Source organism: Schistocerca serialis, chromosome 5 (genome assembly GCF_023864345.2).
Source record: "Schistocerca serialis cubense isolate TAMUIC-IGC-003099 chromosome 5, iqSchSeri2.2, whole genome shotgun sequence".
NCBI lineage: Eukaryota > Metazoa > Arthropoda > Insecta > Orthoptera > Acrididae > Schistocerca > Schistocerca serialis.
The window spans coordinates 216,204,704-216,276,792 of NC_064642.1; positions in this window are offsets into that span (position 1 = coordinate 216,204,704).

Sequence of the window (72,089 nt, forward strand, 5' to 3'; positions counted from 1 at the left end):
ATTATTTTTTTACCTTTTATGAATTGTATCATTTAAAAATGATTTTAGGAGAAATCACTTTTTCGTAATCATTTTTGAACCCATTGTAATAAATCAACTTCAGGTAGTCCATTGAAATGGAAAGACAAATTTGTTTCAGTAATGCTAAGTCATAAAAAAGTTTATTTTATTTCGATTCCTCCTGACAATATTTCATATTTAAAGGACATTACATCATAGACTCTTACTATCTGCACAATATGTTTTAATACTGCGGTAATTACATAGTTATTTTTTAATGATGTATTTTGTATGAAATTGGTTATGATTGCTTTCCTATTGTTATGTCAAATTTTTTTACATAAATCCAATATTATAGGATATCAAAATATTGTAGGATATCAAAACCATTGACCATACCCATGTCAGCCTTGTAGTTGTATGAATAAAATTATTTTTCCTATAATTTCGATATCAAAATAGTGTACATGAAAGGAAGGTACTCCTGCTATGTGTACTTATAAAATTTTCATTATAACAGAGCACTGGTCATCTGAAGTACACACAGATGTTATTCATAATTACAAGGGTTATGTATGTAGTAAATCCTGATGGCCATATCGCAAGTAGATGTCAATGATATTTCATTCACATGGAGCCACACTCATATAAAACTTATGGAAAGATATAAACGCCATTTGATTGTATGATATACTTTATTACATGATCTAGATTTCAGCCTTAGGCCATTTTCAAGGGTTACAACAGAAACAAAAGAATACACAATGAAAGTGCAAATAGCAGAAAAGTAGAGAAAAATATAGTTAATGTATAATTATATAAACCTGATGTTCTGTAAGTAAAAGTGAGAAGAATTTTGTGATGCATTAACTGGCTGCCGACTTGCGTGATTATTAATAGTATAAGGTTGTAAAATAAAACATATGGCCATATCATACATACCTACAAAACTTCAGGGTTATACAACTGAAGATATATATATTAATGAAACATAACAGTCAGATAACTTTTGATATACAAGCAACAAATCAAATCATGTAATCTCTACATTAACTATGATGTATTTCTGTCAGATTTTCTGCTACTTCTTTTTTATTGTGTATTAATCTATTCCAATTTTAACACTTGGAAATGACTTAAGGATGAAATCTGGATCATGTAAAAAAGTACATCATTCAGTCAAATGGTGGTTATATTTTTTTGCAAATAAGAAGATGCAGTAAAATTAGCCCCTCTATTACATAAGGCTGATGTTTAAGAATTGTGTTCTGCACAACATTGGTAAATAAGAAAAAAAGCAAGAAGTCTTATTAATAAGAAATCAAACTATAAACTTGAATGTTTACATATGTGTTATGTATAAGAAGATTATTCATTATTCATATTGCTTACATTTATGTAATGAATTACTTATGAAATTTGTAACACCTAAATATGATTAGAAGAAAAAATTAAGTTCACTGGTGCTAATATAGTTCCACTTCTTACCATGGAAACATGCATACTTTTTGTGGATACAGCCATCTGTAAGAATGACTTCAAAGAAGAAGATATGTGACACATTCCTGACATTGACTCTGGTCTGCCAAATGACATGTAGGTAAGTGGCAGTGCTAAGAATGTCAGTACAAATAAACCCTATCTTTGGTTCTGGCTTGCATTACCTGTAAATGAAGAATACACATGTAGGTCAGTGGCAGTGCTAAGAATGTCAGTACAAATAAATCCTATCATTTTTGATTCTGGCTTGCATTACCTGTGAATGAAGAATACAGTGTTTCAGGAACATATCCTTAGGACTGCTATCCAGAAACACTAATTTCTTTTTAATTTATAAATACTTCAACAGAAAAATTTCATAATGGTACTATAGCGACTTAGTTGCATATCCCATGTTCACATTTATAACAAACCTAACAATGTGGATCATACACAAGGGCTATACATACACAATGCAGAATTTCGGCTATACACAAACTTTTAACTGAGGGATAGTAGTTCACATACCATATGTAGAATTTAAAGCCAGTATTTTGATAATTATAAGCCTCAATTCCATCAATATTTTTAAACTTACCCTGCAGTGTTAGAGTTTTGTGTCATTAATTAGCATCAGTGTTCTTGGTGGCTAATGATAAGTACATAAAGCTATTCTTCTAAATGAAACTTGATGTGTATCACATTTTTGCATGAGTTTTACTCTAGAAGTGTACTTGTCTTCTCAAGTCCATTGCTCCCTAAGAATACTATATAGTAAAAAAGAAACTGAGTGAGAGTAAAATCATTAATTCAAAACACATTGACAAATGTGATATTTATAAAATAAATGTCTGAAGGAAAATCAGGAAAAGAAGAAAAATTATTTACACTTATTCTGAAGTCCATTTAATAGTTTTGTAGGCTTTTCTTCAGGAGAGTGTCATGTGTAATGGCGTTACAAGTTGTGTGTTTGTGTGTGTGTGGATGTGTATTAAACTCGACAAACTTTTTTCAGTGAACTAAAATAAATTTTACTAATTAAGGGCAGCAATGGAGTAAAGAAAAAAATTTTTAACAATAGTTTTTCATAGTAATGTTTTTATAATAAGTCGATTATACAGCTGCTTTCCTTTCAAATAATGTCTACTTATAAAAACTTATTTGCTTACTTGCTGTCATTTCACATCTAATACACAGAGTTTTTCTGTAAGAGAGTACACAACTGTAACAGGACATAGAGAATGTTCCACTGAACAATCTGAAGTAGGGAAACTGGGGTCAGAGAAGTCTTAAGGAAATATGAAAGTAAACTTGCCTACCGCTTTGTCTAGCATTACTATTTGCCAGCTTATCTACGACTGACATACTTACAAGGTTAAATGTACTGAGCTATTAATTTACATGCACATTCTTTATTTGCAAGGAAGACAGGAGGATGAGCTTGATTACTAGGAAGTATTTCCTGGTCACTGGATTGGAATGGGAGGTCCTATTCCATGGTCTGGAGGGTCACCTGACCTGACTCTCCTTGATTATTTCCTATGGGAATATCTAAAGTCACTTATGTATGAGCCCCCAGTGGATACTGAGATGGAATTAGTTGCCAGAATTGTAGCTGCCTGTGTTATGATTCGAAACACACTAGGGATATTTGTCAAGATGCATTAGAATCTTGTTCGTCAATGGCATGCTTGCGTTGAGGTCAGTTTCAGCACATTTTGTAAGGAACAGTAGAAATGATACGCTCATGCGTCAATGGTGGTACTTGCAGTCAACTGTAACTAATGTAAATAAAATAGTACATAGTACTGCGATTTTATTCCTATTATGTCTTCAAGCTGGCTTCTCTGACCTCAGGTTCTCTACCTCAAATTGTTGAATGGAGCATCCTCTTGGTCCCATTAAATGTTTGCACGCTCTTACACCCTGCGTACACAGTTCCATAATTAGAGAGATCAACCGAGCGAGATGGCACATTTGAGAAGAAAGCAGTTTCGATCCTCGTCCGGTTACCTACGTAGATTTAGGTTTTCTATGGTTTTCCCAAATCGCTTGAGACAAATGCCAGAATGATTTCTTTGATAAATACACAGCCTATTTCCCTCGTAATACTTTCCTAATCCAAGCTTATGTTCCGTCTTTAACGACTTCTTTAAACCATAATCTACCTTCCTTCAGAGAGATTACGAAACAGGAAGTACGGCGGTAACGTCACCACTAAACGGTGGCCATGCCCACGCGACATTTTGACGCGTGGAATCCTGACTTCCTTTCGGGATATATCAGAACATCGGCCATGAGACATGAGTGGCACTTACCATGTGTGCTGTTCCTCTGCCAGTGATATGCATAGCTTCAATACGACATGTGGTAGCGTAAGACAACAATACAGTTCCCCATACTGTGGATCACACCGCCAAGCATATCTTGTGGTCACGCCTCCCATTGCTAGACAATCGCTTTCTGCAGGTTAACAATGGTGGCTGTGTTAGGTCTGCAGTCCCCCTATCTAGAGCCTCCCATGCACGCTTAGTCGAATTTAAGTTCGAGGAGCGAGCATATTTCTGCAGATGCGTGTAGTTGTCCTCATGTGTTAGGTAAACTAGATTACAACTATGAAGACAGTTAATGTCATCCACCAGACAGAACTCAGGTCTATGTGTACCTTGGGAAATGCGCCCATGCAGTCGTAAGACGAAACCCTAAAGACCTCAGCCGGCATACTATACACAGAAAACACTATCGGTCGCTTCCACAGTATTTTATTGTAATGGGGATGTGGGTTACATTGAGCCGACGAGGCAATGTTATAGAACGGGTCTAGGAAGTAAACAAAGATGAAATGGGAGATATGATATAGTGATAAGAATTTGACAAGGTGCTAAAAGACCTAAATGGAAAGAAGCCTTATAGAGTGGACGAAATTTCTTCAGGATTGTTGAGATCCTTCCGAGAGCCAGCCGAGGCAAAAGCATTCCATCTAGTGTACAAGATATATGAGACAGGCGAAATTATCTCAAACTTCAAGAAGTGTGTAATAATTCCAATTCCAAAAAAGGGAGATACTTTCAATGTTATCGAATTATCAATTTAATAAGTCACACTTGCAAAATACTGACGCTTATTATGTATAGAAGAAAAAGTTGTTAGAGTATGGAGAAAAGTAGGTGCACCAGCACACAGACTGGGACCAAGACGTAAGGGCATAGAATTAGACTGTTTAGCATTTGCTGATGACATGGCACTGATCGCACAAGACATTACCGATGCACAGAAACAGCTAGAATTATTACAAGAGCAGGCAGCAAAAATAGGATTACAAATTTCATTTGAAAAAACAAAATTTATGACTGACATCAAAGATGCACCTTCTGATCTCAAAATTGGTAATAACTACATCTCTCGAGTAAAAAAATTTAAATATTTAGGCGAGTGGCTTGCAGAAAATTGTAATGAAAAGAAATCTGTCAGATCAAGAGTCCAGAAAATGGAGACGGCGTTTCAATTAACAAAAAACATTTACAACAAAAAGAGTCTCTCGTGGAACTGCAAAATACGACACTACACAACAGTAATTAAACCCGAAGCTCTCTACGCATCTGAGACACTAAACCTTAATCACAGAACACTAAAAGAGGAATTAGAAGTGAAAGAACATAAAATAATGAGGAAAATCCTAGGACCAAGAACTAAAGATGGTGTGCATTATCCAAAGCCCAATGCAGAAATATATAAAAATATCTCCAAAATAACAGACACAATGCGCATGAGAAGAATTCAATTCATGGGGCATTTAGAAAGAATGGACTCAAACAGGTTAAAGAACAAAATCCATACATTTTTAAAGAACAAAACTACAAGACCGAAATGGTACAACCAGACAGAAAAAGACCTGAGAGAATTAGGGTCTCCAAATCTACACGATAGAAATGAAATCAGAAAAATCGCAAACACACGGGGTTTTGAGGAAGAAGAGAGAAAAACTAACCGACATACGTGGTCTACGCAACGAAAGCTAGCCCATTCGTTGTTTATGAAGGAATACTGGGCGAAAAGGAAGGCCAACAAATGTCGATTACGCGTGGTCCTAAGTGATCCATTCGCGAAGAAGAAAAGAAGAATGAGAAATCCAATAGAAGCCGATCTCACGGAAGATCATTTTGGGTTTTGCATAAATGTAGGAATACACATGACAATACTGACCGTAACACTTATCCTAGGAGACAGGTTATAAAAGGGTAAATCTGAGTTCATACTATTCGTAGAATGAGTATGTTGACTGAAGTACTCTCATTGAAATGTAGTGCTGCAGAAGAATGCTGGAAGTTAATTGGTACACCGAGTAACTTATGGGTATGTACTGAGAAGAAGTGAGAAAAATGGAAATTTAGGACACAATGTTACTAAAATAAGTGATCAGTTGACAGAATATGTCTTGAGGCATGTAGGAATTTGGTAAAGAGGGAAGTGTGTGAGGCAAACTTTGCAGAGGGAGACCATGGGATGAATACAGTAAACAGATTCGAGTGGCTATAGGTTGCAGTAATAATGCAGAAATTAAGAGACATGCACAGGACAAACCAGCATAGAGAGCTGCATCAAACCAGTCTTCGATCTAAAAACCACAACAATACCAACACTGAACGGCATTTTATGCTGTCACTCTTGCGTCGATCACGGCGGACAAGGTACAACATTTACTACGCCACCAAGTGTCTTAATGTGAAGGATATACATCCGGTGGTTCGCCAAGTGTACAAAACAACCTCTCACAGCCAGAGATACACAATCTGGTGGAAGTTGTGTAGGCTAGAAGGTAGTCCTCTACCCAGGGTAGGTTCTGTGCTGCTTGGGTATGTTTGGGTATTTGAAGCAAGATAACTATCCCCGATTTGGGTTGCAGCAGCTTCTTCAACGCCATGAAATGATGCTACGCTCAGTTATTGCCCCCACACCATGTCGATTGCCACTGGCTCATCTCTTAACTTGTCTGTGATTTATTCATGTGGAATATCGTCTAACTGCGTCTCCTGTAACATTCCACTTCTCTATGACTCGAATAGTACATACTGAGTGAACAAAACCAGTCACTTCTGCCTGCATTGCTCGCAGGAAGTACGCGAAGTGAGGATGGACGTTATTTAGTGTCGAGCAACACTGTTACATGGTATCTATTAAGTAAATAATTCGTTTCACGTTGGACCCTATAAATTTTTTAGCAGTGTACGATTCATCAACCCAGAAAAAGAGGTTTTTACAATTTGTCTCGTTACTGGATAGCCGTGAGAGGGTTCTACAGTTTTTATTACACTGCTTGCTATTAAATTTCAGTAATTTTAAGCAAATCAGTGGCATTAGTGCCTTGAAGTTATAATAGGCAGCCACAGATTTCAGTATTGCAACCTATTACACGCATATAACTCCGTGCGTTTAGATTGCTACACACACGCGCGCAACGTACTGTGATTTTCGCAGTCTCTTCGTAAATCGCATCCCTTGGAAGATGTCCCATCGCTGCTAGTACCGTTCCTCCAGAACACTCTATGGTAGCCATTCCACGCTGCAATCATGAATCATTAAGATGTACACTCGGTCAGGATTTATTTCCGCACCTGTAAATATTTGTTTCTTTGGGACGTTTCGTCACAACCTTTCAGCCGTGACTCATTAATAGCTCCACCCGGGTACAGAGCGTAACCAACATGCCGTTCCATATCCAAAGCAGTGTCGTCGTTCCAATGTGCAAACCGTGATACGTTTACAGTGTGCTGTACACTTTTACTTGTTCAAGGACATGTGAATACACTGATTTGAAGAGCCAGTATATCGTAAATAAATAAAATCTGAAGATATCATTGCTATGTTATTGAGAACTATCGCTGGTTTCATTGTACTTTACGGCCTATGTGGAACTTATTAAATAAATAATAAGTTTGTAGAACCTTTCCTGGTTGTAAATGTGATGCTGTAGCTTATTACTGGTAATTAATACTGTACTAAAATGCAGAGTGTTAGAAAGGGAGTATCAGTTTCGCTGTGGCAGGGAAGTGCAAAGGAGACAAAGGGAAAGGTGCGATGCGCCATTGACCCAGGCCATCGTAGAATCAGTCGAACAAGGGCTATCAAGTATTTAAAACACAGCTGGAGAGGGGCAAACTTATACAAACAGAATAATGCAATATCCTCGGATGGATGACATTGTTGTGTCAAAGGCATAAGAAATAGACACACGGGGTTGTATGGGGATGAAGAGTTGCCATAAATCGAAATAGTCGCATGAGCCGGACAATCGACAGTATCCTACTCATCCCCTCATCTCATCCCCAGCCTCCTGCCAGAGTTTTATTTAGTTTTTTTTAAATTCATTAATCACTGTTTGTGCTAATAGACTCAGTGTAGTGTATGTGTTACTTCAAGCTTGCGTAGAAAATGATTAGGCTTCTTTATAATGCCTGGGACAAGTTCCTTCTCTATACCCGAAAATTTGAATGTGAGTGACACAGTATGGAATCTGAGAAACCTGTGCACGTTCAGCATTCCGTGTATGAAAAATGGCCCAATGAGCTGATGGTTCACTATCACACACCACACGCTACATTCCACCGTTGCTGACGTTCCATATGACGAAACCAACGGGGATTGTCAGCAGACCAATAGTACAAGTTTCTGCGGTTTACTTGGACATGACTGATAAATGTAGCTTCATCACTAAGTACAATACGCGATACATTAGGAGTATATGGTGAGAGATATGATAGGGATGGAAGCTACGTCGATGGAAGATGCTTATGACACATGCCTGATTCAGGCACTTCCTTCTACGTTTGCACGAGAGCTAACATGCACATCAACTATAACAGCAGCAAGAACGCTAATTTACCCCTCTTCTGTCGTCACTTGTTCCCTTCTGTTACGTTGTCTAGGTGGTACATTATCACTTTCATAAATAGTTGCCGAGATGGTTGACGCCTATTGGGATCTCTTGCCCCACGCACTCTACAAGAAGAAACTGCATTCTTCCTACATTCTCCATATACCGTGAGCATGTTGGCTTTTTCTGCATTGGTAAATCCCATCGTCCTCTCACGCCCTACTGCTTGGACTGTCACACACTAACTGACCAGCAATTTGCAGTGCACTCAAGGAACACACAAACACTCTGTAAGCAAACATAGTATCATCATACGAGCAACCACGCAAGTTGACTGGTACAGACAAGGGTCAAAAATTCAAATGGCTCCAAGCATTATAGAACTTAACATTTGAGGTCATCAGTCCCCTAGACTTAGAACTACTTAAACATAACTAACTTAAGGACATCACAAACATCCATGCCCGAGGCAGGATTCGAACCTGCGACCGTAGCAGCAGCGCGGTTCTGGACTGAAGCGCCTAGAAGCGCTCAGTCACAGCGCCCGGTCAGACAAGTGTCGGTGTTGAAACCTTGCACAGCATGACTCGCACTAGACTCCTGCAACAAACAACTGATGTATCCTCCTTTTAGTCTGTTAATGGAAATGGGCATTGTCCATTTAAAAAGGGTGTATGTTTGCACAAAAATATGCCTTCTAGGCATTATTACAATCTGTTTATTGGTTAACAGTATGAGCCCCTGAATACCAATCCATTCTGTGAAAACCGCACATCAATAGCAGTTTCGATTTCATATTTGCGTTGCATGGCTTAGCTAATTAGCCCTGTATAGCGCAATTCACAACTGATGTAAGAGTTCTTCGCGGAGTAGACTACGTTACCACGTCTGTTGAGAATAAATGCCCTTTCCACACAAGTCGTCTACAACAAATTAGCAGAGGCGCAGTTAAAAGACCGACAAATTATGGATCTCCTTCAGTAAATGTAAAATTTTACCATGAGTGAGAAGTGTGGGCTCTGTCGTAGATTTGTGAGTAGTGGGTTATGGTGTGGGATTTGTTCAAAGTACTTTCATTGGGGGGAATGCAGTGGGGAAGCCAGTGGTCATTTTAGTGAGATCCTCTCCTGGGTTTGCAGAATCTATAGTGCAAATAAGTTGCTAGAGGAGCAGGAGCATAAGATCTGTGCCCCTCAGGTGCAGTTACAATGCGCAAAGGAGGAACTAGATAGGTTGAGGAGGGTGAAGGGCGGTGTGGAATCGGAACTGGCAGTTGGCAAGAAGGCAGCTAGAAAGAGGAGGTATTCAGACAGTTTTACTTTATGTACATACAATAAATATGACTAACTGTCAGAGCTGAGTGGAGAGGAGCCTTGTGTAGCTGTAGATGTAGGGAACATGCCGCAGTCCTCGGCAATTAGGAGGCCTAGGTTAGTTGCAAAGTCTAGCAGAAAGAAGAAGGTTCTGCTTCTAGGTAGTTCCCACAGTAGAGGTGTGGGCTAGTAGTTGCAGGAAGTGTTGAGGAGTGATTACCAGTATAAAATAAATAAAATAAAATAAAATAAAATAAAATATTAATTATTTTTATCTGTCTGATTGGCTCTGCTATGAGTCGTCAGGTTTTGATTATTCGGTATCAGACGCTTGACAATGGCTTTTTCGTAAAGGCAATGTTACTCGTAGTTGACCGTGAAATAAAACTGAAATAATCGGACTTCGTAATTAAATCGTTTCCAAAGACTGCTGCGGTAGGTGCGGACTCATAATCTAAATCTCAATATTACAATAATTTGCCAGCCATGCCAAAACGTCGTACAGAGGTGATTGTCTACTAAACAAAAAATTACACAGTTAGTTAAATCAGATATATTCAATGAATAAGCCTACAGTTCATAATCCTACTTACTTTTATAAATATAAATTCTTTACAGAATCGAGTGCCTAGTATGGTTGCAATTTTCTATATCATGAAATATGGCGGTGTGCCAGACAATAAACTAAAATACGTGCTTCTCGCACCACTTCAACGAGAGCTCCTTTTTTTCTTTTAATCAAACATACGACTAACGAAAATGTACTTTTGTTTTATCAGCGACACAGCGCTGCAGTTGTGTGCCATAGGCTTTATTTATTTGTCACTGATTATTTCTTTAATTAATATCTCGCGTTTCCGAGGAAACTCACGCTCGGCATGCAAATGTGCCTTTATATTGCCCCCTGAATTGCGAGGCGAAAGGACACACCTGCAGGCGAGCAATTCACCTAAAGGCACAAGAAAATCTAAGTTATCTACAACTATTTACATGACTTACATTATACTGTATATTATACACAAAATTTGAATGACGCGCGTGCGCCGAAAAAGTTCTTATGTTGGCAAAACAGAGTGCGCGCATGCGCAGAAGCGTCTGTGTAACTACGGCACTGCCGTTATTTCGTAAATTTAGATCACGCCGCACAGTATTGCAGTTCATATTGTTCGTGTACGCGCGCATTTCTTAGTCGTTGCACAAAGAAAATATTCCACCAAGATTACATATGAAGACTACATTCTATGACAGGTAACTTAGTTTTAAAATTACAATATTTGTTATAATACAATACAACTTTAGATTGTTGAATGTTCTTAGTTACATAGCATTGCAATGAAATGCTTCAAAGAAAAATGTCCGTATTTTTCAGGTGCGTTGACCTATACACATGGTGTCGTTATCACAGTTCATATTCATCTGCTGCACAATAATTTTTTACAGGTTAGTATCGTCGTGGTAAAGTTTTTTTTTTTTACAGTAACATCGTTGTATAACAACGTGATTGATACATAAGCATGTCCATTTCCTATTTCCATTATAGTCGTTGTGATGCAGTTCGTTGTGACAAAAAGCATTGTTTATTACAGATCAGACGTGACCCGTCGAGTAATTAGTCCATATGCAGTTCGTTTTCGATATTCCGTGGAAGCTTGGTTGCAGAACCTCGGACGGCACATAGCTGGCGTCGATCCTTGGACAGTCCAGGTAAGCGTGTCCGTCACATTTCGAGAACATTTCATTCCCTGAAGTTCCAACCAAAATTCTTCCACCCGTCGTGTTGTTTTCTGGACAGGCACTTTGTGTCCATTTAATCCAGTTAACATCTTGAAGTTGGGTACTGTAGTAATGTCGCTAGACGATGCACGAATTATGCACTTCACATATTCAGTTTTTTTTTTTTTTTTTTTTTTAAATATAGCTCACCTAAATGTTCGTGGTTACTCATCGAAGAAATCGTTCATCGCGTTAACAAAGGTACGATGCATCATGAATGTCATTAACAGTTTCTTTCACATAGGTTTCTGCGTAGTTGCAGACTTAGTAATGTACGTTAATGTCCGTGAATAGTGGTTCACTACGCAATTTTTTTTTTTTTTTTAAAAAAAAGTTTTTCACATTTTGGCACTCGTTATCGTTCAAATTTTCACACAGTAACAGTTACATTATACATCAGTTTAAAAAAAACATAAGTAATAATACATACACACGTCACATATTTTCTTAGCATAAACATAATACAGTTGCACATAAACATGTTTACATCATCATTACATAGCTATAGGTTATTACATTGTGTCATATTTGATTACATGAATTGCAGATATTTACATCCTCTTTAGCGGTTTTGCTGGGATATTATCGATGTTTTTTGTGATGTCATCTGAAATTAAGATAGGTTAGACACAACATTCATTACATCAGTAGGCAAGACCAGGCGTTTTCACTACTCAATAAATATTCAAAATAGTAAGAGAGAGAAAATGTTCGATTCCTCGCGTTTTGTGCGTGTGTGTAGAGTGTCTGTGTGGCCTTGACTACTGATAGATGCTTTTCGTGTTGAGAGATGTGCGTCTAATCTATTTCTCAAAGTAAAAGATCGCTTCACAGATGACGTCTGTCAGTTCGTCAGGTGTCATATCAAGTCAGTGGTACCTACAATAACAAATGTTCCGTGAAAAATTAATATGTCATTCACTGCTACGTAATCATAAATTTTACTTTAATATTCAGTCTTCTCGGTGGAGCCGCGGCGTTGAAAGATAAGTTCTTCTGTCTTCAACTGCGACTCTGGAACCGCTGAAATGAAAATTTCTATACTGCTTATTATCTGTGATGTAGCAAACAGAGTTTTGCGAGTTGCTTAGCAATGTTTTCATGGGTATGACTTTGACATTATTTGGCATGAAATGCTCTAAGATCTCGGTGTGCGTATAGCCCAATAATTTTGTTAGTTCTAGGATGTTGTAACAGATACGCACCAGGATGCGGTATGTTAACAATTATATAAGGTCCTTCATATAGCAGACGCCACTTAGCATTGCGTCGTTTGAGTGCTACAGATTTATGATGAGTACGAAGTAGTACAAGCATTCCTACCTCGAATTTTTGTTTTCTTTTTATTATGTTTCTGTGATGTTTGTTTCGTATCTGTGCGTGATGTGTCAGCGTAGTCAATACTTCTTTTATTTTCTGTTCAGGTGTGATTTCCTTGTCTGACAACTTAGGTAATGGTTCTATCCACTGATCGTTCTGTTTGCAATTGAACATGATCTCGTTAGGTGTGTAATTTGTATCGTAAATATTTAAGTTATTGTGTACGTCTTCGAAAAGACTTAGGTAGGACACCCAATTAGTATGTTTTGATGAAATATAGGTCCTCATGAATCGATTTAATTCTCGGAAAAGTCTCTCAGTCGCGTTACATTGTGGACTAAACCTCGAAATAAATATACTTTTAATGTTATTGTCCTTCAAGAAATTTCTCCATTTGTACCCAGAGTAGTATGCTGCATTATCTGACAGAATTGCTTTAGGTTTTCCCACGTGCGTCAGGTAATCACTTGAGAATCTTCGTATTATAGCATTTGCAGTGGCGGATTTTAAAGCATAAAGTTTTACGTGTTTAGAAAATATATCGTAAAAAGCTAAGATATATTTGACGCCTCCAGAGCTTGCTGGATGCGGTCCACTAATGTCAGTACACAGAATTTCCAGGGGTCTACCAGGTAAAATAGAATGTAAATCTGTTTTTGTGGATAAATTCTGAGGTTTTGATTTTTGACATATGACACATGTTTTTAGTTCCCTGTAAATTTTTCTTCTCATATTGCTAAAATAACAGTATGTACTGAGCTTTGCCAAACACTTTTTCGTCCCATAATGACCCCAAACTAAGTGTGTGTGCCAAATTAGATTACGTTCAGACTCTTTGGGAATGCATACACACCAGTTAGTAGCATTTGGATGTCGGCGGTAAAATAACACATCATTGTGTAACTTGTAATACTGAGTCAAAGGATGGTTGTGTTTTTCTACCAGTAATGTTATTATCTTATACCAGTGAGGATCAGATTTTTGTAATTCAGCCATGTTTCTGCACATATCAATATAATATTGGTGATACTGCTTGTCTTGCATTAAGAGAATCCTGTAGTCATTTATATTTTCTAAGTCACTGTTGGTATCATTCATACCTTGTGGAAGTCTAGACAAAGTGTCTGCAATGGTGTTGTCCTTACCTCTTATGTACTTAATTTCAAAAGAGTAGTTCTGAAGTGTAACTGCCCATCGTGATAGTCTAGGATGTACAAGTTTACAAGTTAACAAAAATGTCAGGGCCTGGTGATCGGTGTAAATTACCGTATGTTTTCCAAATAAATAATAATTGAATTTCTTGAATGCCCATACTATGGAAAGTGTTTCTAACTCAGTAGTGGAGTATGTACGCTCACATTCAGTTAGAGTGCGACTCGCAAACCCAATAATTCTTATCTGTTCCTCCTCTTTATTCTTTACAACTTGAAATAAGCAACAGCCCAAGCCAGTACGTGAAGCGTCACAAGTCATACAAAAATCTAAATTGAAATCTGGATGGCTCAAAATGTTAGCATTCACTAAAGCATGTTTAATTGTATTAAAGTCATTCTGGCACTGTTCCGACCAGATCCAAACTTGATTCCTTCTGAGTAGATTTAGCAGATGTTTACTGTTCAAAAGTGGTTGTGGCAAAAAACGTCTGAAAAATGAACATAGCCCAAGGAATGATTTTAACTGCTTTTTAGTTCGAGGGCTAGGAAAGTTTCTGATAGCATCTAATTTACTGGGATCCGGACGTATGCCCTGTGAATTAATGATATGTCCTAAATACTTTATCTCACTGCAACCAAATTTTGATTTTCTTAGGTTGGCTGTGACTCCAGCTTGTGCAAATTTTTCTAAAATTCTTTGAAGTGTGTCAACGTGTTCATTCCAGGATTGTGTAGCTATCAGTATATCATCTACATAGTGTGTGACTGTCTCAACTAAATCGTCGCCAAGCACGGTATCCAGGGCTGTAATGAATACCCCAGAGCTGACATTCAGTCCGAAGGGTAGAACACAAAACTGATAGGTTCGCCCCCCGAACATAAATGCAGTATATTTCCGAGAATCAGGAGTGATACCCACCTGCCAAAACGAATTAGCGAGATCTATTGTGGAAAAATATTTTGCATCTAGAAATTTCTGTAATTGCTCTTCTGAATTTTCAGGTTTTGTGTGAACCGGTAAAATTATTTCATTAATAGCTCGTGCGTCTAACACTAACCTAATGCCTCCATTTGATTTTTTGACAACAAGTAGAGGACTACAATAAGGTGAGGTGGATGGTTCAATGACCTTCCAGTCTAACATTTGTTTTAATTCTTGCCACACAGCAGGTCGTTGAGATAACGGTACGTTATATGTCTTATGGTAGAAGATCTTGTGAGGCTTAACTTCAATCTTGTACACATACGTGTTGATAACACCTAATCGTTTGGTAAAAACTTGTAAATATTTGGATAACACTTCCTGTAGTTTTATACGTTCATGTACACTGAGAGCTGTAGCTTCACTTATCTTATGATCAAGCAATGTTTTCAAGTCCATTAGCTCTCTGTCAGATGAGTGTGTTTGCATGTCTTGAATGTCTTTGTCAAGTACTAACTGTACCTTGTACCCTGTACAGTGTTTGTCATGCTTTAGAGTTCTCCTGTCCAAATCAATAATAATTACACTGCCTTTATCATTTAAAATACATTTACCTTTGGAGAAGTCTATAATGCAGTCCTTCTCGCTCATAATATCTATTCCTAATATGCAATTTGTCACAAGGTTTTGTACAACCAGGAATGGCCATTGTACGGTTCCATTACCTATTTTAACGTTTACAAAAACTTGCTTCGTAACCCTACATGACTTATTACCTAGTGCAGTAGTTATTTTACAGTTTTGGGCAGGAAACTCAGGCACAGGTTCCAATTCACACATCTTTTTATAAAAATTAAAAGATAAAACGCTCACAGCTGCACCTGTATCTAGGATAATAGTAGTTGGAATCCCACCTACTACACCAGTAGTGGATGCTAAAACAATTTCATTTGTGTTTAAACGACATTGTGTACTGTCTTGTAAAAGTTCATCTGATATATTGTTATTGTGGTTGTATCTTATAAATAAAACAGGTAGTTTTTGTTTAGAATTACTCGGCATATCATTATTCTGTTGTTCAAGTGTGGTGTCAAATAACTGATTAACATTGAAGCCGCCCCCCAAGGATTCTTCAGCCACGACCTGGGGCAAAGTAGTGACTGTTTCTAGTTTGTTGGATTATCATTTGTACTAGGTACTGACACAGATTGAGGTTGTGCATCAGGTGTCATTTCTATTATATTCACATTCGGATATTGCCTATTATGATCTCCAAACTTTTGCGGTTGTTGTTGCTGTTGCGCATTATAACTTACCTGTCGGTCGTAAGGTATGCTCCAATTTTGACCTGGTGGCTGCTGTGGTAAAGCAGAGTTTGAATGAAAGTACTGATCGTTACGAGTCCAACCTTGATGCTGTCTTGGCTCGTAGTTATTATTATTTCTATTTCTGTTTGTGTTTTTGTTATTACCTTTGTATCCGTTGTTACCGTTGCAGTTATTACCGCGGTGCCTTTTGTATGGATTGCCGCATGAAATGTTATTACTGTTGTAACTATTGTTCGTATTGGAATACGCGTGTTGATTTTGATTTCCGTACTGAGACGGCATGTGAGTTTGCTGTTTTTGTTGTACCGCGTATCCAACTGTGGGCGCGCCAGAATTGTGTTGGCAAGCCTGCATGTTTTGCATGCCACTAGTGTAAACATTGTGGCTGCTGTTTTGCCGCGCGAAGCGCTGATCTTCAAGTAACATGTCAACCGAATCTAAAGCTGTTAAAAAATAATCTGAATCGTCATCCGGGATATGTAGAAGTTTTTCCTTAATGTTGAAAGGCAATTTGGCCTTCAACGCTCGGAGTATATCACGTGTTGCGACTGGTTCGTCTAAAAAATGTCCCATGTTCAAGTATTTTTCAAAATATCTGCGTAAGTTACCATTTTTACTGTTAAAAGTTTCAGGTTCTAAAATTTGTCTCCTGAGTCGCTCCTGGACGGATTGCGACCAGAATTTGTTCAGAAAGGCACGCTCAAACTCACTGTACGTGGTACATACGTCAGCTTGACTGTATGCCCAGACAGCTGCATCGCCTTGGATGTAACCGACAATATATGAAATCTTTTTCCGGTCACTCCAAGTGCGTGGAAATGCGTTACTAAAAGATTTAAGAAAAATCACCGGATGAATGGTTCGTTGCATTATGATATGGATTTGTTCCACTGTAATTACTGCAATGCTCAGCTGGCGAGTAATTACGATAATGTTGCTGTGGTTTACCATGATAATACCTTGTGTTTGTGTTTGCACGTTGTGGTATGTGTTGTTGTCGTGGTGTGTTTTGTTCTTGTGTGTATGTTGTGTGCGGTATGTGTGCGTCATACTCGAATGTATATTGATTTCTGAACTGTTCATTTTGACTGATATTTTCGTTACATTCAGACTGTGGTTGATCGGTGAATTGTCTCATGGGTGCAGTGACGGATTGTACTGCGTCACTAATCAGCTGTTTGTTATTAGTGATGTATTCCGCTACGGAGTCGTGCACAATTGTTGGTAAATTTTCACGTATGCATCTATCAAAATGTTTGTCTTTGTTCTCTACCCAATCATGAAATTCTTTATTAATATTTTGAAAATGAGCTGTGGCATCAGATTGTAAGATGTCAGTCAGGTGTTGTTCAACATCGTCAAATTTATTCTGCACGTCAGTAATTCGTTTTTCAAGGTTGTCGTGTACTGAAGGATATGTTTGAATTTGTTCAGTAAGAGCTTCACACGTGACATTAAGGTTTTTTAATTGTTTCTGTAAAAGTGCTACGTCATTTGTAGTCTTTTCTTGTCTCGTATTAAGCTTGGAAAATTTCGTACTGAGTTCAGTCATCTGTTCGGTCAGTGTGGCGTCTATAAGTTCCACACGTTTACACAAAGTGTCATTACATGCCTTGATTGCTATGAGATCAGATTTAATTTCGTCATTTTGTGTCTTTAACTGTTCATTTTGTGTCTTTAAGGTTGCCATGTTTTCCGCGTTCTGCATCCTTAAGGTTGCCATATTTTCTGCGTTTTGTTTCATTAGCATTTGTAACATGTTGGCAATGTTTACTGTTTGCAAGGTCTCTGCCCCCGCCGCGTCATTAGACGTGACGTCATGTATTAACATGGGCTCTGACTGAGACTTTGAAATTTTTGTGGTGGACGGCCTATTGTCAAAATTTCCGTTGACACTTGCGTCAATATTTGATGTATCGTCACTACCGGTTGCTGTCGTAAAGTCATTTTCTAACATTTGTCTCTCGTCCGAGTCGGATTGCGTCTGAATAGTACGTCTTTGCTGTTCCATTTTTGCGTATTGTTTTCTAGTTATTACCATGCCACACGTGCTATATATTTCAAGAAATTAATGTTTGACACTGGTTTTAAAATAAAATGCAGTTGAGCATGAATCGGTCGTAGCAACAATGGCTGTCTGTTAATTTAAAAATATAAACTGAATTTGAGATTATTGGTAATGGCTGCTGGCCATGTTACATGATATCGTACAGAAGTCGGCCATATTGTACACTCGTGTATTGGTATTGTTGCATACGTTATTGTTTAAGGAAAAATACTGAGAATGGAATTTATCACTGAAACTGTTATGCGGAAAAGAAACACTACAGAATTTTACTGAAAAGCTAATACACTGAATTATACGTCTGGTCAAGCCTGCTAATGCAAAGATGCTGCGTCTTACCTTATTTTGCTGGAAGCTTCTTTGCGTCTTCCCGCAAAATTTTATAATTGGCAAATATCTTCTGATTTTTTTTTTTTATTTCTCATATAGTCAAGTCCAGGACCAGAAGGTTGATTTTTCCCATGAAACAAAGAGAACAATGTAACAAATGACAAAATAACAAGTCCGACACGCAGTCGCCAATATAAAATAAATAAAATAAAATAAAATAAAATAAAATATTAATTATTTTTATCTGTCTGATTGGCTCTGCTATGAGTCGTCAGGTTTTGATTATTCGGTATCAGACGCTTGACAATGGCTTTTTCGTAAAGGCAATGTTACTCGTAGTTGACCGTGAAATAAAACTGAAATAATCGGACTTCGTAATTAAATCGTTTCCAAAGACTGCTGCGGTAGGTGCGGACTCATAATCTAAATCTCAATATTACAATAATTTGCCAGCCATGCCAAAACGTCGTACAGAGGTGATTGTCTACTAAACAAAAAATTACACAGTTAGTTAAATCAGATATATTCAATGAATAAGCCTACAGTTCATAATCCTACTTACTTTTATAAATATAAATTCTTTACAGAATCGAGTGCCTAGTATGGTTGCAATTTTCTATATCATGAAATATGGCGGTGTGCCAGACAATAAACTAAAATACGTGCTTCTCGCACCACTTCAACGAGAGCTCCTTTTTTCTTTTAATCAAACATACGACTAACGAAAATGTACTTTTGTTTTATCAGCGACACAGCGCTGCAGTTGTGTGCCATAGGCTTTATTTATTTGTCACTGATTATTTCTTTAATTAATATCTCGCGTTTCCGAGGAAACTCACGCTCGGCATGCAAATGTGCCTTTATACCAGGTCACCAATATTGTGAAGCCTAGTGCGGGGTTGGCTCAGGTGACTGACAGCATAGGGGAGTTATGTAAGAATTTTACGAAGGAGGATCAGGTAGTGATAGTGGGTGGAGCAGGGAACAGTTTTGATAGGGACGGGGAATATGATGCAGGTGGTGACCTGGTTAAGATAGCTACTCAAACTGGTGACCCTAATGTGCATTTCGTCTCACCTTAATGCAACTGTTAGGTGCGTTAACGTGGGGCTGGAGAGGGCGCTGATGGCAGAGGGCATGGGTCACATCTCAGTGGTGCTAGTTGGGTCTGTCAGTAGATCGTGTTTCACTAGGCATGGCCTGCACCTCAAAGGGTATGGGAAGGGGAGGCCGGCTAAGCTTATAGGTGATAGTGTAGTGGGTGGTGGTGGTGGTGTCACTCATGGAAAAATTCCTGTAGTAGTTGGTGTTAGAGCTGCACCTTTTTTAGATTTTTTAGATTGAAGTTAGCTGATAGGTATACCTGCTTAAAAGAAGTCCCTCTAACTAAGGGCTCACCTTCCGAGGATGTAAGGTTTCCAAGGAGAGAAGGAATTAGCATATTTCATCACAATATAAGTGGTATTAGAGATAAAGTTAGTGAACTGCTTATAGATGTTGACTCTGAAATTATTGGTATATCAGAGCACCACTTAAATAATTTGACAATTCAGAGGCTTCCTTTATCAGGCTACATATTATCTGGCTGTTTCTCAAAGAGTTCCTTGTGGGGTGGGGGAGTGGCTATGTACGTAAAAAACAGTATGCATTTGAGTCCATAGACGTATCACAACACTGAACTGAACAGATAGTTGAATGTTGTGCAGCGCTAGTTGAATTTAGTGAAACGAAACTTCTAATTGTTGTTGTTTATAGGTCCCCTAACTCCGACTTCAGAGCATTTCTACTCAAGTTAGAGAGATTTCTTGATTCCCTTTGTAGGAAGTACCGGAAACTGGTTATATGTGGTGACTTCAATATAAATTTTTTATATGATGGTGCAAGAAAAAGGATGTTGGTAGATATCCTAAATTCATATGATCTGATATAGACTGTGTTTTTTCCAACTAGGGTGCAGGGGGACAGTAGCACAGCCATAGACAACATTTTTATTCATTCTTCATTACTAGATGGGCATTCTGTTAGTAAAAGCGTGAATGGCCTTTCAGACCATGATGCACAAATTTTAACACTAAAAGGCTTTTGTACTCAAATCAATGTCATACTTATTTACAAACTATGTAGGAAAGTTAATCCAACAGCAATAGAGAGTTTTTTAAAACTTGTCAAGGAACAAAAGTGGCAGGATGTTTATAGTGCCGATAACATAGATGATGAATACAATGCTTTCCTTAACACATTTCTCATGCTCTTTGAGTGCTGCTTTCCATTAGAACATTCTAAACGGGGTACTAGCAGTAATGGGCACTTGCCCGCGAAAGTCTAAGGTCCTGAGTTCGAATCTCGGTCCGGCACACAGTTTTAATCTGGCAGGAAGTTTCAGTATTGTAAGGTGCTTAAAATGTTATTAGGAAGGCAAAGAGTATGTGGTACGCAACCAGAATAGCTAATTCACAAGATAAAATTAAAAATATATGGTCAGTTGTGAAGGAAGTGTCTGGTCAGCAGCACAAGGTCGACAATATAAAGTTAGTTCGCATTAAAAATATTTCTGTTACTGATAAATCAGATATATGTACATTATTCAACAATCATTTTCTGAGCATTGCTGGTGAATTAAATAAAAATTTAGTTTCTACAGAAAATCATACAACTTTCTTGGCAAATGCCTTTCCGAGATTAATGTCTGAAATACTCCTCTGTGATATGGACAAGAGGGAGATTGAGTCAATAATTCAGTCACTGAAGACTAAGGACTCTCATGGTTATGGTGGACTGTCTATCAGAATATTAAAGTACTGTACTGCACTTGTTAGCCCTGCATTTAGCCATATTTGCAATTTTTCCTTTAGGAATGGTCAGTTTCCTGAGCAATTAAAGTACTCAGTAGTAAAACCGCTTCATAGAATGGGAGAAAGGGATAATGTAGATAATTTTAGATCTATTTCTATGCCATCAGTGTTTGTAAAAGTTATTGTAAAGGCTGTGTATGTAAGGATAATTGAACGTATTTGCTATCAAATGTACAGTTTGGCTTTAGAAGTCGCTTAACAACGGAAAATGCTATATTCGCTTTTCTCTGTGAGGTACTGGATGGACTAAACAAAAGGTTTCGAACGCTTGGCATATTTTTTGATTTAACTAAGGCATTTGATTGTGTTGATCACAAAATATTGCTTCAGAAGTTGGACCATTACAGTATTATGGGAGTAGCTCACAATTGGTTCACCTCTTACTTTAGCTACCGGCAGCAAAAGGTCATTATTCACATTGTTGATAACGGCTGTGATGTGGGGTCTGAGTGGGGTACTGTCAAGTGGGGGGTGCCCCAGGGATCAGTGTTGGGGCCACTCCTGTTCCTTATTTATATAAATGATATGCCCTTTATTATTATGGGTAACTCTAAAACATTTCTTTTTGCTGATGACACTAGCTTGGTAGTAAAGGATGTTGAGTGCAACATTGGCTCGGTTTCAAATAGGGCAGTACATGACCTCAGTTCATGGCCTGTAGAAAATAAACTAACGCTAAATGACAGTAAGACTCAGTTTTTACAGTTTCTAACACACAATTCAACAAAATCTGACGTTTTAATTTCACAGAATGGGCATATGATTAGTGAATCTGAACAGTTCAAATTTCTAGGTGTTTAGATAGATAGTAAGCTGTCGTGGAAAGCCCACGTTCAGGCTCTTGTTCAAAGACTAAATACTGCCATTTTTACTATTCGAACGGTATCAGAAGTGAGTGATCGTTCGAGACGAAAATTAGTCTACTTTGCTTATTTTCATTCGCTTATGTCGTATGGTATTATATTTTGGGGCAACTCTTCCCATTCTAAAAGGATATTTTTGGCTCAGAAACAAGTGGTTCGGGCAATAAGTGGTGTGAGTTCACGAACCTCTTGTCGACCTCTGTTCACGAGTCTGGGTATTTTGACATTGGCCTCTCAATATGTATATTTCTTATTGTCGTTTTTTGTTAGCAATATTGTTTATTCCCAAGAATAAGCAGCTTTCACTCGGTTAATGCTCGGCAGAAACCAACCTGCATTTAGACTGGACTTCCTTAACTCTTGTGCAAAAAGGTGTGCAGTATACTGCTGCATTCATTTTCAATAAGCTGCCACTCGAATTCAAAACTCTTAGCAGTAGTCCACGCACTTTCAAATCGAAACTGAAGAGTTTTCTCATGGGTCACTCCTATTCTGTCGAAGAGTTCCTTGAAAAATTAAGCTGATTCTTATTGTATTGCTGATAGCGTTTACTTTAACTTATGGACTGACTTTTTTCAAGTTCATGAACATTTATTTTTATCTGTTATTATTTTTGTGTTGTAATTTCATCTACTGACACGTTCCATGACCTTGGAGGTTTGCTCCTCAATTTGGTCCTACGGAACTTAACGTGTAAATAAAAATAAAATAAAATAAGATTCTACAACCAACATACACAGAGAACTTTGTCCCATACATGGATCCACTAAGCAAGCATTGCGTGTTGTTTTGCAAAATATAACTCAGACTCTTGTTCCCGCATAAATGAGGAGGGTCATATTCGGCCAGTTCCACAGTCTTTCAAACCTGGCATATTCTCACTGACACAACTCGTTACGGACCAGTTCGTGTGGCCTAACGTCGAAAATGATTTCTGAGACTGGAGATGTACAGTCTTAGACATAAAGCTGATCGCCGCCTGGACGCCGCAGAAGCTTTGTCCGAGGAGTTTACTTAAGGTGGCAAATAAATTGGATCGCCCCCTCAGAATTATGAGTCCGGCGATATGCGCGATCTGGTTACATTTACAATGCAGAAGTGTCTGAAGATGTGTTCTGCTTTGCTCGAGAGGCTGCACGGCTGCAACTGCCCGTGGTGTAGTGGTAAACGTTGCGCGATGTAGCCATAAAATCGCGAAATCTCATTCACTCCACTGCAGTTCTTTTTTTTCCATCGCATTTCTGTTGTCTACGAAAGCAGACAGTTTGATGCAGTTAAAAGAATAAATCCCTTCACTTTCCAATCCACCTGTAATACCACAAATCTTTGCATCATTTCCGCCACACAGGTCGCGGCTGTGTCAAGACCAAGTTGACGCTCGGGAGTTTCCACGCCCTACAGAGGTCCCCTGCAGCCGCCTACCGACTGCACGCCGCTCGCCAACTTCGCCAGGCGTCGTTCGACCAAGTGACCGTGGCGCTACGATTGTGCTTATCAACTGTTATTTTACCAAATAAAGTTCTTTTTTCTTGCAGTTCCATGTTGGATTTCTCAAACTCGACTATAATTAACGTTATTCAAGAGTTGTAAAATAGAGCCGCAATTGGAAAAATGTCCAACATTTGCAACATATTCTTTGCTCTGGGTTTAACATACGTGTGAAGGCAACAAGGCAGCTCGGAACATTTGCACTGAGTGTGGAGCGATTGATTCTGGGCAAAACACGTCAGTAAAGGATTTTTCTGTTTCAAGAAACGTCGTACGTTCTGTCACAACCACTTTACTACATTCAGGAAGTCTGTATAACTGACATATGTGATGAACCACGATCATTTAACAGTAGTACGCCATTTGCATTCATTAGACAAGGTCGAGAAGTCGGGTGTAGGAGTACAACAAACTCTTAACTGAAAGCAACAAAAATCAAAGGGGTTACTACTAATCCATTTTAGCTTGACCGTCATCATTTCGTTTATTGAGAATTCCTAGCCAGTATTGTTACTGGTGTCTAATCATGACATCTTTATGTTAACTTCTCAGTGGGAAATTCCTGGTTCAGCCGTGTGACGAGACATCTCCTCGAGCAAAGGGTAGTGTGAACATAATATTCTGCAGCTGGTGGCTCAATAAGGATGTTGTGCACTACGAAACCCTCCTCAAAGTCGTGTCTATCGCAGCTGGTGTTTGTCGGCAACAACTAAGAACCTTAATTCAGCTTACCGTGGAAACCTTATGACGAAAGATTGTCGTAATAGAACGGAAACAGTATGCAAATTTGACATTTCATAGTTTCAATTTATTTACTGATTGTGGATCTGTCTGCTTTGCCTGTAGCTCTGTCACAAAACAGCTAAAAAACATGGTCTTCTGCAAGACAGGAACGGTGACCAGTTTGCTTCGGAAGCAAACACGTTACATCAGTGCCAGTAAGGTGCTTCTGTGACAGGTTCCTTATTGTACCAGTGGTAGGTAGAACTGATAATCTGCAACGTAAAAGGCGAGGTTAGTTGCATTTTCCACGTGGAATCACCTACCCACTCTCAAAAGCATAAAGTGATACGCCGATTTCATACCTTTAAGGAAAATATCTCAGATCATTGAATCAAACTGGCAAAGAAATATCAAGTGAACTTTTCAGCATACTTACATGTCATCCAGAAAGTAACTCGGCAGTCACACTGTTGCCAAACATATTCAACCTTATTGCCGAGTTTCAGTTATACTACGAGTAGGAAGAATTCGTTTCGCCAGACGATGTGAAGCCTGACGCGGAATTGAGCAACTCTTGTGTCTGAAAGACATGGCGAATGAGTACCTGAATACGAAAAGTAGATGTCTATGGACTTTATTCACATTTCCGAACTACAGTGTAGTTACTAATACTACTCAGATGCCCCAGCTGCAGAGTAAACATCATAAATCAGTAACTGTCACAATTATTTCTGTTTTTATGTCGTAATCACATTGGAAACCGCAAAGCTAATTACCAAACGTGATTCACATATCTGGAGGGTCTCAAGTGGTTAATATGCATACATTATGAAAAAGTAACACGTCTTTCGACCGTTACAAATTTCGAAAACGTATCTCTTAAGAATGCTGTCATTGGTACCATCCACAAAACGGAAGGATGCAAATGAAATGACAGAGCTTTCATTGCAAAACGTGAACAGCCAAGAGACGCGTCGTAAACTGCGGATAATAAACTACGGATAACGTTATGTTCCCAACGAAGAATTAGCTGAAAAGCGGGCTCAAACACTGTGTAAAAAATTACACCAGCGAATATTTGCAGTGTTAGTTCGATTTGAGCTACTGGTAAGGTGAAAGGAGAAACAGTTGCCATCAGGATAAGGAATAAGGAACGAAAAATGCAGACACTAATATCTAGAGTAAGTCATCCTTAAGCAAAAGCTGTCATTAAGCCTGTAAATACTGAAGGAATGACAATTATGTATTCATAATGATTACAGTATAAACATTGCTGATGATTTGTCAGTAAAATCGAAAATCATCCATGTTGAAGAATTTTTCAACTTGCTTTATGCGTAAGACAAAAAAATGGTTCAAATGGCTCTGAGCACTATGGGACTTAACATCTGAGCTCATCAGTCCCCTAGAACTTACTAACCTAAGGACATCACACACATCCGTGCCCGAGGCAGAATTCGAACCTGCAACCGTAGCAGTCGCGCGATTCCGGACTGAAGCGCCTAGAACCGATCGGCCACCGAGGCCGGCTGCGTAAGACAGAGAGATGCTGAGACAGCAGTACGCTCACCATACTGAGCGTTGTGGTGATTTTCTATGCAGTGCTTCACAGTCAGTGCACCGTGTTATTAACTAACTCCCTGGCGGCGTCATTTATAAATGACACCTCTATCCTGCCACATTACTCACCTGAGAATTATCAACGTGCAATACGAAGGCACAGATGGGCTTACACTTCTAGTACTTGCAGAAACTATCTATATGCTGCTGATTCTCGACGCAGCTCGTGGTCTTGCGGTAGCGTTTTCGCTTCCCGCGCATGGGGTCCCGGGTTCGATTCCCGGCGGGGTCAGGGTTTTTCCCTGCCTCGAGATGACTGGGTGTTGTGTCGTCCTCATCATCATCATTCATCCCCATTACGGTCGGAGGAAGGCAATGGCAAACCACCTCCGCTAGGACCTTGCCTAGTCAGCGGTGTGGGTCTCCCGCATCGTCCCCTAAGCTCCTTGAAGTATGGGACCTCATCATAATCATCAAATGGTTCAAATGGCTCTGAGCACTATGGGGCTTGACATCTGTGGTCATGAGTTCCCTAGAACTTAGAACTACTTAAACCTAACTCACCTAAGGACATCGCACACATCCATGCCCGAGGCAGGATTCGAACCTGCGACCGTAGCGGTCGCTCATAATCATCAACCAGCTCTACATCGGATTGTAGCTCAGACTTATTTTTTGATCGTGAAATTGTTGCTCAGCGGTGGATCAATAGCATCTATAACCTGGTCACCCACACATAACACAGACCCATAATATGCAAGTTAATCTCAATGAAATGCCATAAGCTCGCCTCTTTGCGGTCTTGCAGTAGTCTGCACCTCGTATTGAAAGCGATAAACAATTGTTTCAGTCTACCACATCATAATTCACAGCCACTCCCTCCCCACCCAACCACAACAACAACCTTGAAACACAACACTGGATGAGGTTACAAACCTACGTTATCGGCTTCTTCTTGTCAGCTTTCTCGAGTGGTGATTCTGCTGTTTCCCTGAAGATGAATACATGTTTCATAGGACTCCTTTCGTTGATTTCATCGTGGTCGTTTTAAATTAAAATAGAGGAAGAGAAAAAAAAATCTCGCTTCAAACATACATTTGTATGGGGGGGGGGGGGGGGGGGGGTCAGAATGTATGGCTACCGTTGCCGCAATACAGGCTAGCGAAATATCGTCGAGAATGTGATCATTCTCTCATTGCTTTAGTATAGGCTAAGGCAGAAATTAGCTGTCATAATTATTTATTTTAGGTTTAATTTAAGATAGTGCAACTCATTTCAGGTATGTTGTGCTCATCATCAGGTGTTTATGCATGCCGAAGATAGTTACTTAAAGATAATTGTCGTAGCAAAGAACTGTTTCGTTCACAGTTCACTGCTGGAGCGGATATTGAAGTATCGGAGGGGAAGTGGTGCCAGTGAGTGGCCAGAAATCGATTGCCAGCGGTGCCTTCTGTTGGCATGGAGCTGTCTCTCGTCGTTTGTCGTGATTGAAATCACGGCCTTTATGGGCTGCGGATAATGTTTCTTCAGTTGCTGTGGTGCGATATCGTGTGATACATTTTTTGGAGCTCTGTTGTTCACTTACATTTTTGGCATCCCGTGCTTCATCTGTATGCATGGCACACTGGATGAGTGGTTTATGACGTTACACTGCTGCACTGCTTAATCTAACACTGATTTGGACGTAAATATTCCGCACAGTCTAGTTCCTTAAGCTTAGTCAGCATGGAAATAATGAATTAAGCAAAAAGGAGGTTATCCATATTATAAGAGACATTGTTATTTACTCGTAGGATGACTACCTTTTCGGCTAGGCACAACTTATGCAGGCATTAAACTTCCGAACAAATATCTGGTGAACTGCAGTCATCAAGCTCCAGTCCTGAAAGACCGTCAGCTAACACTGGGTTGCCAAACACTTCTCAGATGGCATTACACGTATAGCTGTTTTTCAGACAATACAAGGAATGGGACTTTAATGACATTCCTTCGTTAGTCATTGTCTTGTAACGCGGCTAAAACATGTCAAATACTTGCGACTGGAAATGAAATGTCTACTGATTCAAATAAGTAATGGGCACTATATTTCATAGCAGTGGAAGCAATACTGCAGAAAACTGATTACTTAACTAACTGTAACATATAGTACCTGTGTAATGACTGTCCTTTCCCATGCGTTGCAGACGATACCTTGCCTAAGCAGTTACCTACAGAATTAATGTAATTACCATAAAAAGTAATTCAGTGTCTACTTAGTACTGGTGAGACAGGTGCTTCAGAATCTCATCAGGGTTGTTAGTCATAAGAAGGGAGGACAACACCACGTTATCTTAAATGTAGTCAGCGCTAGATTAAGTACACCAACACTATTGTCGTGCAAAACCGGCTGACAGCTGACGTGGCCTCATCCTCTGAGCACCCGTACCATTCTGATCGTACAGTTATCACAGTTATCTATTGACGATGGTTACAATATAACTGCTGCCGATGCTTTTACAAGAAACGTGTAAAGTGCCTTATGGATGACAATTTTTATTTTCAGTGTGCCTCGATTTTTGAGTTTGACCTTAGTAAATTCCCGACAGTTTCAAACTAACGGGCCCTTTCAGCTATCAAATTATTCATATGGGAATTATCTAAGCGTAATTGCTAGAACACTCGATTACTTTGGGTAGCACTCCATTTTAGGGGCGTGTATGACTCGGAAAGCGACGTTAATCTGATTTTTGTCAATGGGACTGCAATTTGAAACTGGTATCGTATTATACTTCACAACCCTAAAATGTTTATTTTCTCACTTCATACCGAAACAAGTACTGTGATAACGAGAGAATGAAATGAATCAGACGCTTCTCAGAAAAACTGTTTACTTGTGTACCACTATCGATTGCAAGAAAACTATATTCTCCCAACGGTCGCTTGCATTTCTAGATCAACTGACAATGACCTCGATACTTCTGCCTACATGTTCTCAATGGGGCTGCGATCGGGTGACCATGGAATGTACTACATTAGTTTTATTCTGTCTTTGCCGTGAAAGCAGTCCTGATCGGATCGGATTAGATGGATGGGACTGTGTTCCTGTAAATAAATAGATATCTATTTATTGCATCTATTTATATATCGAGAACGTATTTGTAATTTACACACTGTATTAATTATTTTCTTATATTGTCTAAGAATTCAGGTCCAGACATGGCTGAGAGGCCTATTGTAAGATTTAAATTACGTACGTATTTCATCGTATGAATGCAGAGTCTCGCGGCGATAACATTGAATAAAATGTTCTCGGGTTTCCAACCGCGTCAATTGGTTAAAACTACACGAGCTTTCGGCCAAGCACTCCTTGGCCATTGTCAAGTGTTATGACTGCCAATGGGCTGTTGGTGCGCCCTTATATTCGCTAGCTGCCGGCTGTGACGTCACTGGTGCCCGTGACATTGCCATGTATGGGCATGTTTTGAGTAATATATGGCAATGTCACGGGCACCAGTGACGTCACAGCCGGCAGCTAGCGTATATAAGGGCGCACCAACAGCCCACTGGCAATCATAACACTTGACAATGGCCAAGGAGTGCTTGGCCGAAAGCTCGTGTAGTTTTAACCAATTGACGCGGTTGGAAACCCGAGAGTATTTCATCGTGTCCATTATGTAATAAGGATCTTAGGCTGAAACTCAGATTGAGAGAGACTGGCTGAATCAGATCAAACGATGTGGTATCGAACTAATATCGAAATAACGAGGAGATCATCGAACCTGTTAATCAAGGATTTTTATGAGTCTTAGTTAAGTTGTCGAGAAACCTATCCTGAATAATGGGCTAGCGGCATTTCATCCAACGGCTTCTAGTTGAAGTATTTTGAGTATACCAGTAACGTGATATCTGTGTTAAGCCACTGAGAGAAGTGCAGCGGCTATAGTTAAAGGTTATGATGCGGACGGTACAGGTTAAAACCCTGCCTGTGTACGTATTTTACAATTTTATCGTATACATTGTCATTAAATAGTATATGTCGTGCAAAATTATTCAGAAATAGTCATTTCAGACGTAGTAATTTCATTAATAAAACAATCACTACAGAAAACTTTCTTCAGATGTGTAGCCTGTTAGTTACGGAATGGATTACAGAACGTTCTGTCACTATCACTTGCTGTGCTGAAACAGAATTACTGACGGTATTTGTCGTAGAGGCAACTGAAACGCAGATTGGTAGAGCACCATGGTCATTTAATGAAAACTATTGCCTTCCAGGCACTTTTCAAAAATGGTTCAACAGGCTCTGAGCACTATGGGACTTAACATCTGAGGTCATCAGTCCCCTAGAACTTAGAACTACTTAAACCTAACTAACCTAAGGATATCACACACATCCATGCCCGAGGGAGGATTCGAACCTGCAACCGTAGCGGTCGCGCGGTTCCAGACTGAAGCGCCTAGAACTGCTCGGCCACTGCGGCCAGCGGCACATTTCAGGAAGGGATGCCGGGAAACATAGTTTATTTAAATTACAAAACTTCGATGTGAACCAAGCATGTTTGATCATTGCTGTGAAGGTAGGCACACTAAAATGCAGAATCGAAGGATGTATTTATTATGGAATCTTCTCGCGAAACAATTTCTATAATAGTCTTTACCAACTTGGTTGTATTTTGAATTTTTTTTCGTGAAACTTTGACCCTGCTTGCAAAAATAAATATCACAGTTTCGGCAAAGTGGAGTACATGTTCGAGGGATAGTTTTGACAGTCCAAATGCCTACCTTTTTTCATCTACCAAGATGTGATCGGAAAGTGCCTGATGATCTGCACTCCCCATGAATCAAACGAACGTTATCCAAATATTTCGAATTGTAAATACGTGCCACAAACGGAATACATCTTTGAAAAACGTTTTCGGTACAGGATATTTACTAATGAAATTACTACGGCAAAAACCGGTATTTTGGAATACTTTTGCATGAGATAAACTACACTATTGGCCATTAAAATTGCTACACCAAGAAGAAATGCAGATGATAAACGGGTATTCATTGGACAAATATATTATACTGGAACTGACATGTGATTACATTTTCACGCAAATTGGATGCATACATCCAGAGAAATCAGTACCCAGAACAACCACCTCTGGGCGTAATAATGGCCTTCATACGCGTGGGCACTGAGTCAAACAGAGCTCGGATAGCGTGTACAGGTACATCTGCCCGTGCAACTTCAACACAATACTACAGTTCATCAAGAGTAGTGACTGGCGTATTGTGACGAGCCAGTTGCTCGGCCACCATTGACCATAAGTTTTCAATTGGTGAGAGATCTGGAGAATGTGCTGGCCAGGGCAGCAGTCGAACATTTTTTGTATCCAGAAATGCCCCTACAGGACCTGCAACATGCGGTCGTGCATTATCCTACTGAAATGTAGGGTTTCGCAGGGATCGAATGAAGGGTAGAGCCACGGGTCGTAACACATCTGAAATGTAACATCCACTGGTCAAAGTGCCGTCAATGCGAACAAGAGGTGACCGAGACGTGTAACCAGTGGCACCCCATACCATCATACCGGGTGATACGCCAGTATGGCGATGACGAATACACGCTTCCAATGTGTGTTCACCGCGATGTCGCCAAACATTGATGCGACCATCATAATGCTGTAAACAGAACCTGGATTCATCCGAAAAAACGACGTTTTGCCAATCGTGCACTCAGGTTCGTCGCTGAGTACACCATCGCAGGCGCTCCTGTGTGTGATGCAGCGTCAAGGGTAACCGCAGCCATGGTCTCCGAGCTGATACTCCATGCTGCTGCAAACCTCGTCGAACTGTTCGTGCAGATGGTTGTTGTCTTGCAAACGTCCCCATCTGTTGAGTCAGGGATCGAGACGTGGCTGCATGTGGCTGCACGATCCGTTACAGCCATGCGGATAAGATGCCTGTCATCTCGATTGCTAGTGATACGAGGCCGTTGTGATCTAGCACGGCGTTCCGTATTACCCTCCTGAACCCACCGATTCCATATTCTGCTAACAGTCATTGGATCTCGACCAACGCGAGCAGCAATGTCGTGATGCGATAAACCGCAATCGCGATAGGCTACAATCCGACCTTTATCAAAGGCGGAAACGTGATGGTACGAATTTCACCTCCTTACACGAGGCATCACAACAACGTTTCAGCAGGCAACGCTGATCAACTGCTGTTTCTGTATGAGAAATCGGTTGGTTCAAATGGCTCTGAGCACTATGGGACTTAACATCTATGGTCATCAGTCCCCTAGAACTTAGAACTACTTAAACCTAACTAACCTAAGGACGTCACACAACACCCAGTCATCACGAGGCTGAGAAAATCCCTGACCCCGCCGGGAATCGAACCCGGGCGCGGGAAGCGAGAACGCTACCGCACGACCACGAGCTGCGGACGAGATATCGGTTGGGAACTTTCCTCATGTCAGCACGTTGTAGGTGTCGCCACCGGAGCCATCCTTGTATGAATGATCCGAAAAGCTAATCATTTGCATATCACAGCATCTTCTTCCTGTCGGTGAAATTTTCGCGTCTGTAGCACGTCATCTTCGTGGTGTAGCAATTTTAATCGCCAGTAGTGTATGTATACAACGCCATCTTAAAACTGTTTGGCAACTCAGTGATAGTTGACGGTCTTTCAGTATCGGTGCTTGATTACTGTAGTTCACTAGGTATTTGTTTGGAATTTTAACGCCTGAATAATTCGTGCGTAATTCAGTTTTTCGCCTAGCTTACAAGAGTAAATTACAACGTCTCTCATAATTACCTTTTTGGAAAACCTCCTTTCATCTTAATTTTAATGTTATGGACCGTTACTATGTGGGATAATTATGTCCAGATCAGTGTTAGATTAAGCAGTGCAGTAGTGTAATGTCGTATACCACTCATCCAGTGTGCCATAGATGCAGATGAAGCACGGGATGCCAAAAATGTAAGCGAACAAGTGACTTACAAAAAGTGTATCACACGATATCGCACCACACAAACTGAAGAAACGTTACACGCAGACCACACAGGACGTGATTTCGATCACGACGGACGGCGAACACTGCTCCATGTCAACAGAAGGCACCGCTGGCAATCGACCCCTTTCCACTCACTGGCACCGCTTCCCCCCCCCCCCCCTCCCCTTGTTCCAACAGCCACTCCAGCGGTGAAGAGTGAACAAAACAGTTCTATTCTAAGACAATTATCTTTAATTAACAAACTTAAGTAAGCGTGCAGCCGCCAGATAAAGAGCAATTCATGCCCGAAATGGGTTGCAATATGTGAAATTAAACATAAAATAAATAATTACGATGACTAATTTCTGCCTTAGCCTATACTGAAGAAATGAGAGAATGTCCACATTTTCGACGATACCTCAACAGCTGCATAGTGCTGAAGCTGTAGCGATACATTCAGGTCCTTTCTACAAACGTATGTTTGAAGCCAGCTGTTTTTCCTCTTCCTCTATTTGAACTGAAAACGACCATGGTGAAATCAACGAAAGGAATCTTATGAAACACTTGAGTTCATAATTGTCAGGTGAGTGATGGAGTTCGCTACACTTTGCCAGTTACTACTATACAGTATTGTTTAACAGTCACAATCGCATTTATAACAACAATAAGCCTGTAGGGAGGGTATGAAACCGCATCCAGTGTCAATTTTCTTGATATATCCACGGTGGTTGTTGTCGTTGGGCGGCGAGGGAGTGGATGCGAATTACGGAGTGATAAAATGTAACACGTGTTTATCGCTTCAAAAGCAAGGAGACATTTTTTTGTATCCCGCCTGGAAGGCGTCGCGTGAGTAGAAGCAGGAGCAGGAAAAATACATTGGTACTGCACATAAGTAAAAGTGGTTTACTGGAGCCTGAATATATATACAGAGGCATACATCGCTTTTACAGATGAGCACAGTCTCAAGCTGAAGCGAAGTGTCCCGGCCGTCTGCTCTTGATCAAATGGGGAGAATCTGGAGCGGAGCTCGTGGAGCTCTCCCACTCCGGCTAGAGTGCGCTGACGTCGGTGTCTCGTAGTGCCAACTTATGAAACTATGCTGTGGCATCGTTGCTAGCGATACCACTTATTTTACTGCAAAAGAAGAAAAAAGAGTCTGCCAGAAAGACGCGAGCATACGGCATTTTAGTGCGATTAACTGGCATGTTATAACTCTGTGTTACGTGTGGTGTGGATGCCATACATCCACTGCTGAGCAACTCTTTCATGAGAAGATAAGATGTCTGGGCTACAGTCCGACCTAGAGGTAGTTTAGCGTCATGAATCAGCAACCTATAGATGGCCTCTGCAAGTACTAGAACTATATGACCATCTGTGCCTTCGTATTACACCTTGACAATTCTCAGCTGAATATTGTGGCATGATAGAGACCTCGTCCATAAATGATTTCACCAGGGACTCAGTTAATAACACACCGGCTGTTCATCGACGATGCACCGACTGTGAAGCACTGCATAGAAAATTAGCACAACAATCATTGATGAACGTATATTTCTCTATCGTAAGCATAATTCAAGCTGAAAAACTTTTCAACATGGCTGTCCTTCGCTTTTACTGAGAAAATATCAGCAGTGGCTATACTATAATCATTATGAGTAGATAATTGTCATTCTTTCAGTATTTACAGGCTTAATGACAGTTTTGCTTAAGGTTGACTTATTCCAGATATTACTATCTGCATTTTTCGTACCTTATTTCTTGTCCTGGTGACAACTGCTTCTACTTTCACGTTACCAGCAGCTCTAATCGAACTAACACTGCATCTATTCGCTGGTGTCATTTTTTACACAGTTTTTTGAACCCTCTTTTCAGCTAATTCTTGGTTTGGACCATAACATTATTCGTAGCTTACGAAGTCTCTCTCGGATGTACACGTTCTGCAATGAAAGCTCTCTCCTTTCATTTGTGTTCTTCCGTCTCGGTGACGGTACCAATTACAGTATTCTTAAGAGAAAGATTTTCATTTTCGAAGTCTGTAACTATCAAAAGACGTGTTACTCCCTCAAAATGCATGCAGGATAACCACTTGAGACGCTCCAGAGTGTTGATCGCATATGGTGAATTAGCTTTTCAGTTTTCAATATGCTTACGACAGAAAAACAGAAATAATAGTGACAATTACTGATTAGTGATGTTTAATCTGTAGTTGGAGCATCTGAGTGTTATTAGTAACTACGCTCTAGTTCAGTAATGCGAATAAAATCCATTGACATATACTTTCGCTATTCGCCCCTCAATCACCATGTATTTCAGACACAAAGGGTGCTTTACTTCCGCGCCGCGCTTCAAATCGTCTGGTGAAACGAATTCTTCTAAAAATGGTTCAAATGGTTCTGAGCACTATGGGACTTAAAATCTGAGGTCATCAGTCCCCTAGAACTTAGAACTACTTAAACCTAACTAACCTAAGGACATCACACACATCCATGCCCGAGGCAGGATTCGAACCTGCGACCTAGCAGTCGCGCGGTTCCCGACTGTAGCGCCTAGAACCGCTCGTCCACCGAGGCCGGCGAATTCTTCCTCTGCGTAATATAAAATAAACTTGGCAATAACGTAGAATATGTTTGGCAACGGTGTGACTGCCGAGATATTTCCCCGGTGAAATATAAATATACTGACAAATTCACTTGATATTTCCTTGTCACTTTTGATACAATAATCTGAGTTATGTCCTTTAAAGGTGTGCCATCGGCAAATCACGTCATGCTTTTGAGTCCAGGGAGGTTACTCCAGGCGGAAATTGCAACAAATCTCTCCTTTTACGTTAAAATTTATCAGTACAAGCCAGCAGTGGAACAATAAGGAAGCGCCCAACACAGGAGCGCCTGAGTGGCACTGAGGCAATGTGTTTGCTTCTCAAGCAAGGGCTGCTTTGGGTCACGGTTCCAGTCTTGCAGGAGATCAGATTTTTGAGTTGTTACAGGCAAAGCAGATAGATCCAAAAACCAACAAATAAATTGGAACTATGAAATGCCAGATGTGCATAGTGTTCCAGTTTGACATAGGACAAAAAAAATGTTCAAATGTGTGTGAAATCTTATGGGACTTAACTGCTAAGGTCATCAGTCCCTAAGCTTACACACTACTTAACCTAAATTATCCTAAGGACAAACACACACACCCATGCCCGAGGGAGGACTCGAACCTCCGCCGGGACCAGCCGCACAGTCCATGACTGCACAGTCCAAGACCGCTCGGTTAATCCCGCGCGGCGACATAGGACAGGAAACATACACGAAGTGCAGAACGTGTAATATCTTATTCATTTGTGCTGTTGTAGACACGCTCGTGTTACAGTGCTTTCCGTTTTATCACAATAGACTTTCGTCGTAAGGTTGCTGTGGAAAGATGAATTAAAGTTCTTAGTTGTTGGCAAAAAACTGAACTGCGATAGGCACGACCCTGTGGAGGGTTTCGTAGTGCACAACATCGTTATCAAACCATCAGCTACAAAATATTATGTTCACCCCGCCCTTTGCTCGAGGAGATGTCTTGTTCTACGGGTCAACCAGGAATTTCCTCTTAGGAAATTAATAACTAGACACCAGTAACAGTACTGCGTGGGAACTCTCAATGAGTGAAGTGATGATATTAAAGCTAAGTTGCAGTAATAGTCACCCCTTTGATCTTTGTTGCTTTCAGTTAGAGCCAGTTGTACTCCTATACTCGACTTCTCAACCTTGTCTATTGAATGCAGATGCACGCCGTTCATCACGTATATCAGTTATCGAGACTTCCTGAATGTCGAAGAGATATCATGACAGAACAAACAACGTTTCTTAAACAGTAAAATCGTTTACTGACGTGTTTTGTCCAAAATCGCTCGCTCCACACACAGTGCAAGTGTTTCGATCTGCCTTACTGCCTTCACACTCCTGTTAAGCCTAGAGAAAACAATATGTTGCAAATGTTTGACTTTTTCCACTTGTGACTATTTTACAGCCCTTTAACAACATTCATAAGCTTCGAGCATGAAAAGTCCAACACATAAATGCAAGATAAAAGTACTTCAAATTAAAAAATGCCATTTGGTATACATAATCATAGCGTCACGTTCATCTGGTCGTACGATGCGTGACGAAGTTTGCGAGTGGCGTGCGGTCGGTAGCCGGTTGCCAGGGGCCCTTGTAGGGCGAGGGAACTCCCAAGCTTCAACGTGGTCTTAACATAGCCGCGACTTGTGTGGCAGAATTTAGTGCCGACTTCTGATATTACTGATGGGTTAGAAAGTGAAGGAAATTATTTTTTAGCTCCATCAGACTGACAACCGGAATGCGATTTAAAAAAAATTTGAATGGAGTGGATTCGGTTTCGCGACTTTGTGGCAGCATTGCGCGACGTTTACCACTAGACCACGCGCGAACCTTCTGGCGTCTCGTGGAACGTGTAACGATACAGCCTTCCCAATATTCATATGATATGTCTAATACCACCTTCTTTATATATGCATCCAGATAGTTACGGACAATTCAGTGCTTCCTAAGGCCTTGTATGTGTGTCTTTAAATATATCATTCTGTGTCCAATTTGATATAAAAAAACTTGATATTGATTGCGAAGTCGTATGGAATGTTCTAGAAGATCGTGAATTGTCATAATTATCGGTGGATTGTTGTCATTGATATAATTATGTACATATGCTAAATTAAGTAACTAAACAAGAAATTGAAGTAATAAGTCCTTACCAATAAATAACTAAAGACTGCAGAGATGTTATCATGAAAAATGAATGCTTCTAAGTAAATAAATTGTAATCTAAAAATCCAGTAATAGAAACATCTTTATGTTATTACCAAGCGATGTATTTTCATTGTTGTTTATTTTTATGTCTTTCTCTGCAATTAATAGTCTTCGTAATTACATTTCTAATTCACTCTCCAATTGTTTACATCTCTCAGTTTTCCAATTTCAGAATTTGAGGCCTTACTTATAACTTTCTCGTATGCAGTTGGGTAAAGCACAAGATTTGTAATATCACTGAATATTAGGAACCAAAACCAAACTGTAATTAATTACGTAACTAAAATAATATGAGAGACATTACTGTAATTAAAGTTCAGAATGATTTTTTATGGAAAACTAATGATATTACTATAAAAGATTGTTATTGAAATGTTGTATTTTATACCTTATTCGGCTGTAACATTAGTTTCTTTACGCTTTGTAAATTTTAATTGTAACATTGAAATTGTACAAATTTAATAATGGACTATTTTGGAAGCTATTGTTAAAATTCTATATAAAGAAATGCAGCGCCGCTGCGACAAGTCAGTTTTGAAGTTACTTTTGGAAGTCAAACAGATCAGTGAAGTCTGTACGTGTTTTGTTTACGTGACGAGTGTGCAGTTCGGATGTCAATTAACGTGAATAAATTTTGCTAAGCATGAAAATTTCGTATTCATTCATCAATGGACCAGGCAGAAAAAAGTTAAGTAACATTCAACACGAATCGTTACAAACGGACAACACTTCCTTCAGACACTTCCGCATTCTAGAGTGCTGCCAGATCGTGCATATTGCCGGACTTGGAATTCTCACGGGCGATCGACTTTGTTGGACACCGTAAGTAAACGACTCGAATTTAGTCTGCGGCAGCTGGCCGGCAATCAATTTTCTTTTCTAAGACTGTACTCGCGCTGCTTCCCGGTGCACGCACAGCCGCCACTCAGTCGTTTTGAGATTCCAAATAGTCGATTTCAACACGTCCATTTCAACCTGGTTGGGCTTGTTCCCGAGTCTGAAGACTATCCGCATCGTTGACAGCGCGATGTGCTGGGTGGGAGCAATTCCCTTCAAGAAAATTACGACAGAGATGATGGCAAGAGCATCGGTCGACACGCGGATATCGCCTTTTGGCTGTTCGATCTCTATAACCACTGACCACGGACGACAGTTTAAACAGTCCTATTTAACGAACTATGCAAACTCTTTGGTGTTCAACGTTACTCCAAAATGGCTTACATTTACAAAGCAATGGCCACATGGAACGATGACTCTGTATACCCAAAGCCACCCTTGCGTCTCATGGTAGCTATTAGATGGGTGGTATTAGCTGCACACATTGCTCACAAAGAAAATCTCTGTGCCTTCCTTGCAGAAATCCTCTATGGTAAACCACCTACTATGCCCACAGTCCTTTTGCTACAAGAACTACTAATGAAGACCTCAGATGTCCCCACTCTTGTCACAATACTCAAACAGCACATCACACAGCTCAGGATACCGCCTCCATGGCCACACAGGTCCCCGGAAATCTTCGTGCATAAGTCACAATTGGACTGTCACTATGTCTTGCTCTGCGATGATACTATCCACCCTTCCTATATCCACCTTACACTGGCACTAACAGAGGTATCAGACGAGGCACTAATACTTTCGACGTGCAGCTTCATGGTAAGCCAACCACTGTGGTGGTCAACCAATTAAAAATAGCTTGGTTTCTATGAGAGATCACCCATATTGACGATGTACAAACCACTCCATCGACATGGTTCCTCTGTTCCCTTTACAATCCAATGACACATCGCCCAGCTTGAACATCAACAACTGCTTCATGTTCCAACTAGGTGTGCAGCACTTTCTGCTAAGACTAATAGGTGATTTCTTCATGATTGGGGGGCGGTATGATTTAACATCAAATCGAGAGTGGATTTATCACTGACATTGTGGACAAAGCCTAATTCACGTCACGACTATCACCTGAGGAATTACTCACTATCACTGCTCCCAGGACACCACGAAGCCCTGCAAGCGATCTGAAGATCCTGATCCCATTGGCTCTGGCACTTCGACACACCTACACTATAGCACCATACAGTCGACAATCATCATCATTCTCGATATGGCTGACCGGTTGAATATCATTTATATGTCGTGGAGTAGCATCGATGTCATCGAATCCTTCCTCCATGTACAACGAGAAACGGTGCAATTGCGTCCTGTTTTGGAGCCAGCTTCAGTGCAGTCGATCGTGTGCACATATGTAAAGGTGATCGCAACAGTGATGCTCCCTGGCTATCTCCACCCCCAATCCTCCGCACTCCCAGTGGAGGAGAGGAAAGGAGGGGCCCTCTGTGGGGACTCCAGCAGCGTTTGCCACATAGAGGAAACTCTGCCTTGCATCATCGTCTGGTGCGGAATATCTCATATATGGTACGATCTGCTTTATGCCTACCGTGAACTCAGACACATATTTGTCACACCTCGATTACAGAATAAAGTGCATATTATATATAACTGTGTGGTTACTACATGTGACCATTGTCCCATCCTGGGGTAAAACCCACATAAGACAAAATATGACAACCAGGTCTCAGAAAGCTTTTATGCAATATGTATCTATTATCAGGTGATGTAGTGTGGTTCCGCATTTTAGATAGAATATTGATTCGCTTGTCACTATAAAGGGTTTGCAGAGTACCACTACGACCCAAAGTGAGAAAATAAAAATATTCATCGAAACAGAAGCGAAAATCGGTATTAAATTGAAATTACAGACTAATGAAATATGCCGTCTCATATGGTTCGTAAATACGCTGGGAATTAAAGAAAATGCAAGTCACATGAAATCTCGAAAGCCCTAAAACGTCCACTGCCTAGCGAATGCGAGTACTATGGCAGCTTCGAAAAGGAAATGAAAAAACGGCGAAAACCAATTATGTGGCGGGCCCACCACACATACAGTGGCCGGCGCCTGTGGAAATTCGTGATCTGTTTGTTTTGTAATCATTATACTATCCTGTGTACCACTGTATTAAACAGATCGATAATTAAGTTGCCTAGTACTACGAAAGAGCTGTTATGATTTTATTTCGACGTTTTCATGAAAAATCTTAGTTGCAGGCCCGAACTTTGCTCACAAAATTATTTTTTCTACTTTGTGTTATTTTGGTGGGATTCTGAGCTGTTTAATTTTATCGCTGTGTGTGCAATTGACACTTTTGATGCTGCATGTATGTATGATGTCGTATGAAATCTTCTGTTGTAGAACAGGCAATAATAAGAGCATTTCACCTACGTAGTCATACTATTATCTACATCTACACCTACACCTACATGATCACTACACAATTTATAATCAAGTGCCTGGCAAAGGGTTCGTCGGACCACCTTCAAGCTATATCTCAACCGCTCCACTCTCGGGCGGCGCGCGTGAAAAACGAGCATTTAAATCTTTCTGTGCGAGCTCTGATTTCTCTTATTTTATCACGATCATTTCTCTCTATGTCGGTGGGCGCAAAAGCAATAAGCAATATTTTCGCAATCAGAGGATAAAGTTGTTGCTTGAAATTTCACGAGGAGATCAAAATGGTTCAAATGGCTGTGAGCACTATGGGACTCAACTGCTTTGGTCATCAGTCCCCTAGAACTTAGAACTACTTAAACCTACTAACCTAAGGACATCACACACATCCATGCCCGAGGCAGGATTCAAACCTGCGACCGTAGCGGTCGCGCGATTCCAGACTGTAGCGCCTAGAACCGCTCGGCCACTCCGGCCGGCTCACGAGGGGATCCTGCGGCAACAAAAACGCCTTTGTTTCAATAATTGCCACCCCGACTCACAGATTATGGCCTTAGCAGTCTCTCCCCTACTTTTAAATATTGCAAAACGAGCTGCCCTTCTTTGAACTTTTTCGATGCCCCCATCAGTCCTATCCAACGCGGATCCCATACCGCACAGCAATTACTCCAGAAGAGGGCCGACAAGCGTGGGGTAAGCAGTCTTTTGCAAAGATCTGTTGCATTTGCTAAGAGTTCTGCAATGAATCGTAGTCTTGATTTGCTTTCCGCACAACATTATCCAGTTCCAGTTTACGTTATTCGTAATTGCAATCCCTATGTAAATAGTTGAATTCGTACCCCTTACGTTTGTGTGATTTATCGTGTAATCGAAATTTAACGGATTTCTTTTAGTACTCATACAAATAACTTTCCAATTTTGATTGTTTAAGGTCATTTACTGCTTTTCGCACCATACAGACATCCGTGATAGTGCGTTGTCTATGGTGTTCAGAAGTACAATGTAACGTTGCTTTGGACATGCGTATATGGGAAGGAACATTGCATTGTACTTCTGAACAACACAGGTACTGCAATATCGGCACAGGGTAAGCAACTTCCAATTGAAAATGTCTCCCCAATACGCTATGGATGTACGAATAAAGGTTTTGGACACATAGTTGATGGCGTATGGAAACTTGGATTTAGCCACGAGAGAGCCTAAAGGTAAGGCGACCGCTCGCGATAAGAGGGAAAATCCGGGTTCGACTTTCAGTCCAGCACAAATTTTCACTGTCGTCATTCAATTGCACAGCTGATGATTTACCATATTCACAACTCTGTACAGATTTAATGTCTACAGATATCTTGTCTAAATCATTTTGCATTTGGCTTTGACCATCTGATGACTTTACAAGACGATAAATGATAGCATAATCTGCAAACAATCTCAGAGGACTACTTATCTACATCTACGTGATTACTCTGCTATTCATAATAAAGTGCCTGGCAGAGGGTTCAATGAACCACCTTTAAGCTGTCTCTCTACCGTTCCACTCTCTAACGGTGCGCGGGAAAAACGAGAACTTAAGTTTTTCTGTGCGAGCCCTGATTTCTCTTATTTTATCGTGATGATCGTTTCTGCCTATGTAGGTGGGCGCCAACAGAATGTTTTCGCAATCGGAGGAGAAAACTGGTGATTGAAATTTCATGAGAAGATCCCGTCGCAACGAAAAACGCCTACGTTTTAATGATTTCCACTCCAATTCACGTATCTTGTCTGTGGCACTATCTCCCCTATTTCGCTATAGTACAAAACGAGCAGCCCTTCTCTGAACTTTTTCGATGTCATCCGTGAGTCCCACCTGATGCTGATCGCACACCGCACAGCAATACTCCAGAATAGGGCGGACAAGCGTGATGCAAGCAGTCTCTTTAGCAGACCTATTGCACCTTCCAAGTGTTCTGCCAATGAATCGCAGTGTTTGGTTTGCTCTACCCACAACATTATATATATGATCGTTCCAGTTTAGGTTATTTGTAATTGTAATCCCTAAGTATTTACTTGAATTCATAGCCTTAATATTTGAGTGACTTATCGTGTAAGCGAAATTTAGCTGACTTCTTTTAGTACTCATGTGAATAACTTCACACTTTTCTTTACTCAGGGTCAATTGCCACTTTTCGCACCATATAGGTATCTTATCTAAATAATTTTGCAATTCGTTTTGGTCACCTGATGACGTTACAAGACGGTAAATGAGAGAATAGTCGGCAAACACTCTAATAGGCGTACTCGAATTCTCTCCTATGTCGTTAATATAGATCAGGAACAATAGAGGGCCTGTAACACTTCCTTGGGGAACGCCGGATATTACTTCTGTTTCATTCGATGACTTTCCGTCTATTACTACGAAGTGTGTGTGACGTTTCTGACAGAAAATCACGAATCCAGTAGGACAACTGAGGCAATATTCCACAGGCACGCAGTTTGGATAGAAGACGCTTGTGAGGAACGATACCAAAACCTTCTGGAAATCTAAAAATATGTAATCAATTTGACGTCTCCTGTCGATAGCACTCATTACTTCCCGAATATAAAGAGCTAGTCATGTTTTACAAGAACGATTTTTTCTGAATCCGTGCTATGTGTCAACAAATTGTTTTCTTCGGGGTAATTATTAATGTTCGAACACAGCAAAAGTTCCAAAATCCTTCTGCAAATCGCCGTTAATGATATGGGTGTGTAATTCAGCGTATTTCTCCTATTTTATTATTGTTGATATTATTATTATTGTTATAATTATTTTCATTATTATTGAATGTATGTTTCCAATACACAGAGTAAGCACCACTTTATGCCTTTTTAAAAATAATATCAGTATGGCACTGAACCTATTCACCGCAGCATTATTCTATAAATGCTTTTTGTATTCGTGCCGTGTCACATTTGAGTAGTAACATGAACGTTCGAGGCTCAAAACCAACTTCAGTGTCAGGAGACGAATGAATGCCACAACTGATGTATGCCTCTTGTTCAGCAGTGTTCTGCTTTAGTGCAGGTGTAGTGACGTCAAATTAGGGCGGTGTTCAGCCACATAAATGCAGGTACTCACCAATGGAGTAAATACAGCCCTCCCCTCGGGGCTGGAAATATGGAGCAATATGGGAAAAGAGACTGGCAAAACATAACCTCTCCCCTCTGACTTTAAGACAATAATTTTTCCTCTTTGTAAGCATCTCTTCTCTAGCGCTCATCCGCAAGCTCCAAACATTAGATCAACATTCGCAGTGTGTGCGACGTGACGCAGTGGTCAACACACTGAACCCTAACTGGGGTGGATGGCGGTTCAACGTGACTACATTGAACGATGCTGTTGCCGGGATGGTTCCTTTGGGAACAATATGGCCAGTTTCCTTCTCCATCCTCCCCAAATACGCCTCTAAAGGCCTCGTAATCCAAAGGACATTGAACCCTTATCTTCCTTCTTTCCTTCTTCATACTCTCGCCAGTCACCGTAGGCTAAAACCCATTCAACCTACGGAGAAAGTACACCCAAAGCACTCCTGTTTTGCAGAGCTACTTCATGAGAGATAGAATGTGTGCTAGGCAAATATGGCATCATTAGGCCAGTGTTATGCCCATTGCCAGAAAACTACCTCATGCTATTTTCAGTGGCAGAAGTACCTGGTATATACAAAGTGTCGTGCTAATACAGTTAGACACAGGGTACACAATCCACATAACGTCAGACTGCTGCACTGAAAATAAATGAGAATTAAAAATTTCGAAAAATCAGCGATAGTAGATTACAGCCTTAAAAAAAGGCTTATGGTGAGCATCGAAGACACACATGTCTTGATCAATGCTTAGTCTAACTGAGATCCTATAATAAAAGAAGCAGCAATGATTTACAGATGTACATGCAGTGAAGACCGTAGCCACATTTATAGTGGAGAATGGGGACGAGTACTCACGGTCACAAAAAAGTAAAATTTAAGGAAGAGGTTGAAAAAATCAGCCAACCAATTGCAAAACAAAGGTTTATTATCTCTTGACCTAGGTTTCAGTATTTCTAAAAATATTTTCGTCAGAAGGGGTGGGCCTTGTTGCATCACATGATGGTACATTAGATTAGATGAAGCCCAGCGGCTCTTGTCATATTTTTAGAAATATCGAAAACTAACTCAAGGGCTAGTAAACCTTTGTTTTGTCACTGGTGGCTGATTTGTTTCAATCTCTTCAGATTTATACAGTTGCTGATTCCGTAGCCATTTTTGAGATTCTAAAATTTAACGACTGAACACAAGTTGGGAGAGGTGGCGTTGAGGTCGTCCCTGTTTCCTTCCTGCTGGAATTGCCCAACTCTATAGGAATGCACAATGGACATCAGTGGATGCAGGTGATCAGACAGGATGCTTCCGTACGTGAAACGTGTCAGAGTCGTATGTAAACGTATCAAGGGCCCCATATCACTCCAACTTCACCCGTCCCACACCATTACGCAGCCTTCACCATCTTGAACAGTCCCTTGCCGACACGCTGGGTCCATGGATTCATGAGGTTGTCTCCATGCCCATACACGTCCAGCCGCTTGATACAATTGGAAAAGAGACTCGTCCGACCAGGCAGCATGTCTCCAGCCATCAAAAGTTCAATGTCGGTGTTGACAGGCCCAGGCGAGGTGTAAATCTTTGTGTCGTGCAGTCATCAAAGGTACACGAATGGGATCAACAGCAATAGCAGCCCTCGGCTGCAAAAAAGGAGTCTTTTGACCCAAGTTTCGGCACTGCTATGAGTGCCTTCATCAGAAATAAAACTCTCAAATTTGTCTATAACGTAATTATAAGATTACAGGAAAGTACAAGTACTAACTGGCATTAAAAAAAAAAAGAATACAGTACTTACTTGTCACGTATTAAACTAAAAATCAAGCGATCAAACTTTAGTCACCAAATTTGCAAAACAGAAAACATAAAATTCAAGCCGCTATGGGCTGCTAATATGCGTCAAGCTACGGTAGCACCAGACTGTAGCGTTTGCGTTAGCAATTACGGCAGACGAACGTTACACCAAGAGCCGGCCGCGGTGGTCTCGCGGTTCTAGGCGCGCAGTCCGGAACCGCGCTACTGCTACGGTCGCAGGTTCGAATCCTGCCTCGGGCATGGATGTGTGTGATGTCCATAGGTTAGTTAGGTTAAGTAGTTCTAAGTTCTAGGGGACGGATGACCACAGCTGTTAAGTCCCATAGTGCTCAGAGCCATTTGAACGTTACACCAAGAGTGCCATCTAGTAGCCGCAAATACAAACAGGCTACTTAACATTCAAAATGTAGACTGTAGACAGACGAATGTTACGATGAACATTATTTTGAACAAGAAGTAAAAGGCAATAATTTTATCTGACAGCAGCAGACACGATAGCAAAATTGTCTGCATAAGAGCTTATAAATACAGTTTAAAGGCTGAAAACGCCATTTCAGAAATACAAAGGGAGCTGAATAACTCAGCGAGCAGAAAAGATTGCATAACATGTAATGTAGTCGATATAGACTTATAGAAAAACAAAAAAAATATGAGTCGACTTAGATAGAAAAAATTTTTTCGGTAACAGCACGAAATCAAATATCAAGTAACGGCTTTATACCATTGAAGAAGCTTTTATGAATAATTGTAGTTGCTCATTAAGAATGAGAACAGTTAGCCTACGGCCTTTCTTCTCAGTGTGCAAAATGTTGATATCGTGAACAGCTTTGGGTGCGTGACCTGTAATCAGAAGGTGGGCGGCAAAATACGGATTCTGGGTGATAGTGCCGTTTTTTCTTCAAAGATGTTCCTTGTATCTGACTATCAAGGCACGTCCCGTTTGTACTATGTAGTAAGAAGAGCAAGTGTAGTAAAAAATCTTGTAGACACCAGAGTTTTTCAAAGGGGAGCAAGTCGATTTCAAATTGTGAATAAAATTTTTTTTTCAAACTATTATTAGTTGAAAAAGCGAAATTACAGTTGTATTTGTTACGAAGATGGCGTTGAATCTGATAGAAGATGGGTCCCAAGAAAGGAATAGAAAACAACTTCTTCTTTTGGTTGGACTTCATGACAGGGGTGATAAATGTAGTAACTCTTTTAACAGTTTTCTTTTTAAGGCTGTCGCCAACCATGGCAGGTTCTTATTCATTATTAACTGCTATAGTTTTGATCAAATTAATTTCTACCTCGAATTTTTCTTTCGAGAGCGTAACAGAAGTATCTCTGAATAGCAGAGTGAAAGAAAGCGTTTTTACGAGTATGAAATTGAAGGTTCGTGGAAAAAGCAGGTTCGACCTGATCGGTATATGCTCTTTACGAGAAACATTGAAAGAGATTTTATTTCCTTAGAGTCAAATCGAAAAAATAGACGTCCTTGAGCATCGCGAATCACGTGGTAACAACAATCGTCATATCTCATAAACGATTCAAGATGTGGAAACGAGGTCTTTTGCAAATGTTAGCACACAATGAAGCACATATCTTGTGCAATAAATACTCTCAACTTTTTTATTCATTGAGAAATGGAAGTAACTCGTCCACAGCAGTGAGAGGTCGGCAGCTCAGATCGCATTGAAACGTCCGCAGCACTGTAGGGAAACCCAAGCGGCCCGCAGAACACCTGGGTAACGCCACAGCAGGACGTGTATAATCGCCCATAGCAGCCAAAGGGTTTCCATGCAGGTGACGGACCAGTGTTGACTGATTCAGAGGAGGATCGTAATAATGGATAAAGCTTATGGAACTGGGATAAATACACGGAAGGTCGGTAATGAGAATCGGAAAACATGAAGGTTGTTGTTGTTGTTGTTGTTGTTGTTGTGGTCTTCAGTCCTGAGACTGGTTTGATACAGCTCTCCATCCCACTCTATCCTGTGCAAGCTTCTTCATCTCTCTCTACTGCAACCTACATCCTTCTGAATCTGCTTAGTGTATTCATCTCTTGGTCTCCCTCTACGATTTTTACCCTCCACGCTGCCCTCCGATACTAAACTGGTGATCCCTTGATGCCTCAGAACGCGTCCTACCAACCGATCCCTTCCTCTAGTCAAGTTGTGCCACAAACTTCTCTTCTCCCCAATCCTATTCAATACTTCCTCATTAGTTATGTGATCTACCCATCTAATCTTCAGCATTCTTCTGTAGCACCACATTTCGAAAACTTCTATTCTCTTCTTCTCCAAACTATTTATCGTCCATGTTTCACTTCCATACATGGCTACACTCCATACAAATACTTTCAGAAACGATTTCCTGACACTTAAACCTATACTCGATGTTAACAAATTTCTCTTCTTCAGAAATGCTTTCCTTGCCATTGCCAGTCTACATTTTATATCCTCTCTACTTCGACCATCATCAGTTATTTTGCTCCCTAAATAGCAAAACTCCTTTACTACTTTAAGTGTCTCATTTACTAATCTAATTCCCTCAGCATCACCCGACTTAGTTCGACTACATTCCATTATCCCTGTTTTGCTTTTGTTGATATTCATCTTATATCCTCCTTTCAAGACACTATCCATTCCGTTCAACTGTTCTTCCAAGTCCTTTGCTGTCTCTGACAGAATTACAATGTCATCAGCGAACCTTAAAGATTTTATTTCTTCTCCATGGATTTTAATACCTACTCTGAATTTTTCTTTTGTTTCTTTTACTGCTTGCTCAATATACAGATTGAACAACATCGAGGAGAGCTACAACCCTGTCTCACTCTCTTCCCAACCACTGCTTCCCTTTGATGTCCCTCGACTCTTATAACTGCCATCTGGTTTCTGTACAAATTGAAAATAGCTTTTCGCTCCTTGTATTTTACCCCTGCCACCTTCAGAATTTGAAAGAGAGTATTCCAGTCAACATTGTCAAAAGCTTTCTCTAAGTCTACAAATGCTAGAAACGTAGGTTTGCCTTTCCTTAACCATTCTTCTACGGTACGTCATAAGATCAATATTGCCTCACGTGTTCCAATATTTCTACGGAATCCAAGCTGATCTTCCCCGATGTCAGCTTCTACCAGTTTTTCCATTCGTCTGTAAAGCATTCGTGTTAGTATTTTGCAGCCGTGACTTATTAAACTGATGGTTCGGTAATTTTCGCATCTGTCAACACCTGCTTTCTTTGGGCTTTGAATTATTATATTCTTCTTGAAGTCTGAAGGGATTTCGCCTGTGTCATACATCTTGCTCACAGGTTGGTAGAGTTTTGTCAGGACTGGCTCTCCCAAGGCTGTCAGTAGTTCTAATGGAATGTTGTCTACTCCCGGAGCTTTGTTGCGACTCAGGTCTTTCAGTCCTCTGTCAAACTCTTCACGCAGTATCATATCTCTCATTTCATCTTCATCTACATCCTCTTCCATTTCCATAATATTGTCCTCAAGAACATCGCCCTTGTATAGGACCTCTATATACTCCTTCCACCTTTCTGCTTTCCCTTCTTTGCTTAGAGCTGGGTTTCCATCTGAGCTCTTGATATTCGTACAAGTGGCTCTCTTTTCTCCAAAGGTCTCTTTAATTTTCCTGTAGGCAGTATCTATCTTACCCCTAGTGAGATAAGCCTCTACATCCTTACATTTGTCCTCTAGCCATCCCTGCTTAACGATTTTGCACTTCCCGTCGATCTCATTTTTGAAACGTTTGCATTCCTTTCTGCCTGCTTCATTTACTGCATTTTTGTATTTTCTCCTTTCATCAATTAAATTCAATATTTCTTCTGTTACCGAAGGATTTCTACTAGCCCTCGTCTTTTTACCTACTTGATCCTCTGCTGCCTTCACTACTTCATCCCTCAAAGCTACCCATTCTTCTTCTACTGCATTTCTTTCCCCCATTCTTGTCAATTGTTCCCTTATGCTCTCCCTGAAACTCTGTACAACCTCTAATTCTTTCAGTTTATCCAGGTCCCATCTCCTTAAATTCCCACCTTTTTGCAGTTTCTTCAGTTTTAATCTACAGTTCATAACCAATAGATTGTGGTCAGAGTCCACATCTGCCCCTGGAAATGTCTTACAATTTAAAACCTGGTTCCTAAATCTCTGTCTTACCATTATATAATCTATCTGAAACCTGTCAGTATCTCCAGGCTTCTTCCATGTATACAATCTTCTTTTATGATTCTTGAACCAAGTGTTAGCTATGTTTAGGTTGTGCTCTGTGCAAAATTCTACCAGGCGGCTTCCTCTTTCGTTTCTTACCCCCAATCCATATTCACTTACTACGTTTCCTTCTCTCCTTTTTGCTACTGACGAATTCCAGTCACCCATGACTATTAAATTTTCATCTCCCTTCACTATCTGAATAATTTCTTTTGTTTCATCATATATTTCTTCAATTTCTTCGTCATCTGCAGTGCTAGTTGGCAAATAAACTTTTACTACTGTGGTAGTATCTATCTTGGCCATAATAATGCGTTCACTATGCTGTTGGCAGTAGCTTACCCGCATTCCTATTTTCCTATTCATTATTAAACCTACCCCTGCATTACCCCTATTTGATTTTGTGTTTATAGCCCCATAGTCACCTGACCAGAAGTCTTGTTCCTCCTGCCACCGAACTTCACTAATTCCCACTATATCTAACTTTTACCTATCCATTTCCCTTTTTAAATTTTCTAACCTATCTGCCCGATTAAGGGATCTGACATTCCACGCTCCGATCTGTAGAACGCCAGTTTTCTTTCTCCTGATAACGACATCCTCTTGAGTAGTCCCCGCCCGGAGATCCGAATGGGGATTACCTCCGGAATGTTTTACTCAAGAGGACGCCATCATCATTTAAACATACAATAAAGCTGCATGCCCTCGAGAAAAATTACGGTCGTAGTTTCCCCTTGCTTTCAGCCGTTCGCAGTACCAGCACAGCACGGCCGTTTTGGTTAATGTTACAAGGCCAGATCAGTCAATCATCCAGACGGTTGCCCCTGCAACTACTGAAAAGGCTGCTGCCCCTCTTCAGGAACCACGCAGTCTGACCTCTCAACAGATATCCCTCCGTTGTGGTTGCACCTACGGTACGGCTATCTGTATCGCTGAGGCACGCAAGCCTCCCCACCAACGGCAAGGTCCTTGGTTCGTGGGGGTAGGTTACTTGTAAATGGGGGAAGGTTACTTGTAAATATCACGAATTGGAAAGACACTGGAGTAAGTAAAATCGTTTAGGTTCAAAATGGTTCAAATGGCTCTGAGCACTATGGGACTCAACTGCTGAGGTCATTAGTCCCCTAGAACTTAGAACTACTTAAACCTAACTAACCTAAAGACATCACACACATCCATGCCCGAGGCAGGATTCGAACCTGCGACCGTAGCGGTTTCGCGGTTCCAGACTGCAGCGCCAGAACCGCGCGGCCACTTCGGCCGGCTAAAATCGTTTAGGTACTTAGGAAATTTGGAGGTAGCAAACAGAAGCTGTTTGGAGGACCGAGTGCGGTAGCGCACTGGTTAACACACTGGACTAACATTCGAGAGGACGATGGTTGAAATCCGCGTCCGGCCATACTGATTTACGTTTTCGGTGACTTTACTAAATCGCTCCAAGCAACTGCTGGGATCCTTCCCCCATCCTTGACACAATCCGAGCTTGTCGTCCGTCTCTAATAACCTCGATGCTGACGGGACGTTAAACGCATTCTTCCTACCTTCCTTCTGTTTGGAAAAAATAAAAAGTAGAATATTTCTGGGTTAAAGAGCTTTTGAAAAAGTGAAATTTATGTTGACATCAAAAAAGACCTGTGATAAAATTAAGAAAGATATTCGGCAAGTGTTATTTATAGAGTGTAGTGTTGTATGACAGCGGATCATAGACAGTGAAAAAGAAAGAGCTAAAACACTTGTATGACTGTGAAATGTCGTTGTGGAGAAAAATTCTAAATTTTAAACTGCCACACAGAATGAAGAATGATGAGCTGTTTCTAAGAACAGTGAACGAAAAACCACTAGTATGGCTGGTAAGAATGTTGAGTGCATTTTGATGGGACCTGTACTGCAAAGAAATCTCACGTAACAAAGATTCATGGAAGGGAAGAGCGAGGATGAGTGAAAGAAGAAGAAGAAATAAATAACATTGCTTTCATTGTTGGTGGGAACTGAAGTAGATGAGGCACAAGAACATTTGGAAAAGTTACCTCAGGGCCAGAAGGTGATCATCAGGGCGGTGTAGGTGGTGATGATGGAGATGAATGTCGCGACGAGGCTCATCCGCAGCCTCAGCACGCCTGCCAGATTGGCTTCTGGCCGCTCCGACGTTGTCTGAAGCGCCAGCAGCCGCAGCTCGCGGTGGGCGGCGCCGCCCATGCGCCTCCCTTCCATCAGCAGCTCCCAGCACAACCTATGTGTGCGCCCCACCTCAACGTCCACACAGTGGGCAGGGACTACCAGTAACAACAGGAAGTTTATGTGGAAGACTATTCCCAGACTATACTGCCACGTCATGCCATTCAGGTCCATACCTAGGAATAACGCCTTTGTAAAACTGAAATACAACATTATGACACTCATTGCTGACATCGCTACAAAATATGGGATTAAAAAACTTGCATGAACGGAGCACACCACCGTTGACAGTTCACATAGCCCCATATACACTCTCCTGAGGGATCGCACATGCTCTGACATGCAATAGGCACCCCCGTGGCTGACATTTAGGTCATTCAGTGGCGCAGTCGATCCTATGGAGTGTACTTGCCTACGGCATGTCGCTTGTAAGTTGTCTTGCATTTCAAGTATGCAAATATTCAAGTGTGAGATTCTCTGTCTTATCACCATTTGCAGGTTCAAAAACCGTAAAACAGTTAGTACACCTGTTACATAATTGTACATACAAAAAATACCTGCTATCAAGAAGCTCTCCTCAATCTTGGCATTGATTCCAGCAACAAGCGCTACACAACAAAGGATAAACAATAGGAGCAGCTGCAGCTTTATGAACATTCCATCTCTACTAGTCTCTTTCTTGACGTAGACTGACAGAATTCGGTCACAAGTTGTAATTACCTCAAGCATATATTCGTACTTTTTTTTGTTGAAACAAGCATCAGAGACTACAGGAACTAAACTCAGAACCACATAACCAATATTTCCTATAAGAATAATAAAGTCTATCACAGAAAAGTTCTCTACCGAACGAGAAGATAAGAATGGATAAGCGATTGCGGACACCAGTTGTGCTGAGCAGGTGAGGGTCAGGATCACCAAATCCGATTTGCTTCTCCTGAATGACGCCGTCCTCACGTCGACAGTAAACGGCATCAGACCAAACAGCTTGCATGCGACGTGGAACGGTTTGCTCCCCAGCAGGAGCTTGCTAGTGATTTCTGCCACTGTGCCGGTGTCCATGTTTACTGACGTCATCTGAAAAAGTAATATATGCTGCTTGTCACAAGTGCCAAAGTATTTTTTATTTGCGTTTCTGCAAAAACAAAATCTTGGCCCTCTGTCTATCAAGACGTGTGTAATGAGCATACATAAAGTGTCTACCCCTTTCATCATACTTGCTAGCTCTTCCACTGTGTGTCTGCTTCAAGAACAAACTGTTAACTGACCACATTAATAGGCATATACACGATGGAACTTTCATTTTACAGATCAGTAGGAGACTTATAAGGGAAATAAAGCGTGAGGGAAAGTTAAGAAGGAGTTTTAACTGGGAATAACATTTTTTTTATTTGTCATACGTTCCCCTTGATAGTTCACAAAGACAAAGCATCGTCAGTCTCTTGTCCTTCCTCTGTTGGAATCTGAAACTAAAGTAAGGGGAAACAAGATATAAAAAAGTTATTCACAATTGTAAGGCCATTGTAATACTGGATTGTCAACTAATCTAACAGACGTTTTCATACTTAATAATTGCTAGCCTCATTGCAAAATGATCAAAAACAGGCAATAAGTTTTGAGAAGATAAATATCAGAGAAGGAAGCAGAGTTGATATAAGCAATGATTGAAAGTCATCAAGCAATGAACCAAAAACATCAGTAGCTGGACAACGTGGCAAGACTTAACTAGCACATAACACTTCAATACACAATATATTAGGTTTGCAACGTTACGCATGTTTAGCCGAGCTAATCGGCCACCCAGCATTGGTACAAGGTAAGATGAATTTGTTGTACGGCTGTATGCTAGAGTGCCCACGTCCCAGGGAGCGCCGTGGCAGTTCGGACTTGCACCTAGGCGACCAAGACGAGCGAGTCCAGGTATAAAGACTAGCAGCATAGCCAGAAATGGGGAAAATCCCTACATTGGGAATTTTGACGGCCGTTACACGCGTGGCCTTTGTGCAGGAGATTCTCCAAGAAACGGCGGAGTGTTGGACAATCTTAAAGATAGCTAAGTTACAGCTCTTTGACATTCGACAACAACCTACATCAAATATTAATGCAAATCTGAATACATCTGCGATCTCAAAAAAATAAGGCACATCCAATGACACAACAATATTTCAATCAACAATATTTCAATATCTTCAGAACTACAGAAGTTAATGTTTCACAGTGAATAAATATTCACACTATGAACCTCTGGATTAACTTTTAATCACTTCATGCAATTTCAGCAAACCATATCTGAGATGATAGCATTGCAATAAAGCTACAATCTCTGAAAGCTACGTATCGATATCTGCTTTATTTATTGATTTACTATTGCTTTATTATCATTTTCATTATGTAAATGTTTGTCAGAACATTGTACTCTTCACATTTAAGCAGCAAATGAGCACAGCATTAAAACCTCACATTTTGTTCAAAAATCGAATGGCTCTAAGCACTATGGGACTTAACATCTGAGGTCATCAGTTCCCTAGACTTAGAACTACTTAAATGTAACTAACCTAAGGACATCACACACATCCATGCCGAGGCAGAATTGGAACGTGCGATCGTAGCAGCGGCGCGGTTCCAGACTGAAGCGCCTAGAACCGCACGGCCACAGCGGCCGGCTCGCATTTTGTTGTACTTATGTATCTATTAATGAACAGTTAACTACTTTGCCACTAACTTTATTCAAATGTTGTCTGCAAGTAGAATTAAAAACTATGCTAATTTATGTGGTCAGTCGCATGTGTTAGCTGACACTACATTTGAAAAAAGAATCAAAAGATGCTTCTGTCAAGAAGTTTAAACAATACTCAAGAACAATCTGTTGTCATTTATCATGAACAAACTTGTGCAAGAAAGCTGACTTATTTATTTATGAACCAAATATTACGTACAATTACTGCAAATGACTGAATGTTTATGACATTTCTTTATTCTGATAGTGTTGTAATATATTAGCTTAGTCCGAGTAGAGGTCTACGTGAATGAAATCATGTCTGTAGAGCTTATAGATGATGTATTTTTGGTGCGGATGGCCTCAGCCGATGGAAAATTATATAGTAGCAGAACAGTACGGGAGTCAAGTTTAGACTGAGACTTCTCGAGTGAAGAGCTCGAGGGGGTGATTCTGGAACATATTATGATGAGTTCTTGAAGAAGACTGAAATGCCTGCGGTGAAGCTCGTGATTTTACAAATATCGAAACCTAGGTCAAGGACTAATAAACCTTTCTTTGTGACTGATTGGCTGAATTTTCGACCTCTTCAGATTTATACAGTTGCTATATTGCATCCATGTTGAAGATTATGAAATGTAGGACATGAAAGTCCAAAACGTAGAGCATAATATAGGACACCATGATATGGTAGACAAGCAAACGGTTTAATCAAAGATTTGACGTTATGAGTACATTATTTTAAAAGAACCCTGCGTACTGTACAGGTCGATATCTGTGTTATTAGAGTATTAATCATATAGTATTCTACTTTATCTTCCATCATTTTATCGTCCCTCACATTCTTCCATTGTATAAAAGTTTAAGCTCGACTAATTTCTACATATCTAAGATTGTGACATCTATACTGATGACGCACTGGGACCCTGAGTTCTTTGGTGAGAGACTGCTACATCTGCTAGCATCTGGAGTCACAGTGAAATGTAGTGGGAAATATAGTGCAAAGAGCTGAAGATCTTGGTCTTGTTCTAGTCTACAATCAAGCTTATCGCACTCAAATTTTTATTTATTCGAGTTCCTAATTTTTTTTTAATTTGGATAACAGTAGATTACATCTTTATTATTTTGGGAATGATCAGGGCTGTAGCCGGCCGCTGTAGTCGAGCGGTTCTAGGTGCTTCAGTCTGGAACCACGCGGGTTCTACGGTCGCAGGTTCGAATCCTGCCTCTGGCATGGATGTGTGTGATGTCCTAAGGTTAGTTAGGTTTTAGTAGTTCTACTTCTAGGGGACTGATGACCTCAGAGGTTAAGCCCCATAGTGCTTAGAGCGCTTTGATCAGGGCTGTGTAATATAAGCGATGGAGAAATCCACGTGGACCTTTGTTTCCTGTGCTTACGGACCCTTCTGTTCTAGTGGCATTATTAATGTGAAAACAACATAGCCACTTCAGTCCACTTTTGTAAAGGTTAATTTATTTAGTTAGTATTTATTCTTTTCAGATTGATAGATGTAGCTTGGAATCTGAGTTTTCGAGCTGAGCTTGGAACAGATCCAGTTTTTATAAGATTTATTGTAATTTGTATTTGCTCTCTTTAAGGCTTCGTAGACGTAATTTTTCTCGACTTGTTGGTCTCATTTTTAATTTGGAAGTAATATAATACAATATATCCGTTGAGTGCTTGCCAGCGTCCAATAGGCCTCCACCGTTCTTCAGCTAGTCACCGTGATCATAGTCACATTTTTGAGGCAGCACCACACGCAGTCCACGTTGGTTAAGCCAAGCGCAGTGCAGGCAAGTAGACATTCCAGAGCGTTAAGGTACAAAGAACTTTAATAGCGCCAGATGAAATTCCTAAAATAACTGCATTTGTACGAACAGTTTTCAGTAGATCTCTGCGAAACTAACCTCATTAAGTATCTCGGATTAATATGAAGTAAAGTTATAAAATTATCAGTGACTTACATGTTTTAAGTATAATGCCTTTCGCTAAGTCCTTACTTAACATTTATTTCATTTGTCCAACCAAATGATATAAGTGAACAAACAATGAATATATCCATCATGCGCTGGAACAGCGATAAAGTGCTCTACCATTTGAACAGTTATGAATGACAATGGCCGTCCAAGCTGTGGCCGAAATATTCAATCAATTTATTGTTGCACTTTAAATTGCGAAATGATCGTAGATTTTTTTTCTGGAGCTGCTGACAGTCACAACGTCTGCCGCATTCCTCGTTTACAATGTTAGCTTTTAGCGTGAGCAGATACCAGGGTAACAGACGGTGCATACCCAAGAAGAATCCTTCGCCAGCTGGAGTAGTTGGCTGCAGATTAATTCCAACGATATGAGTTACTTGTGATCTGTCAGTTCTGGAGAATGGCAGAAGTGGCAAGGACAGCTATTCTTACTTATATGGCCTCAGAGAACCTGTCAATTCGAAGCATCATTCAAGTGATGCATAAGCTTCTCGAACACGAAACTGAGTGGAGATTCTACAACAGAGGGCTCATCGCTTCTGTGCCGATTTCGCCAGTAGATTTTTAAATGTGATATGGGGCGGATACTACTATAGTCTGATCCACGATCTGTGGCGGTTCTCGCATGTCAAGGCACGGACGGGAATGGATTGGTGCAGATTCCAAGCGACGGTTGTGGTACACGCATGAGCGTGCTTTGCGCTTGAAGAAAGAGTATATCATGCAAATTATATCTCTCGCTTCCTTATGCAGAATTTATTACTTACCACCACCATCAGTGACGACAGCTCGCAACAAACGGAATAGAAATTCAGTAAATAACTCTCTACGATCACATTTAGTGATAGCTTCAGCTGCAGCATTCGCAGTAGAGCGCACATACCACTATCGAACGCTCACTGGCTGTCGGAGAATGCGTCACATAGGTGCGCAGAACAAGAATAAACTCCACCGCCATCGTTCCTGACTCCAACTATAGTGTTTTCAAACATAAATTTTCACTCTGCAACTCAGTGTGTGCTGATATGGAACTTCCGCCGCAAATTAAAATTTTCATTCCAGAAGCATCGCCCAGGCTGTGGCTTCGCCATATCTCCGCAGTATCCTTTCATCCAGGAGACAAGACGAGGAACTGGAGGAAGTAAAGCTGGGATGGCGGGTCGTGAGTCGTGTTTGGGTAGGTCAGTTGGTAGAGCACTTGCCCGCAAAAGACAATGGTCCAGAGTTCGGGTCTCCGCCCAGCACACAGTTTTAAGCTGCCAGGAAGTTTCACTACTCGTGTTATTCAAAATCGGTCAGGTGTGCATTGTGTACCACATTCAGCTAGTCAGGTGTACACTTATGTGTAGAATGCAAATAGAATTTTCCTGGTTGGTATGAAGCGGCAAGCTATGCTTCAGTTAAAAAGTAAAAGTGCGCTACCTCTACACCAACACGAAGCAACAGAACTGACTGTATCGGTAGCTGCGGAGTCAGCGTGGCTTGATGCCAAACGGAGTGGCATGGGTTCGATTCGTTGCTGTGATGCAGATTTTCTTCTCTTGGGAACTGGGTGTTGTACAGCGTCTCATTATCACAGACTCGCAAGTCGCCTAAATGGCGTCAACCGAAACGGGCTACACCTGGCAGCGTAGCCGCCACAAGAAATGGAGAATGGCGATGTGTATCTCATAGGAGATATTTTTGCCATTGTTCACCGGTTCCTCTCGTCAACAAACGAAGGATCATCAGAATAGTCCGTCAAACTGACCAGAAAATTGTTTATTTAAACATGCACAACAATATTTCGAAAAAATAACATCTTTACATTAAAGATCTTTCTGTAAGAACCCTCAGCATCTTCGTAACAAGTTGTTAATGGTAACTGCAAATATGGCATAAGACTGAACTCATAAGTTCGGAAACATTCGAGCATAATTTCAGAAGAGGTTGGATGAGTATTCACGTATGTGATATCCTCTGCACTTTACTTACTATAATTCTAACAGTAAGTCCAAGTTTGAATTTGTCCTAATTATTAATATCTTGTATTCCTTTTACTTCATATCATTTTGCAACGCTACTCGAAGACATCTGAACGGCGCTAAATGTGTAGCACATTTTTTTTCTGAAAGCAGGTTGGTTTTATTCAGGATTTCGGTACACCATATTATTCTCCACTACTTTGGCTACAAACTCTTATATTTCAACGTAATGGTGATTCAATGCCACGGCATTACGCCACCTAACTGGGAGGGACTGTAAGCCCGCATGGTACCACTCTAGTGGTCGACGTCAGAGCCAACGTCTTGCTGCATCAACAACCTTCCCATCAGCCACCTACTGCATTCCGTGGAGTGCATCCTTCATTGGACCAACAGATGGTAGGCGGAAAGTGCTAGATCCGGGATATATGGTGGATGAAGTAGTACAGCCCAATGAAGCTGTGTGAGTGCCTCTTCGGTGGGCTGACATGTATGAGACCTTGCAATCCCATGGAGAAGGAGAAGTTCGTTTTTGAGGTGACGAACACACTGAAGTCGCTTTTTCTGTTTCCTGAGGATAGTACAATACACTTCCGACTTGATCGTTGCACCATGATGGAGGACATCAAACAGAATAACCCCTTCAGAGTCCCAGAAAACCGACGTCATGACTTTACATGTTGAAGCTACGATTTTCAACTTTTTCTTCAGAGCCACTCCATGGATTGCCGTTTTGTTTCTGGTTCGATGTGACGAACCCATGTTTCATCGCCTGTGATGACGTTCGACAAAATATTGTAACGATCAGCCTCATAAAAGGTAAGCAATTCAGCACAGATATTCGAGTAGTTGGGCAAAACAGCTATCACCCCATATTCTGGGTTGCCTGCATCAGGGGCAAGCATACATTCAGGGGCAACCTTGATCGATTTATGACCATAACCAATTGTTCTGAAATGTGGGGTTGATTTATGACACCATGAGGATGATGCATCCCTCTGACAAACACCCTTCACCTCCCCCTCCTCCACCCCCCCCCCCCTCCCATTCCTCTCCTCTCCCGTCACCCATCTGGGAAATCCTCCTCACCAATATAAGAACAACTTCGGTATAAAATTAAATGACTAATTAATAAATTGAAAAATTAACTAACTCTCCCCCATCTGCGAAATCCCTCAGCCCTCCACTCCCACCCCCATTCCTTTCGATACACCATCTGGAAATTGACGTGAATGAGGCTCAGTTTGTGCTGTAGAAGAAGGATCTCACGACAAGAAATTCAGTTACATAGCAAAGGATACATTGTTTATTTATAAAATTCAGTTCACAGCAGTTGGGTCTCTCTTTTGTTTGGTGGAAAAAGCTCACCATTCTCTGATGTTTTGGAAGATACAGGTCTTGTAAAATATATCGAAAGGAAGAAATTACATAGATCGCAATTTTTTCTGATCAAGCAATACCGTCACGAAATCAACGTCAGCATACCTCACCACACAGAATCACACTGTTAATAATCTCTTGATCACTTCTTTGCACCAACCAACGCGAGACATGCCAGTTGGAACATTGTGTCCCCACATGCCAGCCGCTTCACCGTACTGCACCATGGACCAATGTCCAAGAGGCTGCACTACACCCAATCAGCCCCACACCATTATCGACTGCCGCACTGCCAGCCATCTTGCATTATTAGCAAACCCCCAAGTCGCTACTTCGTGTCGTGTGCCACTGCTTGGGAGAATTCTGACCAACCTGTTCAAAACTGCAGACCATAATGTCTCAGAATACTACAATCATTATTTGTGACTGTCCACCACCGCAGTCCCCTTTCATCACAGCAGCGCCTTTGCTACCTCAAGTGACTTCTTTTGGTTTCAGAACCTGCACAACCTGCTCCCAAACACACACCTTACATACCAGGTCAGTGGAAGCAGCTGCTTAAGTGCTCGCCCTTCTGTGCAGGTATTCATTGAGTTAGTTCACAGTACTACCAGCAGGGAACGCTGGGAGAAGCAACACCCCCTTCCCCCCCTCCCGCCAACTCCCTCCTCTCCTTCCCCTCACCCAACAAGTTGCTTCCGCTGGTGACAACTATTTGATACAGGTGGCAGCAACTCTTTGATATTGATACCTGCGAAATTCCTATCAAAACATATGCTCTCTCTCTCTCTCACACACACTCTCTCGCCCTCGCTCTCGCTCTCACTCTCACTCTCTCTCCCTCTCTCTCTCTCCCTCTCTCTCACTCTCTCGCCCTCGCTCTCGCTCTCACACTCCCTCTCTCTCTCTCTCTCTCTCTCTCTCTCTCTCTCTCTCTCTCTCTCACTCTCTCAGGTGGCTACTTCCTGCCCAGCGAGCATATGTCATATGCCATACCAACCACTCCTTTGTCCCGAACAAAGTAGTGGACACATGGTAAATCCCAGCTGTGAATGTCTTATAAATATTCCCTCACTGTATCACATTGATTGACTAATTAATTAATTAAATCTTGAATCCTATTGTTGGATACTAGGACTGGTATATGTGGTGGGATTTGATCTCACGATATCCCACCAGTTTCCACACCCTTATGGATATTTTCTTTCCTTTGCCTCCTATTGGTGGATACTGATGCAGTTTCATCATTTGCTAGGAAGTCCATTATGTTGGAGGTAGCTGAGAATTTCAAATGTCAGATCAGTTGCATGATATGTCCTTAAACAATCTGCAAAGGAGTTGGATTAGTGTTTGTGCTCTCAGTACCACTATTGGAAACAATAAATTTACCAATCATTGATTTTACATCTCAATTGGAAAAGGTGCTGTATGAAATGAGAGATGTAAATTCATATTTCAGCATCAATGTATACTATCACCATTGTGGAATTCCCAACTACTGCAGGTCTGCTAAGTGTATTTTATAAAGCACTATAGAATTCCTGTCTGTTCTCTGAGCTATAGCAAGATGAAGAAAGCGGAGAAGGTCTACCACATGACAGGATAGGGACAACAAAAAATACCACTACAAGACAGAGTGCACTGCAATACAGCAAGGAGCACTAAACCATGGTTCTTGTAGCTGTCACGGCAAGATGCCTGAGATTGCTGAAAATATACATACAGCCAACTCACTAACCCAGATGTCCACACGCAGAGCGCTCATCCCTTCCTACACTGCCAGCACCAACAACGCTCAGAGTTTGGAGAAAACTGCCACCATGACCACAGCTGCAGTCGTGGAGGCTCATGTGTAACAGAGTGCAATACCCCAGCCATGGAAGGTATCTGGGGATGATTGGAGTAGTAGGAATCTGGATGTTATCAATATGTCCAGCGCTAACACTTGGCAGTGATCGATATTGAATCACACAATTTTCCATGGAGAACACGTGCAACACACACAAACGCGGACACAGCCTCATGCATACTGAATATTAGTTCACTATGCAGCTGTCTAGAGAGCGCTGCGAGGCCCGCCGCTGGGACTTGCTCCTGCAACTGAGAGCAACAACCAACTACCTCGCTGGCCGAAACTTTTCTTTGTAGCCGCTGCTTGCCTTAAGCCAGATGTGTCACTTCGTTCCAGTCACCGACTACCTCTGCCACGCACCCAAACACCTGGCTGAATCGTCCTAGGTAACCAGCCACATATTTATCACTGTAATTACAATTAAATATTACTTTTTCAGCCATAATCTGGTGATATTAGACAATGAACAATGTATCTGAATTCCACCCCCTCCCCCTCGCCCCAGCTGGCTACAGCTGTGGAAATATAACTATATATATGTGTATATATATATATATATATATATATATATATATATATATATATATATGTGTGTGTGTGTGTGTGTGTGTGTGTATGTATTTCTTCTGCATTGACGTATCTTTCCGTGTAATATCTTTCATTCTCCTTGTGGCTATCGATTCACTGAAATCGCAATTTTCCACGTGAAATCCATATCTCCCTTAAGACCACACACAATTTTCTTTTCACTTATTGAATAGTGACCATTATAACTTTACACCTTAACACATTTTATAAACCTATCAATCACAGCGATTCTGTCACTATGCTTTCAGCTACCTAGTTCCAGCTACTGTTCAAGGTCATCCAACCACCCACTTGTCCCATAAGAAATTCGTGCACATATATCATTGTACACACATCAAAAAAGTTTTGTATCACCTCTGTTCCGAGAGTTCCAGAATCCGTACAGAAAATGGGAATAGAGATAAACATAGACATCATTTCCGCTCTTTTTATTGCTCATGAAAACCAAACATTGCATGTTGTACCACCGTACAGCGAGACCTACAGAGGTGGTGGTCCAGATTGCTGTAAATACCGGTACCTCTAATACCCAGTATCACGTCCTCTTGCATTGATGGATGCCTGTATTCGTTGTGACATACTATCCACAAGTTCATCAAGGCACTGTTGGTCCAGATTGTCCCACTCCTCAACAGCGATTTGGCATGGATCTCTCAGAGTGGTTGGTGGGTCACGTCGTCCATAAACAACCCTTTTCAACCTATCCCAAGCATGTTCGATAAGATTCATATCTGGAGAACATGCTGACCACCCTAGTCGAGCGAAGAAAATCATTCACAAGATGTGCACGATGGGGGTGCGGATTGGCGTCCATGAAGACGTATGCCTCGCCAATACGCTGCCAATATGGTTGCACTATCTGTCGGAGGATGGCATTCACTTATCGTACAGTCGTTGCGGCGCCTTCCATGACCATCAGCGGCGTACGTCGGCCCCACATAATGCCACCCCAAAACAGTGGGGAACCTCCACCTTGCTGCACTCGCTGGACAGTGTGTCTAAGGCGTTCAGCCTGACTGGGTTGCCTCCAAACATGTCTCCGACGATTGTCTGCTTGAAGGCATATGGGACACTCATCGGTGAAGAGAACAAGATGCCCATCCTGAGCGATCCATTCGGCATGTGTTGGGCCCATCTGTACCGCGCTGCATGGTGTCGTGTTTGCAAAGATGGAACCCGCCATGGACGTCAGGAGTGAAGTTGCTCATCATGCAGCCTATTGCGCACAGTTTGAGTCGTAGCAATTACGCTTTCGTGGCTGCACGAAAAACATTATTCAGCATGGTGGCGTTGCTGTCAGGGTTGCTCCGAGCCATAATCAGGTAGCGGTCATCCATTGTAGTAGTGGCCCTTGGGGGGCCTGAGCGAGGCATGTCATCGACAGTTTCTGTCTCTCTATCTCTCCTCCATTTCCGATAAACATTGCTTTGGTTCAGTCCGAGATGCCTGGGCACTTCCCTCATTGAGAGTCCTTCCTGACACAAAGTAACAATGCGGACGCGACCGAACCGCGGTATTGACCGTCTAGGCATGGTTGAACTACAGACAACACGAGCTGTGTACCTCCATCCTGGTGGAATGACTGGAACTAATCGGCTGTCGGATCCCCTCCATCTAATAGGTGGTGCTCATGCATGGTTGTTTACATCTTTGGACGGGTTTAGTGACATCTGTGAACAGTCAAAGAGACTGTGTCTGTGATTCAATATCCATAGCAACGTCTATGTTCAGGAGTTCTGGGAACCGGGGTGATGGAAAACTTTTTTTGATCTGTATGTATAGGGAACGTCTTAGCATTTTTCGTAGGTTAGCGAATGAGACCGGTAAATATTTTCGTACAAAATCTTTATTTACTACTTCATCTACATTTAGGGATCGAAAACAACACTTTTCTTATTTTTGCCAGTTTGAATAATGTCTAATTTAATTTTTAACTTATAACTTAAATCCACACCTGAATAATCTGTTTCTTTCTCCAATCAGTAATTTGGCAAATACAGAGAAGGTATATTCTAGAATTCTTATACATCTCTTCATCTTCACACCCTCCACATCCTCTCACAAAGGATCTTCCATCATCTCCCCATCACGGATGATGTCCTTTAGCCTCATATTTATCCTTCCTACCAACTATGACCCTCCTCTTCCCCACCCCTCCGATCTTGGGCTCCCTCTCCTTCACCTCCCCCTCTGCTATTTTCGCCCTCCTATGCCCCTGTGTCCTTCTCACTTTTCCTTTTCCAGTCCTTGTGCTCCCTCCTGGGCTGCTTCCTCCCCGCCCTCCCTGTCTCATTCCCCTTTGTGTTCTACTGGCTGTCGCCCCTTTCCACCCCCTCCTGCCCTCCTCCTCCGCTGGCCCTCTTTCTGTCTTTCCTCTCTCCCTCCTCTCTGACCTCCCCTCCCTTGGCATGTCCTTCCAATTTTAATCCACTTCGGCATGTTTTGGTGCCCACCATTTATCTAACGTAAGTACAGTGTTTGTTCAGTGTTGTCGTCTTGTGTGGCTCTCATTATTGTGAACGCCATTTTTAATTGTGCTCGTCTTACCGCCATTGTTTATGTGCTCTGCCTTCGTCAAGTGACATTTTAAATATATGTGGATTTTATGTAAACGAGCCTCGTCAAACTAGCCCTGTTTTGTGTATTTTATCTCCCACTGTTTCCCCTTCTCATTTATCACTGTATTTTATGTATGTACCGTTGTACTGTGTTGTTTTATATAGTCTTTTGGCTGAAGAGCGGCGTATTGCGCCGCTGCCAGCCCACTCCTGGTCACATGGCACAGAGATGTGAAATAACAATAAAGGGAAAAAACAGACACCCGACCACTGCTGACGCCAGCCGCGGTACAGTACGGCACGACGCTGACCAACTGCAGCCCCACACCTGACACACCCTTCAGTTTAAAAAGTATGAAAAAGGATGTTTTTTTGTCAATACACCTCCAATTTGTCACGTTAAATGTAGATTCCTATCATTTATATGTGTTATTTTCGAATATTGAAGATATCGGACCATACACGCGTTTTCACATCGCTAAAGTATCGTTACGAGTGAAAATTCTGTACAACACTATGGCGTAGGCTATATTTCCTCTAAGTATTCTCTCATAAGTTAGAAAAATCTGTTCTTATCTGCCACGTCCTGCATCAAAGGACTACAATATTAAACTCATTTTTGCCTCATGACGAAGTGGTAAGAGCATGATCTACCTCCGTCACGGGATGATTTTTCACTTTGGAACTCTCTTAAAACGAACAAATGTCTCGTCACATAAGAAATCTCTCAATGTGACACATATATATATATATATATATATATATATATATATATATATATGCCACTTTATTAATTCGATAATGTAGCTAATTTTATTACTATGATCATCTCTCCCTGTCTAGGTGGGAGACCGAAATTCCGTTAAAACATCTCGCCAGAACGAAAAAACGTTTGTTTAGCGCTCCATCTCTTGGATCATATCCGTCGTACCCTCGCCACGCTTCCAGCCGTCAGGGGGGGGGGGGGGGGGGCGGGGACACGCCATTCATATCGAATTCGTAGACAAATTATTTAGACTGATCATGAAAGTCCATGCATGGCGGGAAATTTTTTTCCTGGAGTCGGATTATACTCACCAGCTAACCATCAACATTAATTGCGTTCTGCCTCTTGGTTGTCTTGTCGTGCTTGTAGAAGTATGTCACTTCTTATTCTAGTATACTGCTCCTCAACTAATTCTGCTGGGACCTGTCGGTCCATGGGGTATTGTAGGATGCTTCACTCTCATCTCCACCCCCACCACGCCTCCGCCACCAGACTGCGTGTCAGAAGCTGCCACCAGGGCGCGAACCTCCACTGGTGCATCAGAACTGTTTTGCTCCTTTCCGACAACCCAGCGCTCGCCGTGCCACACAGCTGTTGATCCAGACTCGCAAAAGTTGTCCTATCCTTCTCAGAAGGATTGGGTGCTTAAATTTCGTCTGGGGTAAATATCAGGGTACTAAACAAAATGCTTCCCCTCATTCCTCCTGCAAACCGAAACGTTCTGAGATGTGTTTTCGAAATATCCTGGAAAACCTGATGCAGTGAGCAATAACAAAATACCTGTGTACTGTCCGCCACATCCGAAACATGTACGAAATTCTTCAGCTCTACGTTTACCTCAGAATACAATATCGGAGCGTTTCTATAGGGATGTGGAATTCTGGAAACATCCCCCAGGCTGTGGCTATGTCTCCGCAATATCCTTTCTTCCAGGACTGCTAGTTCTGCAAGGTTCGGAGGAGAGCTTCTGTGAAGTTTGGAAAGTAGGAGAAGAGGTACTGGCGGAAGTAAAGCTGTGAGGACGGGGCGTGAGTTGTGCTTGGGTAGCTTAGATGGTGGAGCTCTTGCCCACGAAAGGCAAAGGTCCGCAGTTCGAGTCTCGGTCCGGCACACAGTTTTAATCTGCCAGACTGAGTTTCCAATACATCTACCTGCACGAAGTGATTGTTAATATAGTTTTCTTGATCGTCCTATCCAAAATACATGCATGTGAATCGTTGGGGAGAGGCGAAGTCTTAGAAACTTTTACTAGCCCGGTATATAAGATGCGCAGACAGTCTCGTTGAAAATCAAACTAGACATGGGTGTGTCTGGTTACGACCATATACATATGTAAAGCTGTCGAAAAAATATGAAAAAGATGTGATATTGGTAAAATTCGAAGAAGCCCAGTATAATCACGAAAAACTGATGTGAAATACGTAAAAATTAAGGGAAATACAATGAAATACGTAAAATCGCGAAAACCTATTAAATTTACAGAAACTGACTCAGAAGACATAAAATTAGAGGAAACTGATGCTACATATACATACTTTAATAGTGGAAAGAGGGGGCATTCTAGAGACGCGGTGTCAAGGTGAAACGGCAATACTGTCCCCCACATGAGCAAACAACCTAAATCGGACCATGACTTCTGCGTGCAAGAGGAAGGTTGCCAGTGGCGGTGGTTAACTGTGATAAGACTGTTACATCTCCCCTGGCAAATGATCGTGGTGTGTAATTGCTCATAAGGTGTCACTGTTTCTTCATATGCATTTTCGGCTGCCGACGGTCATTTTATCGGAGTGTTGTGCACATATCATAATTTCTGAGCTGTAACCAGGTTTGAACTTCGTACACAGCAGGCGTCATACACCCTCTGAAACCTATATGGTGTTTGTATTACAAAGAATCGATGTTTTCTTTGGTGTGCAGGGTAGTTGTTTTATCACTTTACAGTTCGTCACCGCAGTTTATCGGAGAGGAACTTGCAGGGAATGTGTACGTCAAGCGCTGGAAATATATTTCTTACATTAGAATACTAACAGCGTTGCATTCCACACGAATAATATGTCGGAAATCGCACAGCTCAAGCGTAATATCATGTTTAAGTACAGAACCATGTAGCCCTTGGAATGTGTTTACGTTCAACGATCATTTCTCTCTTTCAGATATCTTCTTGGTATGGACACTAAACACCGGAACAATACTCCAGGATTGTTAGCACAAGTGATTGACGTAAAATGTTTCCAACTCCATTCCTAAGTCACTGACAGAGGTTTGTGAGGTACTGCGATCCCCGTGTGTGCACATTTGCTTGGCAGTTGTCCCATTTACGGAGTTAGTGCAGCATGGTGTGTATGTAATTTCACACGTCAAACACCACTGTTATGCATTTGTCTGTTTCCTCATAAAATGCATTTCCCTTGCTGACGACCAATTACAAGACTGGTGCAACCATAGCATAATTTCTGAATCGTAATAGGATGTAACCACTGGGCGCTATACACATCCAGAAAGTATATTGCGAATGTATCACCAAGAATCTATGTTTTTCTTTGATTTAGAAGGAAGTTGTTTTATCATTTTAAGGTTTGTCACGTAGTGGGTGGGACAGAAAACATCCAGGGTGGATGTATGTCAGATGTTGTACATATATGTCCTGCATTACAGTATTAAGAGCGTTGCACTCTGGGTGACTAATATTTCGGAAACCACATATCTCAAACATTAAAGTGTGTTTAAGAGCAGAACCTTGTAGCCTAACCGAGCGGTTCTAGGCGCTTCGGTCCGGAAGTGCGCGCCCGCTACAGTCGCAGGTTCGAATCCTGCCTCGGGCATGGATGTGTGTGATGTCCTTAGGTTAGTTAGGTTTAAGTAGTTCCTATGCTTATGGGACTGATGACCTCAGATGTTAAGTCCCATAGTGCTTAGAGCCGTTTGAACCTTTTTTTTTATGACTGAAATGCTTAAAACTAAGTCCGTCTGGGGCTCCATCATGCATAAGTCACACGTTTCTTCTTACCTGATAAAGGGTGCTAACCTTCTTAACATGCACGCACCTAGAGAGATCTTGCGCACTTGGATGAGTGCCGTAAGACTGGTGTGGAACAGTCTTCGCTTAACAGCAGTTATGGACTCGGTTCGCTATGTTCCTTCACGAGACATGGACTGTAGTGAAAATAGTACCATCCTACTTCTAGTCATTTGTAAATTAAATCGATGACAGTTTGCAGGGAGGTTTGGTGAACGACAGTTCGGGGAAATATTTCAATACCCAACTTTACCCTATGAATGCGAGAAAACTCTGTGACTCTCATCCACATAGGGAAAGGTGGCCAATCGTAACCGTAAATTCCGCATTATGATCGACATGCTAGAAATATGTAGATAACCTAACTGGATCGGCACAGGACGCTGTCTGGTATACTTTGGTGTACATGTGCGAGAATTAACAGTGAATTGACTTACTGTAGTCATCTATCTCCATTCACAATTTAGTATGTGGTACATGAAAAGTAATGGTGGTATGATTTAGCGATGATACAGAAATTGGGAAGCACGCAGCTGTCATTGGTTGGCGTTGAAATTGTGGAAAAGCTATAAATTTGCCAAAATTTATCGCACAAAACTTCACACGCGTCAGTGGATGTGACTCCGACCACTGGTCCCCTGGCCGCGCAGGGCAGTCGAGCGGTCTGAGGCGCCTTGTCACGGTCCGCACAGCTCCCTCCCCCTCCCCCCGGCCCCCGTCGGAGATGATTCGAGTCCTCCATCGGGCATGGGTGTGTGCGTTGTCCTTAGCGTAAGTTAGTTTAAGTTAGATTAAGTAGTGTGTAGGCTTAGGGACCGATGACCTCAGCAGATTGTTCCCATAAGACCTTACCACCACTAGTCCCCTGCTACAGTGGACTGATATATGTGTAATTAATGGGATCACCACATATGGTCGATGCCAACGCGCAGACGGTATTTGTTTCCCCGATATATCGGAAGAGAGAGATGTGGTAAAATCTTATTGAGTTCTATGCCAGTTAGTAGTTTTATTCCGTTGCATGTTACAAAAATAACGAGGGGAGAGAGAGAGTGTGTGAGAGAGAGAGAGAGAGAGGGACTGTGCTGCCAATGAAGACTCGGTCACCATTACACTATCGTGTTTCTGGCGTGGTAATCACACGAACACGAGAAAGGAGATTAGGACATGTAGAGAGTGATATTTATAGACCGTCATCCGACATCGATGAATTTCAGGGATTATGCTTCTGAATTTCTGCGTGCATTCCGTGCGCATTGTTGTGCATTTTCTCCAGTAGGTTAGTGTGCTATTTTTTTTCATTTTCTTTATCTGTCACCTCTTCTAAGTAATGGAACGGTGCTGTCGGAACGTGATGGGATTTCGCGAGAATTAGCAGTGCTCTGTAATTTACTCGTGGAAATCAGGTGGATTCAAATGCTATATATCGAAGACTGGAAGATTCGTGAGAATTGGACAGGTAAGCGGTACTCTGACGAAAGGGGAATGGAGAGGTTAGCTCTACACCGTCTCTTCTAAGTGGGCAAAGGTACTACAACATCCCACATACGTCTCATGAAGTGACTGCAATGAGAGAATTGGGGGCTAATACGAAGGTTTCTAAGAGAGATAGTCAGCAGCATGTGACCCGTCTCCCGTCTTTTGTTTTCTCGATAAATAAGAGACAACATCCTTCCGTGAGTTTTGTGCACTTATAACTGTTTGGTCTGACATCTTAATATGTAGACTAAATTTACATTTACATCTGCTTACGTCCAAGCCATCGTACAGTGTGTTGCAGAGGCTGTTCTGTATCACTACTAGTCATTCTCTTTCCTATTCCACTCGCAAATAGATCGAGGGAAAGAGACTACCAATATGCCTCCCTATGAGTGGTAATTTCTGGTATATTATCATCGTGGTCCTCATGCGAAATGGACGCTGGTGATAGTAGAATCCTTCTGCGGTCAGCTTCAAATGCCAGTTCTCAATAGAGTTCCTCAAAAAGCACATCGTCTTCCCTCCAGGAATTCCCACTTGAGTTCTCGAAACGTCCGTCCACTAATTTGGCAGGAGCCAATAGGAACAGTTCAATTGGGCTGTATTCTGAGGTAAACCTAGAGCTGAAGAAATTCATACACGTTTCGGATGTGGCGGTCAGTACACAGGTATTTTTTTATTGCTCACTGGATCAGGCTTTCCAGGATATTTCGAAAATACATCTCAGAACGTTTCGGTTTGCAGGAGGAATGAGGGGAAGCATTTTGTTTAGTACCCTGATATTTACCCCAGACGACATTTAAGCACCCAATCCTTCTGAGAAGGATAAGGCAACTTTTGCGAGTCTGGAATCATTAACAGCTGTCTGGCACGGCGAGCGATGAGTTGTCGGACAGGAGCAATACAGTTCTGACGGACCGGTGTAGGTTCAAAAATGGTTCAAATGGCTCTGAGCACTATGGGACTTAACATCTTAGGTCATCAGTCCCCTAGAACTTAGAACTACTTCAACCTAACTACCCTAAGGACATCACACACATCCATGCCCGAGGCAGGATTCGAACCTGCGACCGTAGCGGTCGCGCGGTTGCAGACTGAAGCGCCTAGAACCGCTCGGCCACTTCGGCCAGCGCACCGGTGTAGGTTCGCGCCCCGGTGGCAACTGCTGACATGCAGTCTTGTGGCGGAGGCATGGTAGGGGTGGAGATGAGAGTGAAGCATCCTACAATCCCCCATGGACCGATAGGTCTCAGCAGAATTAGTTGAGGAGCAGTATACCAGAATACTAAGTGACTTACTTTCACAAGGACGACAAGACAACCGAGAGACAGAACACAATTAGCCTTGGATGTCTTCAGCTATTTACCGCCCATTTTGCTATAACAGGAAGTGACTTCCAAGGCTGTGGGAAGCCTACAGAGACATC